We start from the raw sequence: 69819 nt of genomic DNA, 5'->3' as shown, positions 1-69819 counted from the left end.
AAGCCTTTGAGGAAAATTCAGCGGCATTGTCCATTCGAATTGATTGTATTTGATGTTCAGGATTTTGTGCTCTAAGTCTAATAACTTGAGTAATGATCTTTGCAAAAGCATGGTTACATGTGGATAAAATACACACATGAGACCATCTAGTAGATGCATCTATTAGAACCATGAAGTACCTGAAAGGTCCAGAAGTAGGATGTATGGGGCCACATATGTCGCCTTGAATACGTTCAAGGAATTTGAGTGGCTCATTTTGAATTTTAACGTATGAAGGACGTAAAATTAATTTCCCTGTAGCACATGAAGTGCACATAAAATCTGATGATTTGGGAAATTTAGCAGTATTTAACTCATGACCATTTGAATTGCTGATAATTTTTCTCATCATCCCTACACCGGGATGACCAAGGCGGTCATGCCAAGTTTTGAATGTGTCAACATTCTGAAAAATTACCTTGTATGAAACATGTGGTACGGGTTTAATGTATGTGTAGTACAATCCGGACGGAAAAGAAGGAATTTGTTCAACAACTTGTTTGCCATATCCGTTATCTTTAGTAATGAGGAGGAATTCCTCATTATTGTCATCACCGGTTTCAATATGAAAACCATTTTGACGGATATCTCTATAACTTAGTAGCGTACGCTTTGAATCGGGATACAAAAGTGCATCCTCAATTGTAATATGGGTACCCATAGGGAGTACGATAGTGGCACGACCAGTGCCAATTATCGTTGCATCACGTCCAGCGATTGTCCAAACGTTTCCCTATTTCTTTGTAAGAGTTTGGAAATATTTTGTTTCCCTAAGTATAGAATTTGTGGTTCCACTATCCACAAGGCATAATTCCTCGTCCATCGGATTGACTCCCGTAGAATATCTATATATAAATGAAGAATTTAATATGAAATCCTTTGATGATATATAGAATACACACCTTTATTGAATATCAAATGTATACAATACATTTATTTTATATCCAACCTATGAAAGTGATGACCTTATTTATTTACAACACTTTAAGATATAAATTGTGCTAAATATTACAAATACTAGTAAATAGGACATCAAGACTTTGGAATCTTTTGGAGATTGGGAGCCTATTCGAGGTCTCCAAATATGTCGTTGGAAGCGTATTCCACGATCATATTCTCTGTAGCAAGATCCTCGCCTCCTGGTATGGGGTTGCTGCTTGGTTCCTCGGGAACTTGTTGCGAACAACTAGATTCTTCCCTGGTGGTGTCAGGTCGATAGTTGAAGTGGGCTTCATACTTCTGTCCTTGAGTAGCACGTCCACGACCCACGGACTTTAAGTAAAGATCAACAAGATGACTCGGGGTACGACATTTCTTTGTAATATGGCTGTAACAACCGCACTTTTGGCAGACAGGTTTGTCACTCCTGTGTTTGGAAATGTTCTTACCCTTGTTGGAAACACGATTCTGGAATTTCTTGTTGCTTCTGCGGTTTTTCTTACCTTTCTTGGAATTTTCTTGATGATGGTTCTTAGAAGTTCCATTGTAAGATTTGGGTTTATTCTTAGAATAAGCATGTACTTCAGGCAATGGAGCTGACCCAACAGGGCGCTGCTGATTATTCCAAACCATAAGTTCGGAATGTTTTTCGGCCTCAAGTAATGTATGTATAAGATCAGAATAAACCTGAAAATTCCTTTCACGGTATTGTTGTTGAAGAATCCTTTCAGAGGGAAGCATAGTGGATAGAGTTTTTTCTATCTTATCCGCATCTGAAGGTTCCTTCTCACAGAATTGCAACTTTGAGCAAATCCGATGAACAGCATGATTATAATCACTTACAGTTTTAAAGTCGTGTAAGCGAAGTTGGGTCCACTCATAATTTTCCGCAGGCAATAAAAGTGCCTTTTGTTGTTCATAGCGTTGCTTAAGAGACTTCCATAGATTTCGTGGATTTTCTTCCAATAAATATTCAGCCTTAAGATCAGGATGAATATGGCTCCTAATGATATATAGTGCCGTGTATACATGTTGATCATCAAGTGGTGCAACACTCTCTTGGAGTGGTAACACTGCTTGATAAAGTCCTCGGGATGCAAGACTAACTTTTATGTCCACAGCCCATGTTGGATAGTTGTGACCGTCTAGAGCTAGTAATTCAAACTCTTTGACAGCCATTGATCCTACACGCGTCAAACCATCGAAACATTTTAAGTTATTAAAATGTTGTGGTGTGTTGTAAGTTTGGGATGCAAAATAAAAACAAGATATTAATGGTGTAAAATCTCACATGCATAATAATAAAATGGAGGTAGTCACCATAAAGGCGTAGAACTCAAAATGGACATAGTCTGTTGTTAACAGTAGATGCCAAATTGTTTATGCGAATTGTATAAACACATCTAAAGGTAGTCATCAGAGAGTGATGTAGACCTTAGCTAATTTGCAAACGAATTGGGTACGCACTTTGAGGATAATCACTAAGTGTTTACTTAGTGTAGATCCCACAGTAGCAATTATAGTGCTACCTTGTGTATGGCCAATAGGAATGCAAATTAATGGTAGTCATTTTTTTTGAGAAAAATTTAGACCAAATGTTCTAAGTGTTAATGTTGGGTACGCACTTTGAGGATTGGCACTAAGTATTTACTTAGTGTAAACAGCAATTGTGGTGCTACCTTGTGGAGTGGCCAACAAAACGATTATAGAACATGCGTGTTATACAATTGATTAATGAGAAAAATACACATAACTTGTTGCATCCATTATTTAAGCACGTAGTGCTTTGAAATTGGAAAAGCCTAAAATTAAGGGTCTCAATTAAAATGATCGATTGCAAAATAAATAAATTAATAAATAAATATGCAAGATTATGGTCGCTAGGGATATTATCTATTGGATTTGTCATACATACCGGGACAAATACTTTGAATAATATCACAAATGGATACTTTACAATGATAAATTATCATAGGTACAAATACATTTAAAGTCAGCGACTAAATATAAGAGTAATATTTTACAGCACATAATTACTGTAGACTAACAGAGTCTTATGCGAATTATTGCTAAAATTAAATCAACTAAATAATAAAGATAATAGGACAGCCAGCCATGGGGATTGGAAAATGAATCCACGTTCATTAGCTTGGCTCATCAAGCATGCACAGGACGAACAACAGGAAGGGAGGTCCGAGCGTAGGCCATTGGGCCATCTTCACGGCCTATTAGAGGCATCACTCGCAGGCAGCAGGGTTGCAACCCTACTCCACGCCACTAGACACCAGGAAACAGCCGCCGCCACTTGACCACCCCGCCGCCGCTCACCACTGTGCTGCCGCTACGCTCGCCTGATTTAGTTGGAGGAGGACTCCCCCTCGTCGGGAGAGTAGAAGCCGTTGCTGTAGGCTCCCATGTTCAGCACCTCCGCGCTTGGGAGGTTGAGGACCGCCGGGTTCCCGGATCCCCTGTGGATGCCGGGGCGCCGGTCCACCGCTGCCACTCTGCGGCCAAGGAGGTGCCGGAGTGTCGGAGGGGTGGTCGCGGTGCCTTCCTCTAGGAGGGCCTGTGCCATCATTCGAGCAGCAGCCGCCGCGCGTGTACCAGGTGGAGGCGCTAAGGGGCGGATGCCTGGGGCGGCCACCATCTCGGCGTCCTCAGTCTTCACCGGCTGAGGAAAGGGCAGCGTCGCTGCCGGCGGATGAGCCGAGGGACCGGCCCTCTCGAGGAAGAAGTACGGGGAGATACCCGTCCTTGCCGCAGTGTTGAATAGGTCGCGGATGCCAAGGCCGGGTACCACATCATCCTCTTCTTCTTCCTTCACGGCGTAAAGTGCGGGAGCGGCCTGGGTGGCAAGGAGCCACGGATCGAGCGTGTGCGGGATCGGCGTGAACTCCTTGCAGAAGTCACACCAGAAGCGCGGTGGTGGCGGAGGCAGTGCCGGCGACATTGGCTCCATGGGGATGGCAACCACTTCATCAACGGGCGGCGCCGGTGCTTCAACAATTGGGGGCGCCGGGGCTTCGACCGCTTGTGGCGCAACATTGCTTGGGCCAGCTGAAAGCATCTAGGCCCCTAATTCATGTTTTGGTAATTAATGACAACGGTTTGTGGATTAACAATTCTTTTTGAGAAAATGAGTATAGGTTGATCCACGGATGAATGAGAGTTATTTGCGAACGTGTGGATTTTTGGAGACAATGAGAAAAGTTTGGGCTCAAGGCAAAGGTATAAAATAGGGTCTTTTGAATTTTACCGGTCACAAGGTGTTTAGTGGATGATAAGTGACCGGATTTGTTGGATAGATAGCCGTACTATCAAGAGGGGTCATGTACTCGTGCCTGACAGGTCTCTAGTGCCATTTTGCTCAAAATATCCAAGTGCATGCATGAGGGCTAACTACGCTTTGCCGGGTTTTGAAAAAGAACATGTTTGAGTGCTGACTGCTCAAGAGCGGACGGTCCGCCCCTTGGGTGCGGACGGTCCGCTACCGTTTCAGAAGGCTTAGTGGAAATATCTTGTGGCTGGCGGACGGTCCGGCTCTCCTGGGCGGACGGTCCGCCACTCTAACTCTTTTTCATTCCAGAAAGGATGTTCTCTGGTCTGTCTGAATTGTGTGGCCCGCGGACGGTCCGCGGCTGTGGCGCGGACGGTCCGCAGGCTCTCTGATAACTTGAACCACAAACATTGTTGTCTCTGCTTGTTCTTCTAGGATGAACGGCGGACGGTCCGCCCTTTAGTAGCGGACGGTCCGCTGGCTAATTTCAGGTTTGGTCCAGAGACTCTCATGTCTCTGGAGTTGTGGAACTCTTAACTGCGGACGGTCCGCTGGTTGGGAGCGGACGGTCCGGCAGGGCTGTAACGGCTAGTTCTGACACGCATTAAATGCTCTCTGACTCTCTGGTTTATAACGGCGGACGGTCCGGTTTTTGAAACCGGACGGTCCGCGATCTCGCAGAAAAGACTGTAACGGCTAGTTTTTGATGGGATGTCTATATATACCCAATGCCCGGCCTTTGGGTCGCTCTCTTGGCCATTTGGACTGCATTCTTGACCCTCTAGAGCCAAGACATCCCTCTCTCTCACTCACTTGCTAAGGATTTGCATTTTTGAGAGTGAGAGTGCTTCCTAGTGCATTGCATCAAGAGTTTGAGCTTTGTGGCACTAGGGAATCTTCAAGCAAGGATTATTGGCTTGTTACTCTTGGGAGTTGCCGCTCCCTAGACGGCTTGGAGAAGGTGATTTCGTGGAGCTTCTTGAAGGAGATTGTTGAGAAGCCCCGATTTCGGTTGTGAGAGGTTTTGTGCTCACCTCACCGGAGTGGTGAAGAGCAACTCTAGTGAAATCGAGGTGTGGAGTGGTTTCTTGTTTCTAGCCGGCTCAAGATCAAGAGGTTCTTGATAGAGGAGCGGTTGATTCTTGGAATCCACCTCAACGTGGATTAGGGGTGACCGGCAAGTCATCGACACCACGGGATAAATTTGTGTGTCAAGCTTGGTTATTTCTCTAGCTCTCCTTAATTGTTGTTATTTTGTGAAATTTACTTTACTAGAGCTTGAATTGTATTTTGTCACCCTAGGTTGCAAACCTTTCTAGACATAGTAGTAGCATGACATAGGGCTTTCTTTTGTTACTAATTAAATTTCTCTAGTGTTGTTGATTTTAGTTTTAAACCGCCTATTCACCCCCCCTCTAGTCGGTGTTCTTGATCCTACAAGTGGTACCAGAGCTAAGTACTCCATTAATTGCGGATTTAACCATCTTGGAGTAGAACAATGACTAGTGATAATGGAATTCATGTTGGGAAGCCACCGTTCTTTGATGGGAACAATTATGATTATTGGAAGACTAGGATGTCGGCTCATATCAAAGCCATGAGTAGAAAGCTATGGAGAGTGGTAAATGATGGATATATCATTTTCGACTCAAAAAATTTGACACCCCTAGAAGAGGAAAATGTGATACTAAATGATCAAGGGGTCAATGTGCTCTTTAGTGCCCTTGGTGTGACCGAATTTAATAGAGTCAAGAGTCTCACAAATGCACATGACATATGGGAAAAGCTCATGGAAATTCATGAGGGCACATCAAGTGTGAAAGAGGCTAAGTTATATTTGCTTAAGGGAAATTTTAGTGAATTTACCATGAAGAAGGATGAGAGTATAGCCGAGATGTTCAACCGGCCAAATGACATTGTGAATGACCTCAAGGGACTTGGATTTGAGGTACCAGATGCGGATTTCAACCACAAATTTCTTAGATGCCTTCCGGAAAGATATGATACAATTGTGACATTGCTTGTAAGGTCAAATGTGAAGATCGCAACTCCCACACAAATATTGGGAGAAGTTCTCACTCATGACATATTCAAGAAATCTCAAGATGAAGCTCATGGGGGAGAAATTGATATGAAAAAGAGAAGTGTGGCATTCAAAGCTCAAGATAGCAAAAAGGAAGAAGAAAGTGAGTGCCAAGAAGAAGAATCGGATGAAGAGATGGCTCTCTTTGTCAAGAGATTCAATAGAATGATGAGCAAGAAGAACTTTGGCAAGAAAGGTCAATCATCAAGAAAAAATCCTTTTATGGACAAGACTTGTTTCCAATACGGTGAAATGGGTCATATTAGTGTCAATTGTCCAAACAAGAAAGATGACAAGAACAAGAAAGACAAGAAAAATGATGAAAAGAAGAAGAAGAAGTTCATCAAGAAGAAGAAGAATGGTCAAGCTTATTTTGTAGAGTGGGATTCCGATGCAAGCTCCGATGATGATGATGATGATAATGACAAGTCATCCAAGGGAGTTGCCGGGATCGCCATCAAGGAGGCTCCATCTCTCTTCTCCACACCACATTGTCTTATGGCAAAGGGTGGTGCAAAGGTACAACAAGATGATGAACTTTCATATGATGATCTTGTTGAAATGCTCAATGATGCCGATGAATTCATGACTAAAGAAAAGGACAAGTTAAAGGAATTGAGGTTGAAGTTTTCTTCTCTTCAAGATTCCTATGAGGAGCTAAAGACTTCACATGAGAATCTCAAAGAAACTCATGAGAAGTTTGAGGAAGCTCACAATGACCTACTTAATCATGAAAGAAAAGCAACATTGAGCATTGGTGTGAGTTGTGACTTAATTGATGATAAACCTTGTGGTTCTAGTCCTACTAGCTCTTTTTGCACCAAAATTGATGACTCATCTTGCAATGAATCTCTCATTATGGAAAATGATTTGTTAAAGAAAGAGGTTACTTGCTTGACTAATAATTTGAGAAAGTGCTATGATAGTAGAGCCATGTTTAATCATTGTTGGGCAAGTCAAAAGTTCACCTTGAACAAGCAAGGGTTTGGATATATTCCTAAGAAAGAGAAGAAGGCTTTTGTGCAAGCCAAAACTACCTTTGTGAAGAGTAGTGGTAAGTCATATTGTGAAAAATGCAAGAAGGTTGGTCATGTTGAGAAGAATTGCACCAACATGAAAGTCATATCCTTTGATTCAAGTTACATTCTTATGAGAAATTCAAATGGCAATGTTAGTGCAAAATTTGTTGGAATACCTATAGATGGTGCTAAAAAGAATGCCATTTGGGTACCAAAAGTCTTGGTTGCTAACGTTGAAGGACCCAAGAAAGTTTGGGTACCTAAAAGAGTTATTTCTTTATTGTAGGTAAACTACAAGTCCGGAGGAAGACATTGGGTACTTGATAGTGGATGCACTCAACACATGACCGGAGATCCGATGATGTTTTCCTCTCTAGATGAGAATGTGGATGGCTATAGTGATATTATATTTGGTGACAATAGCCGAGGCAAAGTCAAAGGAGTTGGTACAATTTCAATCTCAAGTGATCATTCTCTTTCAAAAGTATTGTTGGTTGATTCTCTCAAGTTCAATCTCTTAGCGGTCACTCAACTTTGTGATTTTGGATATAAATGTAGTTTCACTAAAGATGATGTAGTAGTGACTAGCTTGGATGGAAAAAATCACATCTTTACGGGGTTTAGATATGAGGATGTATATCTTGTGGATTTTGCTACTAAAGAGGCCAACTTGTCTACATGTTTGTTTACTCAATCATCTTTGGGTTGGTTATGCCACAGAAGACTTGGTCATGTTGGCATGAAACAACTCAACCGTCTCATAAAGCATGATTTAGTAGTTGGCTTGAAAAATATGAAGTTTGAGAAAGATAAGTTATGTAGTGCATGTCAAGCCGGGAAGCAAGTTGCAAATGCTCATCCAACTAAGAGTGTCATGTCAACCGAGAGACCATTGGAATTATTGCATATTGATCTATTTGGTCCTACTACTTATAGAAGTATTGGTGGAAATTGCTATTGTCTTGTGGTAGTGGATGATTACTCAAGGTATAATTGGGTTTTCTTTCTTCATAACAAAGCCGATACTTATGACATATTCAAAAAATTCTTGACAAGGGCCGAAAATGAATTTGAACTCAAGGTGAAGAGAGTGAGGAGTGACAACGGAAGTGAATTTAAAAATATAAGAGTTGAAGAATGGTGTGATCAGAAAGGAATCAAGCATGAATTTTCAACCAAGTACACTCCGGAACAAAATGGTCTTGTTGAGCGGAAAAATAGAACCTTGATTGACATGGCAAGATCAATGCTTTCCGAATACAATGTTTCCGATAGTTTTTGGGCCGAAGCAATCAACACGGCTTGTCATGCGTCTAATAGATTGTATTGCTATAGATTCCATAACAAGACCCCATATGAGTTGCTCATTGGAAGGAAACGAAATATATCATATTTTAGAGTATTTGGTTGCAAATGCTATATTCTCAAGAAGGGAACTCGGTTATCAAAGTTCCAAAGCAAATGTGATGAGGGTTTTCTTCTCGGGTATTCATCTTGTAGGAAGGCTTATCGGGTCTACAACAAAACACATGGAATTGTTGAAGAAGCATATGATGTTGTATTTGACGAAACAAATGGGTCTCATAATGAACAAGAAAATCTTGATGATGTGAGAAGTGATGGTTTAAGAAATGCAATGAAAAATATGTCAATTGGTGACGTTAGACCAAGAGAAGAAGATGAAAGTGATGATGGTCATTCTATCTCTATTGGAGTTAATCCTTCAACGTCTATCTCAAATGATCAAGCACAACAAATAGTACAAGATTCTAGTAAGAATCATAGATCAAGTTGGTTCATCAAGTGTACCTTCTTCATCAACTTAAGAACCCATCGCTCTTCAAAGAACTCATCATATTCTTGCAAAGGATCACCCCGTGGATCAAATTATGGGTGATATTAGTAAGGGTGTCCAAACTCGATCTCGCATTGCTTCATTTTGTGAACATTATTATTTTGTATCTTTTCTTGAACCTAACCGTGTAGATGATGCATTGAGAGATCCGGATTGGGTGAATGCTATGCATGAAGAATTGAATAATTTCACCCAGAATCAAGTTTGGGACCTAGTTGAGAGGCCTAGAAATTATAATGTCATTGGCACTAAATGGGTTTTTAGAAACAAGCAAAATGAAGATGGAATGGTTGTGAGAAACAAAGCAAGATTGGTGGCTCAAGGATTCACTCAAGTCGAAGGTTTGGATTTTGGTGAAACTTTTGCCCCCGTTGCTAGACTAGAAGCTTTTAGAATCTTATTAGCTTATGCTTGTTCTCACAACATAAAACTTTTTCAAATGGATGTGAAAAGTGCTTTCTTAAATGGCAAGATTAGTGAACTTATTTTTGTTGAGCAACCTCCCGGTTTTGAAGATCCCAAGAAGCCAAATCATGTATATAAGCTCTCTAAAGCTCTTTATGGTTTGAAGCAAGTTTCACGAGCTTGGTATGAAAGATTGAGAGACTTTCTTATTTCCAAGGGATTCAAAATTGGTAAGGTTGACACTACCTTGTTCACTAAAACCATTGGTAAGGATTTGTTTGTTTGTCAAATTTATGTTGATGACATTATCTTTGGTTCAACTAACCCAAGTTTTTGTGAAAAATTTGGTGAAATGATGTCTAGGGAATTTGAGATGTCCATGATCGGTGAATTGAGTTTCTTTCTTGGACTTCAAATCAAGCAACTCAAGGAAGGCACCTTTGTGTGTCAATCAAAATATGTGAAGGATGTCTTGAAGAAATTTGGTATGGAAGATGCAAAACCAATCAAGACCCCTATGGCCACAAATGGGCATCTCGACCTAGATGAGGGAGGTAATCCGGTTGATCAAAAGCTTTACCGTTCTATGATTGGTAGTTTGCTTTATTTGACCGCATCTAGGCCCGATATCATGTTTAGTGTTTGCATGTGTGCACGATTTCAAGCCGCACCTAGAGAATGTCATTTGACCGCCGTCAAAAGGATTTTGAGATACTTGAAATATACTCCTAATATTGGTTTATGGTATTCCAAGGGTGCTCACTTTGATTTGGTTGGATTCTCGGATTCGGACTATGCGGGGTGCAAGGTTGATAGGAAGAGCACTTCCGGTGGTTGTCAATTTCTTGGAAGGTCTCTTGTCTCTTGGTCTTCAAAGAAACAAAATTCCGTGGCTCTTTCAACCGCGGAAGCGGAATATATTTCAGCCGAAAGTTGTTGTGCACAATTGTTATGGATGAAGCAAACTCTTCTTAACTATGGTGTGAATTTTGATGAAATTCTCTTGTTGTGTGATAATGAAAGTGCCGTGAAGATTGCTACTAACCCGGTTCAACATTCAAGAACCAAGCATATTGATATCCTCCATCATTTCCTTAGAGATCATGTAAACAAGGGTGATATCAAGATTGATGGTATTGGCACGGATGATCAATTAGCCGATATATTTACTAAGCTCTTGGATGAATCTCGGTTTTGCAAGTTGAGAAATGAGTTAAACATCATTGACTTCTCAAATGTGGCTTGAAAACTAGCACATGTGGCATATGGTTTTTCCATGTTTTCTTTGTTTCTTTTTTCTGAATTTTTTAAGGGATTTTTGAGCCGTTTATGACTTTTCATGATTTCACTCGATTTATTTTTGAATTTTTGTTACAACTTGCTCATGAGAGAGTTTGGAAGGTTTTCATGCAAGATTTGAGATTTTTAGATTTTTATATGAGCAATGATCCCATGTTGAAGTTGGAATTGTGAAAATTGGCTGAATTCTGATCAGATTGAAATTTGGTCGTGCGGACGGTCCGCGGGTAAGAGGCGGACGGTCCGCCGTTCATGAGATTTGTTCACCACCAGCACTGCAACTTATTTTGGGCCGCAGAAGTTATGGAGCGGACTGTCCGCGGGTACGTGGCGGACGGTCCGCGGACTGATCACCAGAGGGAATGCAAAGTTATTTTGGGCAGCAGTGTTACGAAGCGGACGGTCCGCGTGTAAGAGGCGGACGGTCCGCCGGTCATCAGGATTGATCAGCAGAGGCTGTGCAGAGTTCATGTCCGCAGTGAAACTTCATCGCGGACGGTCCGCATGGACGTCGCGGACGGTCCGCCACTAGACAGAAAGATGGGGCCGACCAGACTTGGCTTATATTGGGCTATCTCTTTCTCTCCTCTCACCAACCCGAGACATTCTCTCCAAAAGCTCTCTCTCTCTTTCTCTCTCAAGCACGTGGGGAAGACTTCAAGGTTAAGGATTTTTGGCGTGATTCGCGGACAGTCCGAGCACATCCCCGGACTCTTATCGTGATTCTTCATCATGTCCTCTCGGTATTTCGATGAATCCCTAACTCTTGTTGTTGGATTTGTTCATTGGAAAGAGTTAGGGTTAGTTGCTCCGATCTATTTTTGGGCCATGGATTCTTGCAAATAGTTGGGGCACTTTGTTTCTAGTGATGAGGAGATGATGTAATATTAATTCGGTTGGTGGATTTGAATCTAAACTCAAATTGTGGATGGATCAAATGTTGGGGCGACTGTTGTGTTCATGCGCTGAACAGATGAGTCGCGGACGGTCCGCGGTCAGTAGGCGGACGGTCCGCTTCTGCAAGAGGACGGTCCGCTGGTGTCACGCGGACGGTCCGCCGGTGGCAAATTTTTTCAGCAAGAATCAGAATTGACTTATATGATTACGGATTGGATATCTTATTTTTGTAATTGTTCTTATGGTCAATTCTTGATCTCAGGCCACCTCGGAAAATTTTCAAAGCTTTCACATCAAAAATCAAGAAGGCTGGAACATCAAAGAGGCAAAGGGATGGTGATAATTCCGATGACTCGGACTATGCTCCTAATCCTAGTGACATGGCTGCTGCATCCTCAGTGGGTGGTGTTGGTGATGATTCTTCAGAGGAGGAATTTGAGGATTTTAAAGATGATGTTATTGTCGTGATGGGGCTAGATCTTCCTAGCCGACAGTGGACTGCTGAGAGCTATGCTAATGCTAGAGCAGTGAATCAGTTCGACATGCCTTGTGACACCAACATTCTCTTTTTCAGAACCAAGGTACAACTAGATGCTTACTTCGGTCATTTGGTTAAGAAGACTGTGTTCAAACATCAAACCATTGACCTGGGGTATATGAGATCACATCCTGTCATGACTGATCTAGTGGAAAGATTTGAGGAAATGGGGTTAGCAAATTTTCTGCAACATAGGTGTGATTGGAATGAAACAGTCATACGCCAGTTCTATGCCACCCTAGAAATTGATATGGTAGCTGGCATATTTAGATGGTCCACTGGGAAAAGAACATATTTTGCTACATTTGCCCAGTTTGCTGCAGCTAATCAGTTGGACTATGATTTCATCACCAGTGAGCAAAGCATGAATGTAGTCTTGGAAAATCCTCTAGATGAGAATGACTACCCTATGTACTATGAGCCTGCACATCTTGGTATTGCCAGAAGCTTTGGGGAAACTCAGGGTATAAGGCATCATCCTGCAGTGATCAATAAAATTGCAAGAGTCACATTCATGCCTAAAAGTGGAAACAAGGACAAGGTTAGAGGGCTCTATTGGAATGTGATCTCTTATGTCATGAATGGGAATAGAATTGATGTCATTACCCTAATCATGGATCAGCTTGCAGATTTAAAGCTCAATATGGAGATGAACTTATACTTTGCTCCATACATTATGTCCATCATTAAGGCAACGACCTCTTTCAGAAGCATTTGTGAGTGCAAGCATACTCCTTTTAGGCCCTTCAAGAACGATCATGCTTTTCTTATGAGGCCGTTGACTCCTTTCCCTGCAGATGCTGAAGCACAGGGGCATGGAGGTGATGACGATAGCGACGATGATGCTCACATAGGAGCAGCTGCAGCTCAGCATGGCATGCCACCACCACCCCCTCATGTACAGCAGCAGTGGGCTCCTCCAGCTGGCTATTTTGATCCGTATTTTACATCCATGCAGGCAGATCTCTCCTCTCAGATTGCCGGGTTGACTAGTCAGATGCAGAGTCAGATGGATCTCAACTTCCAGAACATGCAGCAGCAGATGTTCCAGCCCATGATGGCTCAGATGCAGGGTGTTCAGGAGAGTTTACACTCAGATATTGCAGCTCTTGACTCCCGTTTTGAGGATTTGCCTTCGTCTGAGCAGTTTGAGCAGCTCGAGCATAGGCAGCAGCATTTAGAGCAGCGCTTTGACACCTTCAGCACAGCATTCACCGGGTTTTCTGACCACTTCTACTCAGTGTTCCCGGCTCCAGTGCCGCCTCCAGAGTTCTACCCGCACCAGCCGTTCTATCCACCGCCTCCTCCTCCACCGCCGATGGATTGATCCTTTTGGAAATTGATGCCAAAGGGGGAGAAGGAGCTTTGGAGTGCTTTGATCTAGGGGGAGCTCATGGATTTCTCATGGAACTCATTCGCTTTTGCTTCCTCTTGCCACTAATATTTTAATTTGTGTTGAACTTTATTGGATGGACTTATGTTTTATATCTTGCATGGATTTGGCTTGTCATTTGTGATGAACTATATTGATGTACGCTACTTCTATTTACTTATGATCATCTTGTGGTTGTGAGGCTATGGTAATCAAGCTTAAATTCATGTCATATATATTGTGTATCTTGTATGCCTCGATTTCCACTTGTAGGGAAAACTCCGTCAAAATGCTCATATATAAATATGTGTGCTCTGGATATTCATTCAAATTTATATGCACATATCAAGGGGGAGTTCTCTCTACTCATCGAACTTGGTGAACTTATTCGTACAATATTCTGAAATTTTCAAGAAAAATGAGTAAGTTTTTCCAAAGTTCAATTTCAAGTTCACCTCATGCCTAGCGTATGAAGTTGACTTGAACACTTTTATCACTCCAAAACTTAGTGTTGTCATCAATTACCAAAAAGGGGGAGATTGAAAGCATCTAGGCCCCTAATTCGTGTTTTGGTAATTAATGACAACGGTTTGTGGATTAACAATTCTTTTTGAGAAAATGAGTATAGGTTGATCCATGGATGAATGAGAGTTATTTGCGAACGTGTGGATTTTTGGAGACAATGAGAAAAGTTTGGGCTCAAGGCAAAGGTATAAAATAGGGTCTTTTGAATTTTACCGGTCACAAGGTGTTTAGTGGATGATAAGTGACCGGATTTGTTGGATAGATAGCCGTACTATCAAGAGGGGTCATGTACTCGTGCCTGACAGGTCTCTAGTGCCATTTTGCTCAAAATATCTAAGTGCATGCATGAGGGCTAACTACGCTTTGCCGGGTTTTGAAAAAGAACATGTTTGAGTGCTGACTGCTCAAGAGCGGACGGTCCGCCCCTTGGGTGCGGACGGTCCGCTACCATTTCAGAAGGCTTAGTGGAAATATCTTGTGGCTGGCGGACGGTCTGGCTCTCCTGGGCGGACGGTCCGCCACTCTAACTCTTTTTCGTTCCAGAAAGGATGTTCTCTGGTCTGTCTGAATTGTGTGGCCCGCGGATGGTCCGCGGCTGTGGCGCGGACGGTCCGCAGGCTCTCTGATAACTTGAACCAGAAATATTGTTGTCTCTGCTTGTTCTTCTAGGATGAACGGCGGACGGTCCGCCCTTTGGTAGCGGACGGTCCGCTGGCTAATTTCAGGTTTGCTCCAGAGACTCTCATGTCTCTGGAGTTGTGGAACTCTTAACTGCGGACGGTCCGCTGGTTGGGAGCGGACGGTCCGGCAGAGCTGTAACGGCTAGTTCTGACACGTATTAAATGCTCTCTGACTCTCTGGTTTATAACGGCGGACGGTCCGGTTTTTGAAACCGGACGATCCGCGATCTCGCAGAAAAGACTGTAACGACTAGTTTTTTATGGGATGTCTATATATACCCAATGCCCGGCCTTTGGGTCGCTCTCTTGGCCATTTGGACTGCATTCTTGACCCTCTAGAGCCAAGACATCCCTCTCTCTCACAGACTTGCTAAGAATTTGCATTTTTGAGAGTGAGAGTGCTTCCTAGTGCATTGCATCAAGAGTTTGAGCTTTGTGGCACTAGGAAATCTTCAAGCAAGGATTATTGGCTTGTTACTCTTGGGAGTTGCCGCTCTCTAGACGGCTTGGAGAAGGTGATTTCGTGGAGCTTCTTGAAGGAGATTGTTGAGAAGCCCCGATTTCGGTTGTGAGAGGTTTTGTGCTCACCTCACCGGAGTGGTGAAGAGCAACTCTAGTGAAATCGAGGTGTAGAGTGGTTCCTTATTTCTAGCCGGCTCAAGATCAAGAGGTTCTTGATAGAGGAGCGGTTGATTCTTGGAATCCACCTTAACGTGGATTAGGGGTGACCGGCAAGTCATCGACACCACGGGATAAAATTTGTGTGTCAAGCTTGGTTATTTCTTTAGCTCTCCTTAATTGTTGTTATTTTGTGAAATTTACTTTACTAGAGCTTGAATTGTATTTTGTCACCCTAGGTTGCAAACCTTTCTGGACATAGTAGTAGCATGACATAGGGCTTTCTTTTGTTACTAATTAAATTTCTCTAGTATTGTTGATTTTAGTTTTAAACCGCCTATTCACCCCCCCTCTAGTCGGTGTTCTTGATCCTACACCAGCACCGTCCACGCCTCGGCGAGGAGATGGGGGCTGGCTCTGCAGACGCGGTGCGAGCGGAGAAGCCTGGCGGCCGCGACGAATTGGGCTCCAGCGGCATCCTCGACGAGCATCCTGTCGGAGATTGCGAACAGCAGAAGCAAAGATGCGGCCACATCCACTTTCATTTACGGCGCTGCGGCGAACACGAGGCCCAAGGCGCTCGAAGACGCTGCGGCGCTGTCCATGGTGACGGATGGGGCGATGGCGCATTCCTCCGACGCGGCGAAGTGCAAAGAACAGTTGACGAACAACATGCGAAGGCAGGTTGATGTTGATTCGCGTCATGGTTCTTACCGTGGGGTTCAGAGGCATGTGCCTCTGCGTTGTTCTTGCGTCTTGTTCAGAAGAGCAAAGTGTTGATAACGTGTTAAGAGTGAATGCAAATGAACAAAGGTTTGGGAACAATCGTTGAATGATTTTATTGATCTTTGAATATATATATATATATATATATATATATATATATATATATATATATATATATATATATATATATATATATATATATACAGGGAGAACCGGGAGGACGCGTCCCCTCACCAAAGAACGCGACCGTACACTGGAGAGTTGCGTCCGTACACGGAGGGACGCATCCCTACACCAACGGACACACCCGTTGGGTTTACAAGGTTAACTGCTAATCAGTTATTGGTCTAATCTAATGGTTAGGATTAGCCCTAACCTATGGATGAGATTATCTCTAGTCTTCTGATTTCTAACATTTTTATCTGAACTCGGAACATATTCATAAATCCGAAATCACGACTGACACGTAAGCCAAGAACTTACGTCGTGTCATTATAAACGGTTAGTAATCTAGAAATTCTGAGAAAATCTGAGGGGTATTCTGCGGCTCAGCGCTGGGGTTGAGGGAGTGAAATAAAGAAAAGAAATAGACCAAGGTTATTAGAACAGAATCTGGGCTAGTAAACAGAGAATGAAATCAACACACATGACTTGTACTAAACTAAGTAATTGAACTTGAATTTGTGAATTGAACAAAAATTAAAATGGAACACGATTCACCGCAATAAACAGGTGAGAATTGATACGGTAATGCTACGATACACATACGCAGGAGCAGAGCCAGAACTGAACAAGAGCCATTCAATCTCTCAATGCACTCAGTACAGGTCAATTGCAATCAATGATGTAGCTATAGTGTGAAATTTTCAATCCAGACCATGAACGGGATCAATGTTTTTCAACGAGCCGAGCCGAGCCACTAATGAGCCGAGATGAGCGAGCTAGCGAGCCACGAGTCTTTCGTCCAGCATTAGGTACCACCACTTTTATCTGTTGGACCCGAGATCACCAAAGGGCCAACAGAAAAACTATCAAGTGGGCTAAAACCTCAAGTTAATCAGTAAACCAGCAATATACTCAACATATCAAACTTTCCAACAAAACTCAGCAGGACAACATATATTTCTAACCGCATTAATAACTTCAATATTGCTTGTGAACGTTCATAAAAGCTTGACAAAAATAGTCTCAACCACTAAAGCATGACAGAAGTTTCTTCTTCATCAAGAGTTGAAGTCCTACTGAATGTATCACCCCCCCTCAACTGAATCAGGAAACATCTAGATAGAAAGAACTACTTCAGCAGCCTCACATAGCAACCTCCTCGACTGCAAGCCTGCAATGTTTAAAAAGGAATCAAACTCAAGCTATTGAATATGAGAAATACAGAGCAAGCATGGCCTCCATAAGGGCACTAAATACTTCAATTTTCCAGAAAGTAGCTCCCCGGAATCGTACTTGTAACCATGGATGGTCATCAGTTCCTAATAGTTAATTAAAAAAAGTACTGAAGCATTCCTTGAATGCAGGAAAAAAAGTACTGGACACATGAGCAGCATATCAATTTATACTCAATCCACTACACAGTTCACTGAGCACAACATATCATAGACAACATTAACTGCAAGGCAAAATGAACCATCCACATTTCAAATCAGATAACATAAACTTTAACATTATACCTTCTTAAGCTGACGGGATCTCGACCTCGCCGTCGTCGATCTCCTGCTGGAGGTCCTTGGGGTCCTTGCCGTCGACGGTGCACCCCACGCTGACGCAGGTGCCGAGGATCTCCTTGACGGTGCCGGCCATCTCTTTGGCCATGGACCTGGGCCTCATGGTCCTGGCGATCTCGATGACGTCATCGAGGCTGATGTTGCCACTGTGCTTGATGTTCTTGACCTTCTTGCGGTCCCTCTCGGGCTCCTTGAGAGCCTTGATGACGAGCGCCGCGGCGGAGGGCACGACTGAGACCTTGGCCTGCCGGTTCTGGACGGTGAGCTTGACGGTGACGCGCAGGCCCTTCCAGTCCTTGGCCGTCTCCTTGGCGATGTCCTCACCGATCTTCTTGGGGGAGAGACCGAGCGGACCAATCTTGGGGGCAAGGGAAGAGGCCGCACCGACCTCGCCGCCGGTCACGCGGACGAACACCTCCACCACCTGTGACGGGTCGAGCTTGGGCGGCATGGCTGCGGGTGTGGGGGGTGGCGGCGGCAGGAGCTAGGGTTCGAGGGGCGAGTGATTCGGTCGCATGGGTATATCAAGGCCTTCCCATAAGGCTCTAGTTGGGCCCTCGTTGACTGGGCCGAGTCGCATCTGAACTCATGGATCGTGAGGCATTTGCAATGGTCCAGTCGTTTAGAGGGAAGTTTGTAATCAGTGGGCGAAAAGCTCCTGGTCAAGAAAAAGTTCCAGAACCGCGCAAAAAAAAGAGAGAAAAAATTCCAGAAAGCTCGCAGTAAAAAAAAAGTACAAAAATAAGAAAGCAGAAAGCTCGTGACGAGTTTTTTCAGTGTAAACTGGAAAAGAGCACCAGGCGATTCTGACCATGTGAAATGTCCATGAATTTAATTGGTAAGCAAAGCACGGACCGAGGGCGAGGATTATTTGTTTCTTTACTCCGAACAATTTAGGTATTGTTCATTCAATCTACTTTTCAACTCTACTGTTTATAGAGATTTTACTATCAACTACTGTTCCACTGTTTCCATACTTCAAAATAGTGAAATTAATGTTACTTTTAATTTTTGCATTTTTCTTTAGTTCCAAAACAGGCTAGAAATTTCAGCATTTGCAAATAGCGCCCAACCATTCAGTTTGCGTGCCATAGCTCACACAGGAATGATTAATGAAGTAGCATCAAATGGAACATAAGGGAAGCCTAGTTAAACCGAGGCAAACCGAAGGCAAGGACCAGAGATGAAAAAAATGCGGCTTGCCATTTGAACCATTCAGTAGTCAAACCGAAGACTGCCATGGAAGTTGCCATTCGATCAAGACAGCCAATGCACAAAATACATAAGGGAAAATGCAGATAATTAAAGCACGGACAAAAATGGAGGTACTCACGACCTTCATAATATACGTTAACCGATGCCATAGTCTCATCATTCATCACCCCATATCCACTGAATAAACCATGTAACTGACACAAAACAAAGAAGAAGAAGAAAAGATAGAACCAACACAAACTGTAAGTTGGTTGGCTGAAACCATGGTTTCACACCTGACCACGACCTCCTCTCACACACGAAAAATTTCGGAAATGAACCGTAGCCTAGTTATCACTTCACAACCAGAGCAACCTTTATTCAATCCCGTCGCAGCAGATGCCATCCTCACACAAAAGTTTTCGATTCCCGCTTATCCGCCTGTGCCGTTCAGCAGTCGCCGCAGGCATTCTCATCCACCTCCTCAAGCGGCAGCCTCTTCCCTTTGGCTGCCTCCTTCCCAGCCTGCAGATAGCAAAGAAAAAGAGTTGCTAACTGCAGCACTATATGAATGCACAAAAAATGAGCCAACGAATTTTATACCTTTGAAGCAATAAGACGTTCCTTGTATGTGGCCTGAAGCTTTCTCAGGCTCATGCTTTCAAAATCATCAACTAGCGGCAGCTTGTGCATCTCCTCCTTTGCTTCTCCCTCCTTGATGGTGAATTCATCCAGGGACTTCACAATGGTGTCAACTTCTTTCATTGCTTTTTCAGTAGCATCAGCCTCCTGCTCCTGCTCTTCAGTGATGGCACAATCATCCAGGGACTTCACAGCAGTCTTGGATGCAGATGCAACAAGGGTCTGGTTTTCTTCGAGCACCGGAGCAGCAATGTCACTCTCAGCATCAGAATCATTGAATACTGCAATATGGTCAAACTCTGGTGGTAAGTCACCACTGAAATCATCATCTTCAGTAGAAGCATCTTCATTGACCTCTTCAGCAATCACAGTTCCCTGCAGCATCTGGACCATATCAGCGGTGTCAGTCTCCTCATCGGTCTCATCAGCCTCTTCGTCGCTCTCATCAGAGGAGTTAATAATTTCCTCAGAGGCCTCAGCATCATCTGAAGCCCATTCCTCATCTTCTTCACTGGTCTCGTCATCTGTCAGTTCAGCCTGCGGCATCTTAGCAGCAGCCCCTTCTTTCAGTTCAGGAAGGTCATCTTCCTCCTCTTCTTCACTGGTTTCATCGTCTGTCAGTTCAGCCTGCAGCATCTTAGCAGCAGCCCCTTCTTTCAGTTCAGTGAGGTCATCTTCCTCCTCTTCTTCACTTGTTTCATCGTCTTCCAGTTCAGCCTGCAGCATCTTCTCATCAGCCTCTCCTTTCAGTTCAGGAAGGTCATCTTCCTTCTCTTCTTCACTGGTCTCATCATCTTCCAGTCCAGCTTGAGGCATCTCATCAGCAGCCCCTTCTTTTACCTCAGTGAGGCCATCGTCCTCACTGGTCTTATATTCTTCTGCAGCAGTGGGAAGTATCTCCTCAGGGGAATTATCAGTCTCACCAGTGAAAGTGCAACCTTCTTTGATGGCCTCCTCATCGACTGACACTTCCTTATCTGCAATGACAGCATCGATCTCATCAGCAATCTTCGTCACAGGCGACCATTCAGCACAGCCCTCATCATCTTCAAGTGTGGCATCTGGTGCCTTCTCAATGACAGGTTCTGAGGCTTCAGACTTGGACAGGACACCTAGGATTGGTGAATCCTCCATGTTTGCCAAGGGAGCAGGCTTCTCAACACTGGTTTGTTCCTTTTCTTCCACAATTCCTGACAGAAGCATCACAATAAACAATGAACAAAAGGGTTCGAAAAATAAATTGCACGCAGTTCAGAATCTCAGCAGCTACAGAAAAAGCAAACAGCTAAGTAATAACTACAGATAAATCTAGGAGCAAAAGGTCGGATTAAGGATTCATAATAAACAACAAACTAGGATGATTCCATAATTCATAATAAATCCAAACAACCAACAAATATATACATTGCATGATGCCATAATTCATAATAATCTCAACAACTAGGATTAAGGAATGCATCTCACCTTCCTGGGGCTTGGTGGCCTCTTCCTCCATCACAACCATCGCTTCCTCCATCTTCTCTGAAGGTACTGCAGACCCAATGGCAGCATCAGAAGAATCAGCTGCACTTAAACAAATTTGAATCAATGACTGCTCGGGAACAATATCCAACCATAAGATTTCAAATTACAGAACAAAGGAAGAACTTAAGACTATGATAATAACGGGCCCAGTGCGAAAAATAAATTCACCTTCCTGGCCCTCCTCTGCTTCCTCCTCTTTGTTGTCTCCTTCCAGGAGCTTGGTAACTTCGTCCTTGTCGGGGTCATCACATTGCACATCAGAGGCGAAAGCTACATGATAACGAAACCAGCATCAAACGCTGCCCCGAGCAATCGAACAGTAGAAATAAGTTGATCAGGGAAAGTGAAAACCTGTCACCTTTCGGTTGCTGCACCTTCTCCTCCTCCTTCGATGCGGCTGCCACCACCTCCTCTTCCTGGTCTAAAGCCATCGTCATTCTTGATTTCGTGTACCTCGTCGCTCTCTTTGCCGCGGACACATCTTCGGCGGGTTGCTCCTCCTCCACGGGTGCCGCAGCCTTCTGAGCCGCCGTCCTCTGGCTCCTCCGCAGGGTGGCTGGGGTCGGCGCCACATCCTCCGCCTTCCGCGCCGGGGCCCTCCTCGTCGTCGCGCGAGCGCTGGACACCGGCACCGGAGTGGGGAGCGGCGCGGGCGTGCCCCGCGCGCGACGGCTGGTGCTGCGCAGCGCCACGCCGGGGGTCCTTACGATCTCCTTCACCAGATCCCGCTTCATCTCGTCCTCGCCCTCCTCGACCTCCATCCGGATGGCCTCGGGCGATTTCACAGACACGCGGCGGCCGCGCGGGAGCGGGCTACCGTGCTGCTGCTCCTCCTCGGCCAGCTGCGCCATCTTCGCCGCCGACTTCATCGCCGACCTCCCCGGCGTCGGGAGGCAGAGCGTCGTGCCGATCTCGTCGATCCCGTCGACCTGATCCATAACCAAAACCCCAAATCAACGACCATCCGCCTTCCAAAAGCCCCATCGACGCACAAGAGGATCCCGCAACCAATTCCATCGAAACAAATGGGGGGACTAGCGGAGAACTGAGGACGCAAACGAGAAAACCGAACCAATTCATCGAAACGGACGCGGGATCCAGGACTCACCGAGGTCAGGCCCTGGAGCGCCTCGGCCATGGCGGCGTTGGTCATGTTGGCGCGGACGCCGTTGCGCTTGCACAGCGCCTGGAGCTCCCGGCGCGAGAGCGCGTGGAAGTCCATGGCCGCCGCCGCCTCCATCTCGTCCCCTACCTTCTCTTACCTTCTCCTCCGGGTGCGTGCGTGGCGGTGGCGCGGTGGATTTGCGTGGATGGCGAATCAGGAGGTGAGATGCGGAGGAGGGGGACGGCGGCGAGGGGATTATATAGGAAGGAATGGATCTGACCGTTGCGAGGGGGCTCGTCTAGGGTTTTCCCCCCTCTCGTTTGAATGTTTGAAGTTTGAACGCTGTTCAGCTCGGCTCAGGGGCCGGCTCGTGGCGGCTTCGCGGAGCGGCGTATCCTGCAAGCTGTTCCAGCTAACCCAGCCGTGACCACTATGGCGTTTAGTGGAGCATGAGGTGCCGCTGCAAGTGGGCCCGGAGGTGGCGCACGCTGTCTACAGTTGCTCTCCCGTTGATTAGCATCGGTGTGAGAGCGTCGCTGCATGTGGGCCTGGGGATGATAACGAGAAGTGAACACGGCTGGGCCCATTGGAATTTGGAAGGCGTTAATTGAGGAGGCCAAGGGACGGGTGTTTTGAAGCTTTCCTCTTGGAATTGCGATCCGTATCGTTTCATATTTTGTTGCATGATTTGGAAAATGATGAGCCCACGTTTCTGTGTGAACGGGTACCATTCCATTAAAAAAAAATCGTGTTGCCCTGTTAAACCCGCCAAGATAGATATGAACAAACAACCAGCCAAATAGCGAAATTTTGTTTCTGTTTTCATTTCGAAAATTTAGATAGTAAAATCCATCAGCGTTCGTCTATTCGCAAAAAAAAAAACCATCAGCGTTCGTCTGATTTGTTCCGAAACCTCTCCCTAGCACTAGTTGGCAGTTGCAAATGCTTGCGTTTTCCCGAGTCTTTTCTTGCAATCTTGACTTGCCAAATTGTTATGGGGAATAAAGTTTGGACATATTGGACACAACTAAGAAATGTATAATACGGACAGAACAACTTATAATATGGGAAATCCAGTAGCAAGTAGTGATACTTCATATCTACACGCCGTTACGTACAAACACATTGCAGACGTGCATTACTGACTACACAATACGACAGCTTTTACTTACAGGAATTTACACTACCGCAGTAGCTGTGGGTTAAGCACAGTTAGACAGATTGCTTATACTTGCAGTAGCTTATGTACACAGTAAACTCTTGTACGCTACAACACTTGCAACACCTAAATCCTGCATCCTTTCGATTCATTTCGACACATGGACTGTACAATCGGGGTTTGGTTCTCTGTCTACAACTCTACCAGTCTAGTGCGCTGCCAGACTCTTGCAAGAACTGAGGAACCAATCTGATCTGAATATCTGATCAATAATCCTGAGAAAGGTGTAACGGAAACTGGTACTTGCATTGCATCTATACCCTCACTTCAACTATATCCCCATCCTTGAGCTCTGTTTGGGGCAGCACTAGTTGGCCATTGACCCAAAGTAGCTTCCCTTCAACGCCCATTCTTCTAGCAGCATCAGCGGCTGTGCTACCAGTGCTCATCCTCATAATCTTCCCGTTCGGCCAGAAGATTATGGCCACCTCATGCAGGATTGGTTTTGTGCAGGTGCTTACACCAAGACTTTTCTCTGCCAAAGATGTGCCACGACGAACTTGCTCCTCCCATTGAAGCATGGTCCTGAGCAAATGCACCTGTCGGAGCACATGGAAACAATAAGGATTCATATTATTCCTTTCCTTTGGAATACCTAGCAATTCCACAAGAAAGAAGCGAGAGACAGAGAGATAAGTAGATGTAGACACTGAATTGTGCAAGAACAGCAGCTCCAACGACTGTATAGAAGCTTTCCTTTCTCAAAATTGAGAGAACGCGTAGACGGATAGAGTATGCTAGCTAACCTTATTGTGGATGGGGTCACTTGATGGAGTAGAACTCGGAGGATCAGATGACGATTTATCAGCATAACTCGATTCAGATGGTAGACTGGAAGTCTCTTTGCCCTCAAATATGGCAGATACGACCATCCAATACTCTTCCTCTTCCTCTTCCGTCAAATCAATTATTTGAATAAATGTAGGCAAAAGTCTCCCAAATTGGTCTTGCTGCAACAAGACATTATCGATGTAAAGATATAATCATAACCATGACTTGAAATGGCATATTAGGACTTCAGGAAAAAAAATAGTAACTTGTGTCACTGCTACAATTTTCAGTTTCTTCAATGGTTCCAAATGTACATGCAAGAGCAGTCCTCTATTCTCAGATAATATAGAACAGAAGACAGAAGCAAAACAAAGTGATAAAGAGATAATAATGTTTCAGCTGTACAGACCTTATGAAATATGCCATCCTGGCATAATGTGTACCTCTCCAGATTTGTTGACCAATCACCATGTCCAGGTGCACACCACCACTTCTCAGAAACCTGAAATTAGTGTTGGTATTACTGTATTAGACAGAAAATAATTGATTTATCACAATAACACAGGAAGAGTGAAATTAATATCGCATCGACCTTCTTATGGAGCCTAGCATAGGCTTCCCAATGCTTCAACTGATAAGATGACCTTAGCTCAGCTACAGCTTCAGAAGCTTCAAGGCTAAAACTTACAGCAACAATCAATTCTTTCCCTCCTTTATCTATACTGCAAGTTGATTCAAACAGATATCAGCTGAAAGTTGATCTTCCAGAATAAAATACAGTTTATGTTTCTGAATGATGCTATACCTGACTATGACAGCTGCTAGCAAATGACTACCTTCAATTCTTAGCACTGGATGCCCCACTTTCAAAGAACTGTACTTTGATGGAAGATCATCTGGTATAGAACTTTCATCTTCTGAGGAACTAGATGAATATGATGTACTTTGGCTTATTCTCTTACTCATGCCACCTCTGTACTCAACTTTGCTCTCCTTATAAAGCCAATGAGCAGCAAGTCCATGTTCTGCGTACTCATGCATTCGCTGTGAAGAGTGGCCTCCATCAGGATAAGCATGAAGCATGAACTATACGAAGCTATTCAAATAAGAGAGAAAATTATTTACCTGGGTTCTAATTTGGACCTCCAGCCGTGAGCTATCAGATGCCTGAACGACTGTATGGAGTGACTACAGAGGGAAAAAACACCAGCAACTAATAAGCAAAAAAGAAGGGGGAATCAGACATGTACTACTATTTTCAGTAGCCTACAATTGTAAGCAAATCAGTTAAACTCTTGCCCAATCCATGATGGCACTGGCATACTACTATCCTGGGACCTGGGCCACCAATACAGTGCCACTGAAAAACTCAGAATGCTAACATTTGGAAAATTTCATCCTGGCTAGCATGTGCATTTTAGACTGGGCTACCGGCTCCAGGTTGCTAAGGGCACTGCCTCAAATTAACGAAGCAAGTTATGTGTAGATTGATGTTAGATGATTCTTACCTGGTAACCACTACCCTTAGGATTGATAATGTAGTCATCGAATTCCCCATCAATTGGAGTCCATAGCCTGCAGGTAGAGCAGACAATTTATGAAGCTTGAAAGCAAACAACTTAAAAGTTTTAAACTGAAACATCATCTTGTGAATTGTGGACTCAAATCAAATATAAAAACAGACATCAAATTAACCACAACGAACTTTCATGAGACAAACATGATAAGACCCAGTTATTAGGTAATACAGAAATAAGTTCACACATGTACAATGGTTTAAAGTTTTTTTTCCTTTTATCAAGTCATGCATTAGTATGTCTTGCCTCATTGACATGAGTAATTCCAGCAAAAAATGCTAGTTACCTGTGTACTATATCAAGAATGCTGTAACAACTCCGGACAGCAGGTCCATGCAATGCACCATTTTTGTCCCCAACAATCACCCTCAATGCTCGAGCATCATACACGTGTCTAATTCCTACATCTTTCCTTTTCATCTGTGGAGTTGGAATGCGTTAGACTGTTAGTAACTCAGGAAATCATCACACAGAATACAGTTGATACAAGAAAACTAATTTGATTAGACTAAAAATAATAATTTCCTCCAAAAGAAAAATAATTTGATTAAACTCAAAACTCCAGCACAACTTATTAAGTGTAAGGTCATGGCAGATGAGACATGCACTTATAAACAACACACTTGATTTTTCAGTATATAGTAGTAATACCTTGCAGTAGATACTGTATAAACTCTTGAGTCTACTCGACAAAGTCACTTCCATCCCAGGTATATACCTAAACAAGAAATTACATTATTCAAGAATTAAAAACCACTACAATATTAGTATTCTGCAAAGGTAACAAAATGAGGGACAGTTTTGTGCACTCCGGACATTAATAAGAATCGAGCTTACGATGTTGATATGAGTAATTCTCGCTCAAGTTCTTCCTCACAAGACGCTAAAGATGCTAATGCAACAGCAGCATCGTCAACAATCTTAGGTTTTGGTATAGGTTCTCCAGAACTACTATTGAGATTACTAAGGAAGTACGAGCGCCTCTTCCGATCCAAAAAGATGTCAAATGGCAATACGGCCTGCAATAGGTCCTGCACATAGAAAGCATAATTCATATATTAAGATATTGGATGTCACATACGGATGCTCTACCCGGCAACGAACATCAGAAATGATTCATTGCTTTTGTTCATATCTATATGTCCATATGAGAGGTAATGGCTGTTATATGAAAATACTAAAAATATGCCATTAGGAAATGCAAATGAGAATACTGATGAAAAATGTCAATCTGAATCAACTGACAATAAAAGATCAGTGTACAGGCATCACTGAAAACCTAAACATTTGCAATTTACAATACACTCACCTTCATATTTGTTTTTTCTTGGTTGCACGAACTAAACAAATCTTGGATAGATGCCATATGCCCATCTTTCATTGAGGCAAGCAACTCGCTTCTAATTGATGATCTTCTCATACTTTTAGATTTGCCCGTACTACTCCACATTAAAGTAAGTTCAGATCGTATTTTCTTGAAGATTTGAGGCTGCATGGATAACAGAGGTATTTAATAACAAAAATATACACATACATACAGTATGAAAGCGCATTACAGAGAAACTTTATTTAAAAAACAAAATAAAGGGTAAATAGAAGACCATCATAGGTTTGTTTGTGTGCCTTGCATGAATTTACCCATTTGAATGAATACACACTTTCAACAAGAAAATTGTTTCTTTGAAATTTCCAAAGCATCTAGATGCCTGTTAGACTCCTTGAAGTTCTATGGTACGAAGTAAACATTTCACAGTCAATCAATATGTCGAATAGAATTAAAACCTGAAGAACAGCAAAACATAAATCTTCCAGCTCAGCTTTCAAAGCCCAGACTCCCAAACGAGAAGCAAGTGAACACCAGACAGCCAATGTCTCTTGAGCAACAGCTTCAGCTTTCGGTACAGGAAGAGCATAACTGCAATAAAGCTTTCTGTAAGGTCCGAAACTTATGGAATCCAACAGCTCTTTGAAAGCATAGTGAAGCCAAGATTAGGAGTATCTCAATAAAACTGGACCATATCTGCATGCAGATAAAGTAAAGCACCTAAAAGGGTAAGCATCGAAATGAGTTGGACTGTCTTATGATACACCGAAATGATTCTTATGTTGCAAGGAGGCTGCAGGTGTGGTTCTATATGCTGCAGCAAGTTGGTCTCCAGGTTCCTGCGCCATGTTTTAGAGGATGATGTGTTCAGTGATTGGTGGATTGAGGTCAATTTCTTGGTGGCCTGGACATAAAATAAGGGGTTGAATTCTCTGATTGTTCTTAGTGCTTGGATGCTATGGAAGCGTCAGAATGATTGTGTCTTCAATGGAGTGTTTCCTAGCATCCAACGGGTGTTACTTCTTGCTAAAGAGGAGCTGAGCCACAGCTTTGGGGTATGCTGGTGCCAGGGGGTTAGCGCATCTGGACATTTGATTTAGGGCTGAGTGTGTCTTGGGTCGTTATCTTCCTTTCATGTGTGGCGCTAATGTAAACTAGTTCTGGTGTGGAGTATGTCGGGGTTGTAGTCTTGTACTTTCTTTTCCTTAATGCAATGACACACAGCTCTCTTGCGCGTTCGAGGGGCAAAAAAAGATCCACACTGCATTGCTATGGCTCATTCTCCATGAGCAGTCCTAATTCCTTCATATTTAGGCTTGCTATTTTCTGATGGAAATATTAGAAGCTGACAGAACATAACATGGAAAGGGAACACGGCGAATAAAGAGAATATCGATAAGAACTGAAGCTCTCAAACTTTTATAAGATAAAAAGGGCATATTTACATGTAAAAGATAAATAATAAGCAGGACACACTAAATAATGATGAAAGTCTTGATGTGACATACATAGTTCGCATATTGTGCAAGCGGTCTGCCAGCTTGATGAGCACCACACGAGGATCATCAACCATCCCCAGTAACATAACACGCAGATTATTTGCCTGACTGACAAAAAGAGGATAATCAAACCAGGGTTTCCAGAAAGCAGTGTTATATACTTTTCTGGCATCTGACAGTTTTTTCTAAAGAATGCTGATTAATTGTTCTGGCATCTGAAGATATTAAAATTCTACATAACAAGTGGACTGAAATAGTTCAATATAATCACATCACTATGCACTAAAGGCTAGCAGAAGGGAACATACTTCTTCGGATGTAAGAGTGCTCCCACCAGTGTTTTTTTGTCGATGCCTGCGCAGTAGCTGCGACGCACAGAAAACAATAATGAATAATAGCAAGAACTTTCCTGACGGAAATAAAGGACTCTCTCCAATCTCAAACAAGTAAAGTTGGATATATTCTTAAATAGGTCTTGTTTTTTGGTTTGTAGGAGGTATTTCCCTGAAGAGCACATGTTTAAAACTATTGGACGGTGTAGTTTGGATCAAATGAGCGTGGTGGGTTGGCTGATTGGGTGCCAGCTATTTAAATAAAGCTAATAAAGACTTTGGACAGATCAAAATTGCAAGAGCTAAATTTAACAACATGGAATAAAGGAATTGACATGTATAAGGTGTATAATGGATAGTTTGACATGCTTCAATATAATGGAGAAAAATGGAAATTGGCATGCTTCAATAATGTATTACATTCCAAAACCATATGTCTTGAGTACTTGAGCCAGCTAGGATTCCTCAACAATGTTAGCAGGGTATTATTTCTATGCTCAATAACGCATTTCACTAACATAGATGTTACCTGATTTATGTAGCTTAATTTTGATACACCAGATACCAAGCTAGCAACATCATCACCAAACTGCTCTTCTATGCTCTTCAAACTCTCTGATGTATCACAAACAACATCGTGAAGAATGCCAGCCACAACTGTATTGACCGCCTACAAGGGAAGAAAGAAGAAAAACACTCATCAAAAAAGAAAAGTATCATCAATTAAGCTTGTGAAGAAAAAATGAAGTATATACTCACGGAAAACAAAAAGAGAGGGAAGCCATACTCTTTCTCCAGTTGATGGAACCAAGGCGGCTAAAATTTTCCCAGTATGTATGCAGTGTGTAACATATGGATCTCCTGTTCTCCTAAATTGGCCAAGGTGCGCTGTACTAGCAAATACTATTGCTTTCTGCACCTTTGGGTCCTCAAATATTTGGTATCCTGTCACCTCTACTCCTTCAAATATAAGAGTATCTGCGAAGGCACAGAATGCAATATGAGATAGTGCACAGAATGATACAAACATCTAATGGGTGAAGATCATGTAGTCACAAATTGTTATTGGGTAATTGTGTCAATAGTTCCAACGGTGAAGTAAGAATGTTTCTACAATAAAACTACAAGGTACAAACCAAATTGGATTACTGATTTACAATGTTAAACTACAAAGCTCAAAAATCAATCCAGTGAGCTAGCATGTTGGCGTCTAACATTCTGATATTGAATGAAATACCTTTCGATAAAACAAGACAAAAATTGAAATAAGTTAAGATGCAATGACAACAGCATATTAGTCACCACGGATCCATGCTGACGAAATGGAAGCATAGAGGTATGCTCACTTCATTAGTTCGTTCCAAATAGAACCGTGCGTGCATGTCACTGAATGGCTTATGCCTGAAGATAACTGCTTATCGCATCCAAAAAACCAGTCATGTTTCAGTAATTAAACTGCTTGATGAAATGCTCCTATACTTCCAATTAGGTAGTCAATTCACAAGACTACAAGAGATCGATATAATTGCACAGAGAGCGTTGTTACCTGGCAACTGCTCGATGCGAGGCCACAGGAAGTCGACCTTGGTGGACAGGCACGCCCCCGAGGCGATCGCCACGGCCGTGACCGCGACCTGCGCGAGCGTCGACGCCACGGCGCCGTGCACCGCGCCGCTTCCCCCCGCGCCCGCGGCGGCCGCCGCCGCGATCACCTCCCGCGCCCCCACCAGCGCGGCCGAGGCCACCGCGAGGCGCGGGGCCACGTGGTCGAGCAGCACGCACCCCACCTTCATCCGCGCCCGCGTCGCCGCGGCCCCGCGCGCCCCGGCGGCCGCCGCCGGGAGCAGCGCGAGGCGGCGGCCGAGCATCCCGGAGTCGGAGGCTGACGTTGACGCCGGCGATGGCGTCATGCGAGCGAGCGAGCCGGGCGGGCGGCCTCGTTCCTATCTCATCCTCGCGACGAGGGTCACTCACACCGCGCGCGAGTGGCGACGAGCCGACGAGGAGTGGAGGGGATGAGCTGGGGAGAGCTGAGGCCGGGAGGGGCGGTCCGTTTGTGTGGCTGCTGCTGGGAACTGGGTCACGGGGCGCACGCCGAGTTGCGTTCGCTTGCTGCTTCGCTCCGCGTCTCCTCCTATTCTCTTGTTGCTGTGTTCGTCACGGTTCTCGCCTCTCTCCCCCTGCTTGCTGCTGTCTCCTCGGCTTGGTTCTCCAAGATATTTTTATTATTTTTTTATTTTATGTCAGGCATGATTGAAGATTCTCTTTTAAAAAAGAAATGGCACAACTACAGCCTACGTTGGCTGTTCTCGACCTGGATTATTCATACAAATATTAGGCACCTCATCAAATAAAATTTCCATACGTACCACACATTCAGATGTGTTCCAGAAGAATAGGTAGAAGACAATTAGGTGTAGCAGCCAACCAAAACATCCAGCCATAATTTTAGCAGGCACAGGGCTCATGTTTCGTGTATAACCTCCATCCCGATAAACCAACAGATCAGATATAAATTATAATGAGACCAGTTTGTCGAGATAAATTGCATTTGCCAACTCAAGTTTACAGAAACGTTTACATTAGTATCACAAGCATTTTGACTTATCAGTTCTCATATATGAACAAATGCATCCGCCTAGTTAGCTTTGTATGAACTTTCAACAAAATTTACAAGACCTACATCGCAGGTTAGATCATAGACAAGAAATGGTCATCCCCTTATCCCAGGGATGGGTACGATCCAGGACAAAAGCGCATCTTCCAGCCGAAGGATCTTACAGGCAGGCTTGCTGCTTAGAACAACGAAGTCCCTCCTGACGGTAGGCGACCTGAAGCTTGCAGTTCCTTCAGCGTGCTTGCCAACCAGTCCAAGCCCTCATATAGACCATCACCTTTGAGGGCACAGGAGCCCTGGATATGCCAGATGCGATTTTTCAAATCATAAAGGCCAAGGCCCTCGCACACCTCCATTGGTGTCATTGCCCCTTTCTGAAGAAACAAGGAAATTTACATCAGAAGTTTCAGTTAGCTAAGTCTAAAAAGTCCAAAGAGAGAGAAGCAGCAAAGATACGTCTACAGAGGGTGTTTATGCAGTAAGGTACAAGAAGTGGTCCAGAAACAGACTATCCCTAGCAACAAGCAAGCAAATGAGCCACAACTTGCAGCATGTAATAATATGTTTCATGGCACATGATACTCTCTTCTTTCATGCAGTACTCACCTCATAATAAGGATACCAAAGAAATACAATCTCATATACACATAAATTAAACTTAATATTGTGAGTAAAAGCTATCCAACAAACATACTTAAGGCATGACTGAAGCATTCTTTAAGAGAATAGGTTTTGATTTGTTCAGGAAAAAGAAATGACAAAATATTCAATGAAATGAAATTTTTTTTCATAGTGACTATTCTTCGTTCAAATGAAGTAAAGGTGCCTCTTGGAATACAAATGCACACTCAAAAAGCTTGGGCATCAATTTTCAGCACAAGAAACAAATATTCTGAAAAGACCACATTCCGTAAAAAAAAGGATTAGAAGTGGTGTCATCAATTTTTCGCACAAGACCAAATATTATGATATTAACATATTAAATCAAAGGAGACACATAAAGGATTTGAAGAGGAAAATACATTGCTAGCTGTCAAATACAGTATAAGAAAGCAGCGTTGTAACTTAGATAAAGGAGAAAGCATGTCCACTGCATTCAATTAAGATTGCTTTTAAGAATGTTTGTGTTAAAGTGTCAAGTGTTGTTGCCTCACCATATCTTGTTTATTGGCAAATACCAATATGACACTGTTAAGCATCAAAGGATCATTAATGATTGCCTGCAACAAAGGTATTTAATATTAGCTTGGTTAATGAAAGTTCAGTTCGCATATGAGGAGGTATGATTACAGCAATTCAAAAGACCTGAAATTCAGCTTTGGCTTTTCCAATTCTCTCTCGATCCAATGAATCAACCACATAGATCTGCAAGTCAGAAGATGCATAAAGATTAAGCATTCTATTATAAAGTATAACTGACCATAATTGTGCAAAAAAAAAAACAGAATTCGAAACTGATCCCTTGTGGAGGAAGAGGGAAATGAATAAAGTTTCAGTTATAAAATACTTTAATAAAGGGTATCCCCAGTACCACACTAATCCATTGAACAAATACTTTCAGAAACAGCCCTGGAGATCACAGGCAACGTGATTCACATTACCGAATGCTTTCAAGAGCCACTAATTCACTATGTCAACCATAAGTGACATAACTCAGTGAGCAGAATGATTACACAGTAAAGGGCACAGGAAATTATCATTTTGTAAAATTTATTTTTAACTACAAAGTAAGTAAATGAACATACCAAGCCATCCGTGTTGTTGAAGTAGTGCCTCCACAGGGGCCTCAATTTCTCTTGGCCACCGACATCCCAAACAGTAAACATCACATTCTTGTACTCAACTTTCTCGACATTGAAACCTAGGGGTAGTAGCATAAGAAACATAGCATCATCACTTACTTTGCACTTTGCAGGCAAAGCAAAACATGTTTCTCGAATTGACCTCATAAAACCCTTAAAACATACTAGCTGATAGGGTAAAGCTGTTTAGCAGGATAACTGATTGGCTATTAGGAGTTTGCTATCTATAGAGCAATAAGTATTTAATCACAAGAGATGTACTGATAATCTAAGGGTTACTGATAATCTAAGGGTGCTCAGCTAATCATTAGGACAAATCTGTAACAGCAAAGTCGCAACCCTCATCTAGCAAAAGCATAAATTTCTTCCTCAGTTCCTCTTTGCCTCAGTAACACATCAGTAACTTCTTGGTAACATTAAGTCAACTAAAACAAAAAATCATCATAGTAATCAGTTTCTGGAACCTACCAATCGTGGGAACAGTCGACAAAACCTCCCCGATATGCAGCTTGTACAGGATGGTAGTTTTGCCCGCGGCATCCAGCCCAAGCATCACGACCTGAAATTAAGCATCACGAAAACAAAATCAACAAGATGATACAAGAAAGCAGTTCGTGAAAATCAGTCAGACAGCGGGGACAAAAATCTCAGAAAAAATACAACCATACCCTCATCTCGCTGGTGCCGAAGAAGGCATCGAACAGCTTGCGGAACGCCTGCCCCATCCGCGCAAAGAAATCCACTTCCCTCACCGCGCAGCGAAATCCACTCCCCTCACCGTGCGAGCACCGGATTTTGTGGCTTCGTCTTTCTCCAAGTCGCCGGAGCTGATGAAAGCTGGCGAGGTTCTTGGTGCTTGCGGAGCAGTCAGCCAGAACTAGTCGTGCAAGCCTTTGTGACGAAGGTTAGAAGTTTCGCGAGAATATGCCCATGGGAACGCATCTGGGCCGTCTGCTCCTTTACACGAGCGGTGGGATGGAGAGGTGGGTGCGCGTAGCAAGCACGCGGTCTGCGACACCGTCCCGTCAAACGATGCGTACGGCGGCGCACACCGTTTTTATTCCCTGTTTTCATGCTGGGCCAGAAAAGACCAGTGGAAGCAAAATGGAGGCCCAATCCAACCGCTTCAATTTATTTGAAAAATGCATTAGCCACATCAAATTTGGAATTCAAGACCCCCAAAAAAATTGGAATTCAGAAAAATCCTTTGACAAATTGGAGTACAACTGTACAATAGAGAAGGTATACATTGACATTTATGTCATGTACTTTCAACTGGAAGAAGCAACCAAAAGTTTAAGAGAAACTGTTGTGCATTTCCTTTTTTTCAAAATCGAAAAAAAAATAGGGAAAAGTCCTCCGTTTTCTTCATACAATACCTCTGTTCTGTACATTTCCTATGGATAGATGTACTAGCCGTTGAGCCAGAACTTGCTAATTACGTTCACAGATCACAACTTGGCAATTGGGCAACATTGCAATGGACAGAGAGACGAGAAGCAAACAGAGCAGCTGCTAATCATGTCATGAGAACGGAGTCTTGAGTCTTCAGCTTGTAGTTCTTGGCGAAGGCAGTGTACACGAAGAAGTTGAGCGTGCACATGGCGGCCATGGCCCAGAAGAAGTAATCGAGGTGGCCCTGGTTGAGGTTGTCGGAGATCCACCCTGGACTACCCCCCGTGGCCGTGAACGCCGCCACGATGGCGTAGATGGACGAGCTCAGGTAGCTGCCCAGCGCGATGGTGAGCAGCGCGAGCGACGTGCACGTGCTCTTCATGGTCTCCGGCGCCTCGGCGTAGAAGAACTCCAGCTGCGCGATGTAGCAGAACACCTCCGCGCCGGCCAGGAAGAAGTACTGCGGGATCTGCCACGCGATGGTGATCTCCTCGCCGCGCGCCGCGCTGCCGAGCCGCTTCATCTCCACGAGCGCCGAGATCGCCATCGCTAGAGCCATGAGGAGCCGTCCGGCGCCCATGCGCTGCAGCTGCGTCGGCTCGCCGTTGCCGCCGAACGAGAATCCACTTTCCCTCAGCGCTGGCACGATCACCTTGCTGTAAAGCAGCACCCATGTCAGGACGCAGACCACCTCAAACGAGCCCATCGACGCCGCCGGCACCTTCACCGACAGGATGGACACGTTCATGGCGTTGCCCTGCTGGATGAAGGTGGTGTTCATCTGCGTGTACGCCGAGGACATGACGATGCTGGTGACCCAGATGGGCAGTAGCCGCAGCAGGATCTTGAGCTCCTCCCCCTGCATCATGGTGCGGAGATTCCACGACGAGCCCGCCTCCTCCGGTATATCCTTCAAGTCCGACTCGCAGATGATGTCCACCTTGTCGCCGCCCTCGTAGAGCGTGCCAGCGTCGGCGGGCTCCTTGCCGGTGGCCGTGGGGCGCTTGTACATGGGCGTGGCGAGCACGAAGGCGGCGAAGGCGATCGCGATGCAGGCGGTGGAGATGCCAAAGCCGAGGCCCCAGCTGACTTTCTCCTGGATCCACACGATGAAGAGACCAGAGACGATCGGGCCGAAGTCGACGCAGAGGTAGAACCAGCTGAAGAACGACCCCTTGCTCTCACGATCCACCGCGTTTTCGTCGTCGAACTGCTCCGCGCCGAACGGCAGCAGCGACGACCGCACCCCGCCGCTCCCGATCGCGACGAGGTACAGCCCCACGAACGCTACGGTCTGCGCGCTGAACACCGAAGAGGTAGCGAGCACCGTGGCCGTCGGCATGAATGCGGAGAAGGTCACCAGGATCATCCCCTGCAGATGGCACACGCAGATAGAATCAGTTACCATGAGGACGTGACTGATCAATGTTCGTTTCGGGAATGCAAGAGCATGCGTGAGTTAGCAATTTAGTTAGGTTGAGGTTGGGATGAAATACGTGCTCAGGTACATTCTTAAAAAAAATGCAGGGCGCATACAAGAAGGTAGATGGTGAGGGAGACGAGGATGGTGTTGTAGTTGCCCCAGAAGGCATCGGCGATGATGGCGCCGAAGATCGGCGTCAGGTAGCTGGTGCCGAACCACATGGTGACGTTGGAGGCGCTGGCCAGGTTGCTGCCGTGGAGGACGGTCTCCAGGTACATCACCAGGTTCGTCGAGATGCCATTGAACGCTGTGCTCTCCAGGCACTCGAACCCTGCACGCAGCAGCGGCCCTCCAGCAATTAGTACAGGCTCGAACACATAAATAATGTTCCAAAGTTCTTAGATTTGGTTCTTTATAAATTATGAGAGTAAAACTACCATCTTGTGTCTGCATTTTCCCCTAGAAAAAGGTGTGCATAAATATTCTGTTCCTCGGAAAGAACAATTGCAGCATGGAGCTTTCCTCACCGAGAACTACCATTGGCGCCTTGCTGCCGGTGCATTCTTTATCATTCAGGAGCGGCACTTGCAAGCTATCGTCCTGGGTCTCTGGCCCGTGACCCTGCAGTGGAGAAAACTGTGCAAATTGTCTGTCACTGACAAGAGAATCTGCGTAGTTTAAATGTGCACTGTACAAATTGGTTGAGATCTTTTGTGCTTTTCTGAGCATGAGCACGTACAGTACAAAGAGGCAGATTGTTCATAACAGATAAAACTAAATCGATTGATTGAACACAACCAAGACAATGTTTCTTTACCTTTTCCGTGCCTCCTGGTACAGGGCTCCTCGCTCCAATCGTCCATCGCAGCCGATCCGCCGTGCGCGGCGTCTGCCCGCGTGGAGTGCTCCTCGGTCCGAAGGATCGCTGCCGATCCGGCGTCGGCGTGCGGGGCGTCAGTGTCAGGTGGCGTGGAGTGCCCATGGAGGGTGAGCGCCTGAGACCTGATGGAAGAGCGAGCAGCTAGAAGCAGCAGAGTGTACAGCGTCAGTTGTCGTCGTCATGCTCATGCTTGAATGTATGTTGGGCTAGTCCCAAAACAGTTGGACACATGCATGGACCCAAAGGCTTTGACAAGCATATAAAGTTATAAACCGTTTGGGATGGGTCAATGGGTGGAGAGGACGATAAAACATACTCAAACATGAATCTTTGTTCTTTGACTGCATATTTTGGGAGGGAAATTCAAGCAACAAATAAATTGTCCTTAACAAAAGTTTCCTTTATGAATTTGCGCTCGTATCATGGAAATATAAAGGATATTATATTAAAGTGATGACAATAAGAAGTGCCGCGGTGGGTATGCAATGTGCCATTTCAATCTCCATTGTAAAAAAATAAAATTTATTTGCATGTGTGTAGTGTATACAGCAACTCTCAACCATTTAATAAGTTCATTTCCATTTTAGACTTGGTCTTTGTTGCTGGCGGCTAGAGCTAGAGCTACCTACTCCTCCCATGTCCTCATCCCAACTCCCAACCGCCGCCCTGTGTCCTTGAGAAATGGAAATAGTCTCTCTTCCACGCATGCAGAACGAAGCCTACTCCATTTGAGAGATAGAGAACGAAATGAAAAGGAGCTAGGTTACCTTGGGCCGGAGCCACGCGCGCTCGCCCCTCTCCATGGCGTCCCCTGCATCCATGCCGATCGAGGTAGCTCCTGCCTCCTGGGAACGGGTATGAGCTCCCGCGCAGAGAGCCGTGCTTCTCCTAGCGCGCTCCGGCGCCTTCCTCTCCTCCGCCCGGGCTCCGGCCGCCGCCTCCTCTTCGCTGCTCCGGCGACGTGCTGGTGCCGAGCTGCTGCGACGAAGCAGGCTGCTGATTATATAGGAAGCGCGCGGGCACTAACGGACGGTTGGTGAATGGCGAGCTCGATCGGGACTGGGCCACTGGGGGCGAATTGATAAGGGGCAGATCAAGGCAAGTTGCTGTCGGCTCACGTAAAATAATTGGGGCGCGCGAGGCGAGACCGCTTCAAAACAGCGTGGTTTTTCACCGGGGCAAGGCAGCTGCGGCGCAGATGTGCACAGCACGAGCCCTGAAAGCCTTGACCTTCCCTGCACTTGCTGGTGATGCCGACCTGGGTAGAACGGTCGTTTCTCGATCGCTACACGCCGAGTCGGCGGGGCCTGCCTGTAAGTGGCACGGCTGCAACCTGCAGGCTCCGCGGTTGCGGTTGCAGCGCCGCCGCAAGGGGCCAACGGGGGCAAGTGAGGCTCTTCTGGTGAACTGTCGAGCTCGACCGCCACGTGGATCCTCCGGTGCTCGTACGCTCAGGCTCCGGTCAGCCGCCGCGGCGGCGGCGAAGTGTGGGTGCCATGTCGGATGCGTTTACCTGATTACCTCCTGGATGAATTATATGTATACTTTTCTTGAAGCCCTTTCAAAAAAAAAAATCTGTATATACTGCAGGGCAGGCGTGTGGTGTTTTATTTCGGCGCCAGGAAATGGATTAACAGCCGCCCGCTGCCCAGTTCGTCAGACTTCGGTAGGTGCCACCATGATAGGATATGGATATGGATATGGCTAATGGCTTAGTTGAGGCGACCAAATCCGGGGTTAGTCTAGTCGGCCAATATGATTGAGAATTCGAGATGACAGGAGGCCATTGATCTAGTCCGGACCTTTCCTTTTAGCTGTTTGCATCAGTAGCAGTCGCCAATAAGAGCGTGGATACAGTCCAGCAGCCTCCTGCCTCCAAGGCAGAAAGACGGAGGAGGATCGATCTGTCACCATTTTGGTTTCGGAGTTTGCCTCTGTTCGCTCACACTGGTCAAGAGATTACCCAGTAATTAATTCTTCAGTCTTCAGTAGTTCAGTGCTAGACCAAGGAAGGGGTCCTGGAAAAAGCATGCGAGACAGCACGTCCTGCTTGCTGAAGTTCCTTTTTTTCCCCTCCTTCTCAACTCCAGTTGGCGTGCCAACATGTCCGGATAATTTATTTGGGGTTGAAGGCAAGTGGCAGGTTGCTTACGCACGTAGCAATGTTCTTCTGGGCTCTGGTAACAAAGGTTCCATACCATGAAGATAAACGATCTGGTTAATGGATCAAGAGAACAAATATATTACTCCGAAAAAAGGAACAAATATATCTATCCTCATATGTATTTGTTGTATCATGGTAAATCAGGGCTCAACAGAACTACAGGACATAGTAGAAATACAGTAATAATGGATAAAATAGGCAACAACAGCTTTGATTTGTTTCATCTACACTAATGGATCAAAGTGATTCACAACAAATACTCCTTTTTGGTGGGTGTTATAAGTGTTTGATCTTTCAAAGGAGACAAGACAACCAGCAAAATAGTCAAATGGGTCATCAATTCGGTCGGAGAAGAGGACATTGAGCAGTTGCACTGACCGCTTCCAAAAGATCTAATTCGTGCGGGATCTCAAGGAGCCTTGAAGAGTTGCCCTCCTGTTTGCGGATGCACATCAGTGCAATGGGATATCCACTTATGGCAGCACATGGACATCGATATCCTGTAGGGGCTGTTTGGAGTGCCGCCTAACCTGCCACGGCGCGCCACACTTTTTTCCGCCGTAGGTGTGGCGGCCGTTTTGAGCGCCACAAGTTAGGCAGGGTGTGGCGGGTTAGGCGGCGCTCCAAGCAGTCCCGTAATCTTTCAGCCGTGTTCAACAGTATGAAAACATTCCCAAAAGAGTATAAAACGGTTACTGCGAAAGGAATTTGCGCATTTATTTCCAAAGAAAAAGAGAAAAAAGAGGCCACACTCTCTTTAGTTTTTAGATTTGTACCACCGAGTAAATTACACTTTTGACCATTGCCGCTGCATTATTCATGATTTAGCTTCTCTCTCTCTCTCTCTCTCTCTCTCTCTCTCTCTCTCTCTGAATATCGCGCTCGGCCATCGTGTGGGCTGAAAGTGGAGCAGAGTTGGGCCGCAACCCATGGAGCGGTGGGCTGGGCCATCTCATTTACTCTCCTACATGCAGCATTTCAGCATTTTGTGATTAGTGGTGTTGTTTCTAACTACGGAATTCCTAAACATCACTCGAGTAAAATCTATTTCTTCACATCACTCGATTTTTTATCTGTTGAATGTCTTTTCCAAGCTGGGCCATGAGACAACCGTAGAGATTATTGCAGCCCACTGCGTCGCTTGGCGGGGAGCAAGAACGCGTGCATGCGGGCCGATAGCCACGGCCACTACTAGCTTTTCGCCAGCAGCTGCGATCTGGCCGAGCAGCCTTGCGGCATCGACATTCCCTTCGGTCAGTCAACACATGTTGGCCCACAACTACGGCATGTGATGTGGCAGTGTTTCTTTACTGAACCTGTTAAACTAGCTAGACACTTTTGTGCGGATGAGATTTATTTTTATGCTTTATAGTTAAATTGGAAAAGTTAGATTGTTTTATATTTTCTAGATCCGTGGACCGTGGGTGGTTATTCAAATCGATTTATATTTTTCTTTGTAGGATCCAAAAATTCAAATTGTTTTTTGTGAAATCGCAATATTTTGGACTAAGTCTAAGGTACCTTTAATTTATTTTGGTTATGTTTATTTGTTGTAACTTTTATGCAGGGTGTATTTTTTTTACTCTGATGAAATTAGTGGAAGAGTTTGTATTGTTTTGTAAGACAAAAGTATGTATGAGGTGAAATACAACGGCAAGATATTATTGTCCTTGTTATATTTGCATTGTTAATCATTTTCCTCAAGTCACTTTTTTTTGTAGTAGCAAAATGGTTGTTTCTTTTTTGCTAGAGTTTTAGAAAGGTGCTCCCAGTAGCGGGCTAGTATCCTACACAATACCAAGTCCAAACTCTCAACTAATGGCGCACATAAAAGATGCATAGCACTGTACTTTATGCAAATCACTAATAAATGATGTGTTGGCAAGAGAGAAAAATTTACGCCTACTGAGTTATGTTTATGAAAATTTAAAACTTATGAAGTTTTTATGGTTAGCTATAGATCGGAGCAGGAGCTACAAACGATAATGTTGAATTTTGGCTGCAAAGAGTGAAAAAAAGCTAATCAATAATCAATGAAGGGGCAAAACTCAAATCAATGCTGTGAGAGAGCAACCAAGGAAATTATTATTAATTTTTCCCCCACTGGTTAGCTCCTGTGACCAGCGTGCGTGGGCAGCATACCGATCTGCACATCTGACGTCTGGACCGAGGCACTGAGCCCAATCAGAGAGAGCTGCCGTCTACTGGGCCATGGCCCATGAGGTAAGAGTTGCCGTTATTCGGTTGATCCAGCTTCACGTTTTCAGTCGTTTTTTCTCCGACAGTTTCATGTGTATAAAACGGTTGATTTTCTGTTTTTTATCACTCAATATTTGTTAACTAGCAATGCTACGTGGCTTCATCTTATTGGTCTAAAAATTGACTTCATCTTATTGGTCTGAAAATTGACTGATGCCATTAAATTTTTACTCGATTGTTTTTTAAAATAGGGTTCTAAACCCCAACCATACGAGATGGCTTAAATCTGTGCACATGGATTCAAACGGTGGTTGCTAGCTTCACTCTACAATAAAATAAGCTAGCCCACGACTAGAGTCCGTTTGCAACTATCATCACTCTTTTTCCTCACAAAAAAATATCATAACTCTCAAAGCATGCAACATCTGAACTCCTATGGCCAACAGGAACAAGATACAAAGTTACAAATTAGATTTTATTGAGTACACACATCGTAGAATCAATCCGTGTAGTCTATCGTCTCTAACTTATTATATCCACAATCTTAATATAATACATTCGCCGAGAGAGTCTAGAAATTCCGACGTTAATAAAAAAGAGAAAGATTTATACCGTTGGATTCTATAAAGATTTAACGGTCTAAACTATTCTAAAAAATCCCTATCAAGCATGACTAATAAATATATAATTTAGAATTCTTTTAAAAAGAAATTACCTACAATCAGAGGTGGAGCTACACTGTAGACGTGGTGGGGGCGGCCGCCCCATCTACCGGCGCACTCATCACGGTACCCCCTCTTCCTCCAATGGCAGCTGCTCCCACCATTTTCTTTTTCCGAGCTGAGCGTTGGCCACCATGGCAATTAGCAAGATCAGGTGAGCGCAAGAAGAAGATGATATCCTATTGGGCCTTATGTTGTTACCCAACCTTTCCAACAGCAGCCGATAGGTAAAAGATTCAACTGCCTAATTCTCCTAGCACCTGTTCTAGCGCGCGGCTCACCAGCAGCGGTCTCATGCGCGCAGAGCTGGAGCATCCGCAGGCAAATCGACCGACAACACGTCCGTGTTAGAGAGACTATGGCCGTTTAGGCCACGGAAGTTTGAGGCAATAATAGATCTACGATGCTCTTATATGTTCTGGGCCGCAAGCACGCTGCGTGGAGGAGGTGAACATGAACAGGTGTGGCGTGCGCGTGACACGGCGGCAGCTTGATTCATGGAAAGGAGGAACACGAGCAACACGATGTTGGCATTGTCGTGGCTGCCGGCAAGCCGCTAGAGACAGAGCAGGGGCAGCTTGGTGAGCAATAGGACTCGGCCAATGGTGAGGGGCCAGCAGAAGGTCGCAAGATCGGTGCTTGGCAACAAGAGCACCAAACCAAATGGTGCGAATTGGTGCGATTGCAATATGTGAATGCGGTGTGAATTGGTGCATATTCCGTGTGTTTGATTCAGTCTCTCATTACATTTCGCTATATCTATATTTTTTTCTGACTCCACCATTATCTACAAGATACGGTATGAGATGAAAATAGAAACATATTTAATTTGACCTTTACTCCTACATATAGTTTGAAAAGGAAATAGAGATAGATCATTTTTAACTGTAGAAGATAGTATGTGTGGAGCAATCAAATACATGTAGGGCAGATACGTGTAGAGCTCCCAACCTCCTCACCGGGGATCCCTTCTCTTGCATTGTAGCTCAACCCACTAGACTATATAAGGAGGAGCTGGCTCTTCTTTTTCTCGGTCTCAACTCTTTTCCACTCACATATGAACACAGCTTACAAGCGTCCCGTCCATACTGGACGTAGGCTCTTTGAGTGTTAGCCATTGAGCTGAGAAGCGTGGCGCTAAATTACTAGCCAGTGATCGAAACACTGACACAAAATTTAGAAATATTTTATTATAATTTTAGTAAAAAATATGATTAAATAGGTGCCACTTAGTTTTATGATGATTCAATGGTCTAGAGAAAATTTAAAGAATCAGAGTCAAATCCAATTAACAAATAAATAAAAATAGAATCTGAAAAAAAAATATTAGTTGAACAAAGAGTCCATATTAAACATAATTAATAAATATCTGAATTTGAAATAAAAATTTAGTAGTTAATTTATATGCGAACCGAGAAGCAAAATCGCTAATAAAGGGTATCGGATAAATATAATTAATAAATGATTAAAATTTAGGACTAAAATAATAAAAAATTGTTTCTAAAATTTTCATCTAGATTGGAAGCTAATTACTTGCGTAAAGAGCCAATTATAACATAATTCGTTAGTAGATAAATCCTAAATTAGGACTTATAATTACCACGATAATAAAAATAATTTCTACAATTAATTTTTATGATAATCTAATAGTCTATCTAAGAACCCATGATAATTACAATTTATGATAAATGATGAATAGCTAAATTCAGAATTAAAGTAATAGTAAGATTAGTAGTACCCTACATTAATTGGAACAAAAATAGCAAAATAAATAGTGCATGCCAAAACCAATTAATCAAAAACTAAATTTGAGAAAAGAAATAAAAAGCGTATTTAATTTTCATTAATATTTAGAAGCATATTAATTAAATAAAGGGACCATGTAGAATATATTAATAGATGAATTTAAAATAAAGATATTATACTCTTACCTTTATATTCAGTAGATAAATTTTGAAATAAAATAATGAATCACCATGCTCATCTAGAAGGACTAGAAACTCTTAAACAGTGGAAGAGGTGACAAATGATAATTATGGCCAAAACTATTAGCATGAACAACAGAAAATATTATTTGTAATTTATTTCAAGTAAAAAGAAATCGGAATGTGTAACGCCCTGAAAATCCACCAGATTAAAACACACGCTAGAATACTTCGTTTAGAAATCACTCGCCGTCAAAATCCTAGCCCTAACCGGATCGCTGTCCCGTTCCGCACCGTTCGGTAGCTTGTCGACGCGCGCAACCGCTTTCCTCAATTAGCGCCGGCGCAAGTCCTTTCTCGCGCGGCGCGCGAATCCTGCGCGCGCGTGGCCGACCGGCCGCGGTCGCCGCCGCGACCGGCGCCGACGCGCCCCTCCCTTTTCTCCCTCTTCTTTTATCTCTTTTCTCTCTCCCTTCTATTTCTTTTCTCTTTCCTTTTTCTTTCTTTCTTTCCTTTCTTCCTTCCTTTCTCCTTTCCCCCTCTCCTCCCTCCTCCTCTCCCCTGCTTCCGAGCGCCGCTCTGCCACGCCGGCCCCTCCTGCTTGGCCCCCGAGCCGCGGCCCCTCCCCTCCTGCGCACGCGCCGCGCGTGGCCGCGCGCCGCGCCGCGCCAGCCGCCGCTTGCGCTCCGCCTCGGGCCCGCGCCACGCCACGCCCCGGGCGCACGAGCGCGCTCTGTTCCCGCGCGTGCCGCGCCGCCCGTCGCTGCGCCGCCCCGCTGCGCGCGCGCCGTCGTCCTGTGCCGCACAGCGCCGCCCTTGTGCCCGGCTGCCCGTGCCCACGCGCGCGCACGCGCGTGCACCGCGTGCCGCGCCGCCCGCCGTGCCGCCCGTCGCTTCGCGCGCACGGCCGAGCCGTGGCGACGCGCCGCCCGCCGCTGCCGCACCCCGCCTCGCCGCCCACGCCGCCCCCTGTGCGCACAGCACCCGGCCCCTCCCCACGTGCTTGACGCCGCCTTGACGCCCGCGCCCCGTTGCACGCCGCGTCGCGACCCGGGCGCCATTAATGGCCGCCCGGAGCCGCTCCGCCGGCCACCACTCGCCCGCCCACTCGGCCGCCTATAAATAGGCCCTCGCGCAGCCCCTCGTTCCCCCACAGCTTCCACCGCCGCCTCCTGCCTCTCCCCGCGCCCCCATCGCCGCCCGCCCGTGTCGCACCACCCGCCGCCACCGCCTCCCGTCGACCGGCCTCCACGCGCCACCCCGGCCCGAGGTGAGGGCGGGAATCGAACCCCCTCTTCCCCCTCTCCCTTTTCCCCCACGCGCTCGAGCCGCCCCGGGCCTCGGCCGCCGGGATTGGGCCGGCGCCGAGCCCCCTTTCCCCCCCCCCTCCTCTGTTTCCTGCGACAGGAGGAAGAAGAAGGGGTGATTTCGCCCTTAACCCCCCCCTTCTTTCCTATTTGGTTAAGAGCCCTTCCACCCTCGTGCTCTTTTGCAGAAAAGTCCCTTTTTGCATTTTCTTTCAAACCAAGTCCCTCCACTATATAAACTTATTTCCAAATTGGCCCCCACACTTATTTTTGCTGCACCCTAATACTTCTAGAATTTGCAAATAAGCCCTGTCCTTTCCAGGAAGTCTACAAATGAGCCCCTGGACCCCTGAAACCATCTTTAACTCGTCATTTTATGTGCGAAATGACCTCCGATCGACCTGAAACTTTACCACGCCCTTTCTAGTATAGTTCTAGCCATGCCATTAAGAAACCACTCAAAGATATTACCCCTACCTCCGTAACTAAACTATTTCCGATTCAAGCTCAACGATAAAGGCTTTTGGTTCGTTCGCTTGATCGTGTGCCTGTTTGTTTGCGTCTTAGGAGATGGAGTGAACGAGGAAGGTCCCGACCGTGATCAAGTGAACGAGGATCAGTCTTGCGACCCCGAACCCGAAGGACAGCGTTTCGATCAGGACTTCCCGCAAGGGTTTGATGATGACAAGTTCAATTCCGCCCTTTGATGCATGTTTCTGTCCTAGTTTTTATAAACACAACCCAGTGGCCTATTTTATAAAATTGCATGGTTTTGCGTGCTGAAGACATGGTAGGATAGCCACCCTTGTTTGTGATAACCATACCTTGACCACCTGATTTTATAAAGAAAAATGCGTGTGTGTGGGAAGGGTTAAAATGTGGTTTTGAAAGACGAGTTAGACGGGATGGATGGCATTTCTGTGTGAATTGCCGTCGGTGTGCTCGTACCTGTGTGGTAGGGCAAGGAAGGGAGATGTCCGTCCTGTCACCCCTAAGGACCGAGTTGTTGTGACATCTCACCTAGCTTCCTGTCGTGCAAACCACTTGACCGTTGTATGTGCAACGGCTTAGTTTAAACCCCACTAGTTAGTCTGATAGCCATCAGGAGAGCTGAGAGCAACGGGTGATCAAGGAGAAGGGATAAGCTCTGCGTGACTTATGCCCTGGTTAAACCTCGGAGATAGGTTGAATGACCCCTTGATGGATTCCGTGGTGGCTAGTCAGGTCTAGCTAAGGTGGGTAACGGCTTTGATGGGATCTGCACCGGCACTAAGATGTTCGTGCTGTGGTACCCCACCTGTGGGTAAAGTTGCACACCTCTGCAGAGTTAAAACCTATTCGAATAGCCATGCCCACGGTATTGGGCAAGTTATGGTGTGGTCACATAACTAGTGTTTCTCTTTGGGAATGGTTGGGCTGGCGTGAGTTGTTTGGAAAGTGTCCGGCAGATGTGCCGTGTGCTACGGTGGACGGGGAGTCCGGTAGCAGTTTAAAACTTGGATCCTGCGTGGATCAACATCGTATGCTCTTTGGTACTTGAAAGCTTGTTTTGAAAATGTTTTAAACGAACCCTTGCATGCAACCGAGCTTTCCGCAAATAAACCCTAACATCATCCTTGGATTATCCTGTGCATTTAATTCTGTTATACCCCCTCCGTGGGTGAGATTGGACTTGCTGAGTACGTTTGTACTCACCCCATTCTTACTTTTACAGTGGAAGACCCAGACTACGTCCCTGAAGACATCGAGTAGGGTTTCGTCCTGCACCCAGTCTTGCCTGTGGTTAAGGCCACCGTTGGAGTTCCGCATGGCGCAAGACTCTGATGATCCTCTTTTCGTAGCTAGTGTAGTAGTGTGGGTTCTAGTTGTAATCCTCGCGATAGTGGCGCTTCACTGCCCATTACCGCGTAGAGTTGTACGGTGATGTACCATCTGATGTAATAAAAGTGTTATCAGCCTCCTGGAACTGATAAAGCAACACTTTTAAGTCTTCCCTGATGGGGGACGCTTCAGAATGTTAGCTAGAAAAAGTTAGTTAGCCGCGCTATTTGCCCGGAGCACCTAGTTATGAAAGTGCGCATGTGGTAAGCTTTGCAAATACTCCGTACTGAATAACCTTCCTGTCAGCATGAACATGTGATCAACAGTACAATAGTAACATTAGACTTAAAATGAAAAAAAAACTTTGCCGGTACATTGACATTCAAGAAAAACTGTATTACAATTTCAAATGAAAAACTGTTGCTGCCACAGCAATCTGTGCAGCTTCCTTTTTCAATGAAAAAGGAAAAACTAAAATGGAAAAGATAATGCAACTTCCTACTACTGTAGTAACTGTACTGTACCACTGTACGTTTCCTATCTACTGTGTCCTAGCCGTTGAGCCAGTACTTGCTTGTTACCCATCACCAATTACCAGTCGGCAATTGTGCAAAAATGCAATGGAATCTCCAAGACGGAAGCGAGCAGCTTGTAATCACGTCATGAGAGCACCGTCTTGAGCTTGTAGTTCTTGGCGAAGCCGCTGTACACGACGAAGTTGAGCGTGCACATGGCGGCCATGGTCCAGAAGAAGTAATCGAGGTGTCCCTGATTAAGGTCGTCGCAGATCCACCCGGGACTGTCCGCCGTGGCCGTGAACGCCGCCACGATGGCGTAGATGAAAGAGCTCAGGTAGCTCCCCAGCGCGATGGTGAGCAGCGCCAGAGACGTGCACGTGCTCTTCATGGTGTCCGGTGCCTCGGCGTAGAAGAACTCCAGCTGCGCGATGTAGCAGAACACCTCTGCGCCGGCGAGGAAGAAGTACTGCGGGAGCTGCCACGCGATGGTGATCTGCTCGCCGCGCGCCGCGCTGTCGAGCCGCTTCATCTCAACGAGCGCCGAGACCGCCATGGCCAGAGCCATGAGGAGCCGTCCGGCGCCCATGCGCTGCAGCTGCGACGGCTCGCCGTCGCCACTAGAAGATAAGCTCCTCACAGCCGGCGCGATCACCTTGCTGTAGAGCAGCACCCACGTCAGGACGCAGGTCACCTCGAACGAGCCCATAGACGCCGCCGGCACCGACACCGACAGGATGGACATGTTCATGACGCTGCCCTGCTGGATGAAGGTGGTGTTCATCTGCGCGTACGCCGAGGACATGATTATGCTGGTGGCCCAGATGGGCAGGAGCCGCAGCAGGATCTTGAGCTCCTCCACCTGCGTCACGGTGCAGAGCTTCCAGGACGACCCGGCCTCCTCGGTTATCTCCTCAAAGTCTGACTCGGTGATGATGGCCGCCTTGTCGAGGAATGAGAACTCGCCGGTGTGCTCGATCTTGGGCTGATTGTCCACCTTGTCGCTGACCTCGTAGAGCATGCCTGCATCGGCGGGCACCTTGAGGGCGATCTTCCGGCAGGCGGCAACGATGACCTGGCTTAGACGCTTGAGCGGCGTGCCTGTGGGCATGCGGCGCTTGTACATGGGCGTGGCGAGCACGAAGGCACCGAAGGCGAGCGCGATGCAAACGGTGGAGATGCCGAAGCCGAGGCCCCAGCTGACGTTGTTCTGGATCCACACGATGAACAGGCCGGAGACGATCGGCCCGAAGTCGACGCAGAGGTAGAACCAGCTGAAGAAGGACCCCTTGCTCTCCCGGTCTGTCGGGTTGTCGTCATCGAACTGCTCCGCGCCGAACGGCAGCAGCGACGACCGCACCCCGCCGCTCCCGATCGCGACGAGGTACAGCCCGACGAACGCCACGGTCTGGGCACCGAACATCGAGGAGCCGCCGAGCACCGCCGCCGTTGGCAGGAACGCCGAGAAGGTCACGAACATCATACCCTGCAGATGGCACGCGGCAGACATAATAGGTTAGCATCATTGACGTAACCGATCGATGCGCGTGCCATGGATCAAGATGAATGATCTACGACGTACAAGAAGGTAGACGGCGAGGGAGACGAGGATGGTGTTGTAGTTGCCCAGGAAGGTGTCGGCGATGATGGCGCCGAAGATCGGGGTGAGGTAGCTGGTGCCGAACCATGTGGTGACTTTGGAGGCGCTGGCCAAGTTGCTGCCATGGAGGACGGTCTCCAGGTACACGACCAGGTTCGACGAGATGCCGCTGAACGCTGTGCTCTCCAGGCACTCGAACCCTGCGCGCAGCAAAGGAGGAATGGCATCCAGTGATCAGCACATGTCAATCATAATATTGTCATTCTTATATTCTGTTTTTGTAAATGATCATAGTAAAACTAAAATTTGATCTGAAAAAAGTTAGATTTTTGAACATTATGAGGCCTGCTCACCTAGAACAACTGCTGGTGCCTTGCTTCCTGCGCGTTTTTTATCCTTCAAGAGCGGCACTTGCAGGCTGTCGTCCTGAATCTTTGGCCCATGGCTCTGCAATAGAGAGAAATTCCGCAGATTGTCAGCAACAAGGAGAATCTGCATATTCTACTGTCAGAATGTTGAAAGGTCATGGATATGATGCACTAGTATGATGTGGATGTCGTTTGCATCGGTTAGCGCTTGTATGCTTGTCTGATGAGGAAAGCAAGACTAGTATTAAAGCGACAAACCGAAGTTTGTACGCATGTGTTCTTTTGAAATTTTGCACGCATGTGTTTTAGTAGACACGTTTGAATTCTTTCTTGGAACTTTCTCTACGAAACCTCGTGCGTAAAAAAGTATTAAGTTTATCCGAACTAAAAGAAACATAAAAACTCGAGTTTTTGACGTGTCTAGCAACTATCGACCAATTTAAGATGTTTATATGTCCCTTTTTCTCTTCACTATCTTAGACTTGGTCTACGTTGATGGCGTGCTTCTAGCCACCAACTCCCGTATCCTGATCCCAAATTCCAAATGTCCCTGTTCCTTAGAAAAATTGCATTCGGCGTCGGCATCACCGTGACATCATGGTGTATCCAATATCGAGCACCCAAAAAAAAAAGAAACTTAATTCTACATCAGCTGTGAGATTCTGTTCACCGATGGAATGACTGAAATGCCGCATGGCTGATCAAGTGACCATTATGTGAAAGATCTTGGCGGTTAACCGCGGATGCGGCTTGCGAGCAAAGGGCAGAGATCTCTGGAGCATTACCTCGGGCAGGAGCGGCGCGCGCTGCTCGCCCCTCTCCATGGCGTCCCCCGCCTCCATGCCGATCGCCTACGGTCGACGGAGACCTACCCGCGAGCGGAGTGGAGCGCGAGGCGATTCTTGTGGAGGAAACGCGAGCGACGAGCTGCAGAGAATGCCTTTGCGCTCTCTTGACTCTGCTGCTCTCCGCTCGGGCCCCGGCCACTGCCTCCTCCTCTGCTCTGCTCTGGACTCCGGTGTGCCGGTGCCGAGCTGCCTCTCTGCTTAAATAGGAAACGCGCGCGGCAGCAGCGCACGGAGGCATCGCTCCGTCCCGGCACGTGATAGGTTGGTTGGTGAGCTCGGGGGGATTTGTTGGGCGTCGCCGTCCGCCGCGCGTAAACTAATCGCGCGCCCGGGAACGCTTCAAAACAGCGGGAAACAAGGCAACGCGGATGCGCGGCGTACGACGGGGCTCTCGCCTGTCGCCTCCCCTGCACGGCTGAACCTGAACTGCAGGAGGCGACGCCGACCCGGGTAGAATGGTCGCTGCTGCTCGAGGAGCCTGAAGTTTCTACGCTGTAGTAGGTGTGCTTCGGTTGTGGGTGGCTGCGGGCCGCGGCATGGGCGAATTGGGCATGTACGGCTCCTGATAAGAATTGTCGTGCCCGGCGCGTTCTGGTGTGTGTGGCTCCAGTCTTCGGTCAGATGCCACGTTGGCCGGAGCGGGGGCCACGTCGGATCTGTTTCGCTCCAGAAACGTGGTGTTTTACTTTGGCGGCAGGAGAGGGAGGTGTCTACACTGCAGAACTTGTGGCCGCCTGCCGCCCAGCCCTGAAGTATATTTCTTTCGTTTTGATTTTTTTAATATAATATATATGTAAATATATATTAAAATATATGAATCTGTAAAATATATAGAAAAATTAAAATGAACTAGAAAAATTAAAATAAACTATATTTTAAAACGGAGGGAGTAGTTCGGCCGGTGCGGTTAAGATGGCAGGATATGGCAAATGATCAGGTTAGTCAAGGCATCAAGGCTACCAAATTCGGGGCTCAGTCTGGTCGTCCAAGATGATTGACGTGACAGGGCCGCGGCCGTGATCGCAGATTCGAGACCGTTCATCATCAATTCATCTTGGTAGGTGAGTTTCAGAATTGCATACGCTTTGTCCTTGCCCATGTCTTCGCTTGCAACTTGTATAATAGAGGTACCAGAAAGGCGAGGAAAATCTTTTGTCGCCGCTTCGGAATTTACCTACTACTGTTTTTCAGCTAACACTTTCTTGTGTAGACGTCCGTCAGACAATGAGCTGCACCACGCTCGAGATGAACCACCAGGTCAATCCATAACCATCCTGCCTATCTTGGTCATATCGACTCCATCTCTCTCGTTTTTAACTGGGATAAGTTGCAACGAAGCGTCGGCTGTACTCACCGTTAAACCCTTAATTACACTATAGAAAAATATTTGAGTGATGTAGGAGGCGGTCAAAAAATAACCCGCTCCTACAAATAGAGCGGCGTTACTTTAACAATTCACCCACCTAGAGGCGGGTAATAGTGTCACCTGTCTCTGGTAATAGCCACTATTTCTAGAGGCCGCATGACCTGCCCCTACGAATAGTCCCACGTAAAGATAAATTCATAAATTTTTCATGATTTCGGATGAAGTCAAACTTTATATCATAGTTGTAGAGATTGACGCGACCTAGATAACTTTTTTTATTTAACGTCATTTAATAGTCCAAAAAATTATTATAACTTGTCTAATAGCTATGATTATACCGTGTCTCGTACAACTCAAGTCATACTTTGAGATTTCCACGATCTTAACCTTTATATACACTAAAATATATTTAGCATATTCTTTTATTCTGCAGTCTACAGTAACCATAGCGTAGAAGTTTTATTTTTTTAAATTTATTTTGCTATATATAAAAATTTAAATCAATTTTCGAAGTAAAGTAGAAAAATATTTTTAGGGGCGGGTGATACCATCACCCGTCCCTAGAAACGATTTCTAGAGGCGGGTGATGACATCACCCGCCCCTACAAATCAATTTCAAAGTTAATATACAAAAATAGCATACCCCATAGAGTCATAAGTGACTGTGTAGTATAGTGGGGAGGAAGGTACGCGCGAGTCTTTAGGTATGCGGTTCGAATCTCAGGTGATGCAAGTGTGCATGTCTCAAAATTGTACCTCGATAGTATAGGCACGATAATATAAGGGCTTGTGGTGGCTGGTTGGCTGCAATATGTTTTATTTTTTATTTTACTGATTTTGTTTTTTTTTAATTTTTAATTTTTTGAAAATTGATTTGCAAAGGCGGGGCGGGGGCGTGACGCGCTCTAAAAATTATTTTCAGAGGTGGACGCACTACCCGCCTCTAGAAGTAATATTTCTAGCTCTATCGTATCCGTCCCTAAAAACTCTTTTTCAGTAGTGTTAGTTTCTTTATTGTTAAACCCCATGAGATCCTCTCAGCGAGCGACAAACATGATTTTATAGTGCATCGGTTTTTCTCAACGCTGTTTTAACTAACAAGGCGTATATTTTGAGGCTTTTTTAATTAAGAAAGCCCTTTCGTGCCATGCTAATTGTGTTGACGAGTGAGGAAGTAGGTATGGATAAAAATAAAAAAAGGTGCAGCTCAGCCAACATGATCTAGTGACTTGTTGTTTTTTTTAGGGTAGTAGTGACTTCTTGCTGTGTGGACAGATTGAATAAAAACTCAGCTTGAAGTGAAGATTTGGACAAGTTGCAAAAGTTTTGGTCACGTCAAGTTTACGTTTCAGTGCATGCGTTCAGAAACTTGCATTAGGCGGCAACAGGAACACGTGCCACATGATATCTCTGCGTTGAAGGGTGAAAATTGTCTGCTGTCAAAGCGAGACTATTGATCCTAAATCTTCTAATAGAATGAGGAACGGTAATTTCAGCACATGCAAAATTCGCAGAACCTTCTCATTTTGATGATATATGACGCTGTGGTTGTTAAGAAATTTCGGCATAATAGTTGAGTGTTTATGCAATAATCATGCGTTCAATTTTTAATGTATTTGTTGAAATTTAAATATAAAATATTTCTTCTTTGAAATTTAAACACAGCGCTTGGCTAAAACATTTCATGCAGTAGCTATCAGACCCGGATCTACGGGACCATGCATGTAGCGTATATCTTCTAGGATAAGGGGTGAGACGTGGCACACTCACTACATCTATTATAACTACTCGTAGCGTAGTAGGACTACTACAGTAGTAGTAAAAATAGTCGGAGACAAAAATAGTCGGAGATGATAAGAAACTATCCGAAAAGTACTCCCACGCACTACATCTATTGTAACTACTCATTACGTAGTAGGACTACTACAGTAGTAGTAAAAATAGTCGGAGACGATAAGAAACTATCCGAAAAGTATTCGGGTAGGACTCCTGGGCTCGTATCCGACTAGGACTTTCATATAACCCTGTCCCCCCCAAACTATATAAGGGCGGATAGGGACCCCCTCCAAAGAGGAGATCACCCGATCACCACCTAAGGCAATACAAACCACATAGAACGTACGGTATTACGCTCTCGGCGGTCCCAACCTGTTTAAACTTTATGATCCTTGCACCTTCAAATTCCTGATCTCAGCGACACTCTACCTACAAACTCACTACCTCGGGGATATCCCTCGGTGGGCGTGGCAGTAAAACACCGACAGCTGGTGCACCAGGTAGGGGTGTTCACCGCGTCTCCACTGGAGAACTTGATGGCATCTCTCAGCTGCACCAGCACCATGCTCGATGAGGGCACAACTTTCATCTTCAGCTCCTGGATCTGCGTCGCCAACGGTTTGGGTGGCTTCAACAGCCACCTAGTCGACTCCAGACCTCTACACCAACTCGACACAGCGACCTCGACGAGTTACTACTCCCCAATCTAGTCTGGCAGGTCGAAAAGATATCCGTTTTCAACGCGATTTCCACTCATGCTGCACCTGAACTAGTCGGATCGGACTCAAACCGATCTGAAGGAACCACACAATCCAAGTCCCTCTCCGACTTAGAGGAGGACTTAGATCTTTTGCTCAAGCTCAAGAACGTGGGAGCCACCACCTGTTGGGGGGCCTCCATTTTCGAAAACTACTCGGACTCTAATGAAGAGTACTCGCCGATTAGTACTATACCTTCAAGCTAGAGCCGAGCAGGACTTGGAGACGAGGGAGTCACTGCTTGTCGGGAGGGGGGAGGGGGTGCTCTCGACAACCACTCGCAACCCGATGACTATCCCGAATCATTTTCGAGCAATCATCTCGGTTTAACCATAACATCTACGCCACAAGGCTGTTTCGTATGCTGGAAGGGCTTATAGCCCTCTGAACTACTTGACTACGACTGCCGCCTTGTAGCCTTCACGTAGAAACTGCCCTTCCAGAAGGGCAAACCTCTCTCTCCCATCTTGGAAGAGGGAGATGGTAGCACAGAGCTACTCGAGTACAGCCACACGGCTGACAACTCGCCGGATCGTCAAGTCTACATGGCTTCCTTTCGCAATGCGGATGACGACGAGCCAGGTCCCGAGTACGACAATGAACTACTTGCGGATGTGTCTGCCGACAAGTGTACGGTGGACGCCCCCTAGGATGAGAACAAGGAGCACAGAAGGATCCGGCGGTTGAAGAACGCCAAGCACGCCCAGCGCAGGCGGAATGCAAAAAACCGCGCCTGCAACCCAATGTAACAAAGGAACATCAACAACGCATTCGCAGCAGCCGCAGGTCGGGGGTATCGTACACTGATTGGCGCCATTGCAGAAGCAGTGCTCCTAGCTCAACATTTACCACCCAACCCACACATACAAAGGCTGCAATATCTAACTCAGTGCATGCTCGTGCAACTCGATGGGCAATATCTAGTGTCTTCCACTCGGAACATGCTTTCGAGGTCTAAGCGCCATGGTGACACTGCGCAGATCAGCCGCACCCCTGGAGGAGGCCTCGGGAACTGGAGGAACGACAATCACCAGCGCAACGAGGGCCACCAGTCCGCGCGTGGCAACATCGAACAATAAGTACAACAATCCACTCGCTAACCTCGCAACCGGTGTGACGCAAGACCTCAAGGCCAAGCTCCACCCGAGGCCAGCCTTCACGATGCTCTAACGATCAATCTTAGGCAGAAGATCAATGATGGCCGCGATGTACGGTGCATCATTGAGGCAAGGAGAAGGGACCATCCCGACAGGTACCACGATGACGACGACAATGACCGCTTCCCTGCCTTCACCTTCAACATCACTGAAAAATCATAACCAAAGGATTTTAAACCCGTCGGGATCCCTAAGTATGACGGCAAGCAAGACCTACGCCAATGAATTCGATGCTACTCCATTGCCATCGAGGTCTAAAGGGGATCCAACTCCATCAAGGCACTCTACTTCCCGGTAGCCTTGAAATCCACACCCCTCACTTGGCTTGAAAGCCTGAAACCAAACTCCATCGACTCCTAGGAGGATCTCAAGCGGGCCTTCATCGACAACTTCTAGGGATCCATGATTAGAATAGGCACTCACCACGATGTATCCCAGGCCAAGCAGGAGATTAATGAGACCCTGAGGTCCTACACCCTTTGCTTCTTCGAGATACGCGCCACCATCACCAACATCATCGATGAGGACGCCATCCGCTGCTGCCAGAACAGCCTTTTCTCGAAGCACATGTACCACAACTTCGGATGCAACCGCCCGACTACTGCCGTGGAGCTACGTGACATGATGGCACGGTGGGCTGACCAGGAGGATAAGGAGAACGACCGCTTCCCCAAGCCCAACAACGACAAATAGGGCAATGGCAACAACCACTTTGACAAGGGCCAGCGGAACCACTTGGGGAACCCCCGAAAGCGCAAGCCAGACCTAGAAGTTCGGGAGCAATGAAGCACAGTTTGAAAAAGTCCTGCACAAACAATGACCGATGCACCTGAAGTCACGACATACTCTCTTCGAGTGTGTCAGCCTCCGCGAGTTCACTCAACGCTCCACCCCTTACCCAAGCCAGAAAGCGAAAGGACTGGGTGGATGACGACGCTGGCGACAAGTCAGGGGCTCAAGATTTTCAGGACCCGAAGAATGTCGTCAACGTCATCTTCGGTGGAGACGGCAGCCTCCCTCCAAGCACGTGCAGAAGTTAACCCTGCGCGAAATCCTCTCTGTAGAGACTGCCACGCAAAAGCCTCTGAGATACAGTGAGGTCCCAATCTCTTTCTCTAGAGATGATCAATGGACCAGCTTCTCCGAGTCGGAAAAATTTCCGCTGGTCCTAGATCCTGTCGTGGCGGGCTCACAGCTGATCCGAGTACTCATCAACGGCGGAAGTGGCCTCAACCTGCTTTTTGTGAGTACTCCGAAGAACATGAGGTTGGATATCTCCAAAAAGCTCACCCCAGCAAAGCTCCATTCTACGGCATCATCCCAGAAAACGCGGCTACACTTCGGTAGTCCTACCAGTCACCTTTAGGACGAAGGATAACTATTGCACAGAATACATCAAGTTCGTGGTGGAAAACTTTGAGTCGTCATACAAAGCCATCCTTGGCAGACCAACACTGGCCATGTTCATGGCTGTGCCCCACTATGTCTACCTGCTACTCAAGATACCGGGCAAGACAGGCGTACTCACATTCCGCGGCGACTTGAAGAAGTTGTATGACTGCGACGAGGAAGTGATTGAGTATGCCACGACATCACGCGTACTAGAGCGCTCTGCGAAAGTACTCGCAGCCGCGCAAAAGCTCACTAAATCAGAGATGGAGATCTCCAGCTCGAGGCCTAGCCAGTCGAGGGTTAAACCCAACCCCAGCGACGTCGGCATTAAGGCCATCCAGCTGCAAAAAGGTGACTTGTCCAAAACTGTTTTGATCGGAGGCGGCTTGAGCGACAAATAGGAAAGCGTGCATGTCAGCTTCCTCAGGGCTAACCGAGACATATTCATATGAAAACCAGCAGATATGCCAGGGGCGCCCAAGGAGTTATCGAGCATTGCCTAAAAGTCGACCCAAAACTACTTCGAAGAAGCAACAACTACGACGCTTCGCTCCCGACAAGAGGGAGTCCATCAAGAAGGAGCTAGCATAACTACTCGCGGCTGGTTTTATTAAAGAAGTATATCACTCCGAGTGGTTAGCCAACCCTATACTAGTCTTGAAAAAGAGTAATAATGAATGGTGGATGTGTGTGGATTGCACTGATCTCAACAAAGGCTGCCCAAAGTATCCCTTTGCGCTCCCACACATTGACCAAGTCATTGACTCTACGGCTAGCTGCATCCTACTCTCCTTCCTTGACTGTTACTCGGATTATCACCAAATCGCTTTCAAGGAAGAAGATCAGATCAAAACAGTGTTCATCACCCTATTTGGAGCATATGCATACACAACCATGTACATTGGGTTGAAGAATGCAGGAGCCAACTATCAGCGGGCCATCCAACTGTGCCTTGCTGATCAGATACATCGCAACTTTAAAACCTATGTGGCCGACATGGTCATTAAGACCAGATCCCACGACGTGTTCATCCTTGATCTCGAGGAAACCTTCAACAGCTTACGCAAGTTTTGATGGAAGCTTAACCCAACCAAGTGCCTTTTTAGCATGCCACAAGAAAAACTACTCGGTTTCATCGTTAGTCACCAAGGAATTGAAACAAATCCGGAGAAGATCACCGCCATCACAGCCATGGATGCTCCACGGACGATCAAGGATGTCTAGAAGCTCACTGGCCGTATGACGGCCCTGAACAGATTTAACTCCCGACTTGGATAACGGGGATTACCCTTATTTAAATTGCTCAAGCGCCACGACAAGTTCCAGTGGACTGAGAAGGCAAAGCAGGCGCTCCAAGATCTAAAGCATCATTTGTAGTCACCCCCCATCCTGACGGCTCCCCTACCAGACGAGAACCTGCTACTCTACATCGCTGCGACTACCTACGTCGTCAGCACGGAAATCGTGGTGGAGCACCAAGAAAAAGGCCATGCTTTTGATGTGCAGCGGCCAGTCTACTTCACCAGCAAAGTTCTTTCTGAATCCAAGGTTCATTACCCGACAATTCAGAAACTACTTATCGGTGTTTTACCGGCTGCCCACCGAGGGATATACCCGAGGTGGTAAGTTTAGGTGAGGAGACGCCGAGATCAGGAACTCGAAGGTGCAAGGAACACAAGATTTAGATAGGTTCAGGCCGCGAGGTGCGTAATACCCTACATCCTGTGTGGTGGTTTGTATTCCCTTGGGTGTTGAATGATCTATTTTGAATGGGTCCCTGCCCCCCTTATGTATACGAGAGGTCAGGGTTACATGGATCTAGTCAATACTAGCCAAGGAATCGTACCCGGGTATAACTCGAATAGTTTCCTTCTGTACCAACTAGCTTTATCTCCTACTCAAACGAGTAGAAAACAACATGAATAAGAGATAAGATGGGCTTTATCTCTTAACCCTGTTTAAACTATGTTATGTACACAGTCCCGTAGACCCGGGTCTGACAATCCCCCAAGCTCTTCGTAGCTGAGTACTGTAGGCTTCTCGAGTACTTTCAAAGTAGTCTTTGGCCTCTTTTGAAGCTTCGTCTTGAAGTTCTTCTTCGAGTACTTTCTTGGCTGCATCCAAGCTATGAGGTGCTCATGCCCCGAATTACTTCTTTGGTATGGTGTGCGATTGAAAAATCGCACTCCATATGGAGTAGCCCCCGAGCTTCAGGTTGAATCGGAGAATCAAACTGAGGGTCGCATTAATCTTGAATCTTCCTTACTTACTTTTCAAATAAATTCAAAAAAATAAGTAGTCGATGCCAGATATCCCGCAGCCCCCGAGCCTTGAATCCAAATCTCTTAGGTTTGGAAATAAGGATCCAAAAGTCGTGGTATGCAGTGAAAAATATTCCCATGATAAATAACTGGTGAGATGGTACAAATGATGGAAGTTAGATCTGGAATTCGACAAATCCCTTTTTTCGGGACAATTAACCCTGAAAAAATGATTAATCGAATATTTTATCTAAACAATCCACCAAATGACCCCTTATCTTCCGAATATTCTCTGAAACGACTCTTCAACTTCAAAACAGTAAAACTGTATCCAGCCACTGGTTATTTAACCCCGCGTTAACACCAAGTGAAAAACTGTACTTCTAATCTGCAATCCGCCAAGAACGTCCCAAATCCCCCAAATAGAGCCGCACTCCGCCTTCACCCTCTTGGAGAGCCCCAATCAAACAAATCTCCCCACCCCTTTCCCCGCAGCGCCCGAGCAACTCGTGGCGAGAGGATCTAGAAATGGCGCCCAAGAGATCTGAGAAGGATGGGAAGAAGAAGGAGGCGCAACCGCTGTCTGGGGAGTGGACTCACAGTAAGTGCTCCCTCAACGACCTCAATAAACTTGTTTCCAAGGGATTGCTCTAAGATAAGAGTCTTGTCAACTGGCGCCCCTCTTTTCGCGAACTTTTCCCCATGAAAAATGTCGACGAAATCGTCACATTTTACCATTTTGCAGAATGGGGTCTGGCCCTCCCCTCGTGCTCTTTTTTCCGTGGCCTTCTTTATTTCTACGGGCTTGAGCTCCATCATCTCAACCCGAATTCCATTTATCATATCGCAATCTTCATCCATTTCTGTGAAGCCTTCCTCGGAATCGAACCCCATTGGGATCTTTTCCGCTTCCTTTTCCGGGTAAAACCACAACCCACAACCAAAAATCTGTCCGTTGTAGGGGGCGCCAGCATCCAATTTAGACAGCAAGCCGGCGATAGGTACCTCCCCTATAAATTCCCCTCCAACATTCCTGAATGGAAGAACCACTGGTTCTACATCGAAAACCATGCTCCCCAACTTCCTGAAAAATCCGGCAAACCCCCAGTCGTGAGGCCAGAGTGGAGCACTGAGCTCCCTAGAGTAGACCTGGACCAAGTCGATGAGTTGCTAGCTATCATAGCAGCTCACAAAGAAATAGGGGTGACCGGAGCATCCGTAATGTTCTCTTTCTTCAAGCGCCGGATCCAGCCACTCCAACAACCCCACACCTTTGGCTTCGAGTACATAGGCGCTGAAGATTCCTCTCGGATGTGTGCAGAAGAACTGTCTGATGACGCCGCACTCACCCAGGTCAGGCGAGTGCTGCTGGACTTGGATGCGGTCCCCTACGTCCCGCAGCTATTTTCGGCACAAAACCCTCCAAAACCGGCAAGTATTCGACTACTTTGTGTTGAAAACAAGTTCTGTTCTGCCACTGCTAACTGAAAATCTTCTGTAGGGACATACAGAGTTGTACCGGAGCTACCCTCCGTAACCCGACATCCCTCAACCGGACCACCTTCTCCCCAGCGCCGCAGCCGAAGTGAAGAGAGCTCGAGCTGCTGAGGCACTGCCGGGCAGCGAGACCACGGAAAGCGGGAGCCCCCTGGTGAAAAGGGAAGCCGAGGGGGAGGCGAGAAGGGACAACTCCCCCGGACCATCGTGGAGTTGATCAAAACTCTACCTTCGTTTCCGCAGGGTCGTCGGGTTGTGCGCAAACGGAAAGCACAAGTAGTCGAGTCCTCCAGGTATGAATTTCCTACCTTATTCTCATATATCGGTATTGTTGCATGCTAACATTATCCTTTTGCAGTCCACCTGCTTCTCCTCCCGAGCCCGAGCACCGAGAGGTGGGAACGGATCCATCAGCTTCTGCGACAGGATCGGTTACCATTGCCATGGCGAGCACCGCGCCACCAGCTGGTGTGACACCGCCGCCAGCAACGGGTACCGTGGTTGAGACGCCACGGGCTATGAGGGTGAAGAAAGCTGTTATGAAGAAGTCTTCGCTGTAAGTTTACATCTTTTTGCATGATGAACATTCTATTTTTTTCGACTTGTGTAATGATATAACTGATTCTGCTTCATTAGGTCTGTGACTGCCAGGGGGTTTAAACCAAAGCCTGTGTCGGCTACTCCAGCCCCTGAGCCGCCAGCCCCAGAAGGGCCCAGGCCCAAGGGGCCAGCCCCCAAGACGGACACAACACTGCCCGACCTGCCACCCCCCGAGCCCCAGCAAGCCGAAGCCAGAGCTGGTGGTGAGGAACAAGTCGAGACCCCTGAAGCCGCTCCTGCAGATGGCACAGGTAAGTGTCTGACCACCCACGGCTAGCTGCTTAGACCACAGACATTATATACTGAATGCATCTTGACTCACAGGTGCCCAGCATCCACCTTCTGAAAAAACCGCAGGGACCTCAAGAAGCCCTAGAGACCTGCTGATGGCCGGACGTGGATACCAGAACATCATCACCACAAATCTGGTGGATGATCCAATGCTGATGGATGACAACATAAAAACTCTTCAGCCAATATACATTATCGAGTTGCTTGTCTTAATCTCCTCCCTTATGCAGAATGTGATCAAGCACTCAAAAAAGAAGACCGAGAAACTGAAAGCAGTCGTGAGTGGCCACCAGGAGCTCGCTACCCAGGAAAAACGCCTATCCGAAGAGCGGACGAAGAACTGCTATCTTCAGAAAGAACTTGACAAGCTGAAGCAAGAGCGGACTCGAGAGACGTGGCTCCTCAAGAATGATCTGCGCAATCTCGCGGAACAACTCAAGGAACAAAAGAAGGCGCACCAAGGCAAGCCCTTACTTCCCTCGAATACTTCCACTTAACAATTTATCTTGGATTTTGAAAATATCTTCACCGCAGAGCTTAGGAAAAGCTTAACATATAAAGAAGAGCTGCTTACTGACATAAAGAATATGCTGTATCACCGCACAGATGACGTCGAGAGGTTGCAGAAGGTCATCACCGATACCGAACAACAGTTCGCCGGCTGTCTTCAACAAATCAAGACGCTGGGAGAAGAGAAGGAGCAGCGGCAAAAGAAGCTGGAGGACCTCAGGGGGGCGCCCAGAAGCTTGTGGATGTTGTGAACCCACAGGAAGACAGCGAAACAGGCGAGCGGCCCTTGCTCGAGCGACTTCTCGGAGCGCCGCAGAAGGTCGTCAGCTTCCTCACGGAAGCCCCGGCCGTGTGTGTCAGCCACGCTCTTGCCTTTGTGAAATCCTTTTGGCCGGATGCTCAACTAGAAATGTTTGCGCAGGGAGTGGCTGCCGAGTGCACTGAAGAACAATTCAACGAGTACCTCCAAGAAGCCTAACCTGTAGCAGAACAGATAGTAAAAAGTGTACTGCAGGATTAAGATGTAAAAATAAGTACTCATTTCCTTGTATATATATTTTTATTTGATGTCTCTACTTGTATGTGCCTTAGCTGAATTGTCATCCAGATTTAAAGGCTAAGTAGTAGACACTACTCCGGGTGCGGTGACCCTGGAGGTAGTCGAGGTAGCTCCGAGTAGGAACCCATCCAATAAGTTAGACATAACCCGATCGAGCGGGTCTAACCAGTTAGGAAAGAACGTGAGCATCATCGCGAGAATGCCGTGCTTATGGCAAGAAATCAAAATTACCCCGGGTGCAACGACTCTGGGCATAGTCGAAATAGCTCCTCGTGTGAGCCCGTCCAACAAGTTAGGTGTAACCTGAACGAGCAGGTCTAACCTGTTAGGAAAGAATGCGAGCATCGTCGCGTGACTGCCGTGCTTATGGCAAGAAATCAAAATTAACCCAAGTGCAACGACTCTGAGCATAGTCGAAATAGCTCCTCATGCAAGCCCATCCAACAAGTTAGATATAAACCAATAGAACGGATTGAACTTGTTGGGAAAAATGCGATCATCGTCGCAAGCGACCATCAAAGGTCAAGGCGAAAGTCGATTCATATAAAGAATGAACGTGGCCGAAGCCTCCGTCAAAACTTATAACACGAAGTCGATAAAACATGAACGTGGCCGTAGCCTCCGTCACAACTCATGACAAGAAGTTGATTTATAAAATATGAACGTGGTCGGAGCCTCCATCTGTTAACAGAAAAATCTACATTCCGAATTTTGTGACACGTAGCCTCCAAATTGATTCGGAAGAAAAAGCCCGCCTAGGCGCCCAGAGAACGGCTATCCCCGCACGTTTCCTCATGGGTAGAACTTGTGCAGGTTCTGAATATTCCAATAATTCAGGACATCTTGACCCTCGGGGTATTGTAGTCGATACGACCCCGGTCTTGTAACCTGGTTGACGACGAACGGACCTTCCCACCTTGAGTTGAGCTTGTGTAAGCCGGACTCGTCTTGGATGCGTCGTAGGACCAGATCACCTATATTGAACGACCGTTACCTCACGTTGCGATCGTGATATCGCCGGATCCCCTGGAGATATCGAGCTGACTAAACAAGAGCGGTGCAGCGAGCCTCTTCAACAGAATCGAGCTCTAATTGCCTTACCTCGTCCACCTCGCCTTCATTGTACATTTCAACCCTTGGGGACTTCCACATGATGTCAGCCGGCAAGATAGCTTCAGAGCCGTAGACGAGGAAGAATGGTGTTTGTCCTGTGGCTTTGGACGGCCGAGTCCGGAGCCTCCAGACGACATGAGGCAATTCGTGTATCCTCTTTCCTCGTTTCTTGCTGTTTTTGTCATAGAGTCATTTCTTGAGGCCGTCAATTATCATGCCGTTCGCCCTCTCGACTTGACCATTGGCCCTTGGGTGTGCAACAGAAACATATTTGATCTCGATGCACGCATTTTCACAGAACTTCCAGAACTGGTTGGCTGTGAAGTTTGATCCCAAGTCCGTGATGATGGCATTCGGGAAGCCAAAGCGATGCAAAATATCGGAGATGAAATCAACAACTCAATCTGGTGTGAGCTTGGCTATCGGCTTGTACTCGATCCACTTGGTAAACTTATCGATAGCCACCAATATATGGGTGAAACCGCGTGGTACCGTTGTGAAGGGCCCAATCATATCAAGACTCCAGCAAGCAAACGGCCAGGATGGCGGTATGGTGATGAGACTGTGAGCTGGGACGTGAGATTGCTTGCCAAAGAATTGGCAGTTTTGGCATCTCCGCACAAGGTCCTCAGCATTGGACACTACGGTGGGCCACCAGAAACCAGCTCTTTGTTGACTTGCTGAACGACTAGAAGTGAATCACCATATACAGGAAGTCGCTTGATGCCTAGTGATATCACCAAAAGTAGCCCGTGAAGGAGTGCTTCATACTCAGCTTCATTATTGGATACCTCCTAAAGGATCTGGAGGACATACTTCAGTTGTTCGCCTCTTGGAGAAATAAATAGGACTCCAGCACCGCCGCCATCGAGCTTAAGAGACCCATCAAAATATATGTTCCAGTGCTCTGGCTTGTCGACTGGAGTTGGAATTTGATTCTCTCTCCACTCAGCCATAAAATCAACTAGAGCTTGAGACTTGATTGCAGTGCGTGGCTTGAAATTGATAGACAAAGCCCCCAGTTCCACTGCCCACTTTGATATACACCCCATGGCATCTTGATTATGGAGAATATCCGCCAACGAAAAATCCGTAATCACAGTGATCTTGTATTCGTCAAAGTAATAGCGCAACTTTCTTAATGTAATCAGAATTGCATATAAAAGTTTCTGAACTACCGGGTATCGTACCTTAGATTCGGAGAGTACCTCGTGTCAGACCCGGGGCCACCGGGTTGGGTACATTACGTAGTTTAAGAGATTAAGCCCGTCTTATCTCTTATTCATTTTGTTTATCTCTTGTTTATCCCGTTTAAATAGGAGATAGAGCTAACCAACACGGAAAGGATCTACTCGAGATGTGTCCTGGTATGATCCCTCGTCGGGGGTTGGTTAGCATCTTTGTAACTCTGACCTCTCGGATATATAAGGGAGGTCAGGGACCCCCCTCAAAACAGAAGATTATTAGGTCATTCTACACCAAAGGCAATACAAACTACCATACAGGACGTAGGGTGTTACGCATCTTGCGGCCCGAACCTGTCTAAGCTTTGTGTTCCTTGTACCTTCGAGTTCCAGATCTCGGCGTCTCCCCACCCAAAACTTACCACCTTGGGTATATCCTCGGTGGGCAGCCGGTTAAACACCGACAGCTGGCGCGCCAGGTAGGGGCACGCGTCGAAGATCCACCAGCGAGCTCGATGGCATCTTTCAACTTCGTCAGGACAGCTCCCTCTAAGGGCACGACATTCGTTTTTGGCACATGGGTTTGCATCGCAGATGGCACGGGCAACTTTCGGCGGTTCCTCGTCGACATGACGCCAAAAACCTTCGCTGCGGATCCCCGCAGCGGCCTCGACAAGTTCATCGATGAACTCGACAACTTGCCGCTCCATACTTCTGCAGCACAGGTCGAGGAGAAATCTGCTCCAAGCTCGACTCCTTCTGGTGCTGCCACAGCTTCCCCTGGTTTGGACTTGTTCCAATCCAGGGATCTGCATGGTCGACCTCAACTCGATCCATGCAAATTGGCCACTGATCTTCAGGAGGCCGACAAATCTGGATCCCTCTCCATGTTGGAAAAAGATCTGGACTTGCTGCTCCAGGATGGAAATCCTGAAGCCACCGCGTGTCGGGGGGCTTCGGGTTGTTCTGGTCCCGGTGATTTGGTGATCACCTCTTTGCCGAAGGGGCGCATTGTGCATTGGAGGGGGATGATGCTCTCCAACCTACTCGAGGCAGAGAGCTAGCTTGTGGCTCACCTCGAGCCATTGCCCTTCCAAGAGGGCAGGCCATTGGCCACCGCGGCGGAGGGGTCGACTGAGCTAGTCAACGAAAGTTCTCATGAGCTTTCTTCCCGCCAGGTGCTAATGGCCGAAGAAGGCGATGACGGTGGGGACTTTCCCATCGACAACTTTGAAGCGATCTCTGAAGATGAGATCACGGCCAACGCCGGTAACGAGAACGACGTTGATCGTGAGGCACGGAGGGTAAGGAACAGGGCCCGCACAATCCGGCGGAGGAGGGCTAACGAGCGAAGGCGATCTATGCATCGCGAGCTCGACCCTGAGTTCGCTGCCGCAAGCGAGCGGGGTTTCAGGACTCCGGTGGCCAACATCGCCAGGGTGACGGCCATCCTCGAGCGCAGCCACGACCCGGAGGTACGCCAAGCACTCCTCTACGCGCAGAGGGCTTGGATCCAGCTGGATCAACACAATCCAGCGTCCGTCATCCGGGAAGAATGCGTGGACGAGAGTCGAAGTCAGGCTCGCAGTCGAACGGCTGGTGGTCGTCCTCAACATCAGATCAGCAACGACAACGCACGTGGGAGCCAGGCCCCTGGCGGGATGCAACAGCCACCGCACGGGGGTCACCCGCGACATGTCCATCTTCGACCTCCTTCGGGGGACCTACGCCAGCACATCAATGAGGGTCGCGATGCGCGGACCGTGATCTCCTCCAGGCGCAAGACCCGCGAAGAAGTCGAAACTGAAGGTACTGACTGTAGTGATCAGTTTCCTGCTTTTTCTGCTCATTTCAGCAGCTACAAGTACCCAGAGGGCTTCAAGCCGATTGGCATCACCAAATACGACGGCAAGCAAGCTCCTCAGCAGTGGCTCCGTTGCTACTCCACGGCCATTGAGGTCGCAGGGGGTTCAAACGTCACCAAAGTCGTCTACTTCCCGATGGCTTTGGACCCTGCGTCCCTCACCTGGCTGGAGAGCCTTGGCAGCAACTCCATCGACTCTTGGGAACGACTTAAGAAGGTTTTCATCGACAACTTCCAGGGAGCGATCGCCCGTGCAGGTACTCGACACGATCTTGTCCAATGCAAGCAAGAACGTAACGAGCTCCTGCGGTCCTACACGCGTCATTTTTTTGATGTTCGCGCCACTATCGCGAACATCTTGGAGGAGGACATCATCGATTGCTTTTGCAACGGCATCACCGACCCGGGCATATACAGGGACTTCGGGCGGAACAGGCTGAAAACTGTTGCGGGCCTTCGTGATATGATGCACGATTGGTCTGAGCAGGAGGAGAAGATGCAGGAGCGGTTCCCGCGGCGTCAAGACAGCACTCTGCGGCGCCCAAACGACAACCACAGCGACAAGGGCCAGCGGGACTTTTCGGGGCCACCCCGGAAGCGAAAGCCAGATGATGTCATCGCGGCTATCGATCGTCCTTCGCGGGGCAAGAAATCGATGACGCAGGAGGAGTTCGAAAAGCTCCTGCAGAAGAAGTGCCCATGGCATCCGGGCGCCAACCACGCCGCCATCGACTGCTACCACCTTCGGAGGACTTTCAGCAACTCCGGTGGCAGAAAGAAGAACAAGAAGCCTGCTGACAAAGAACCCGAGGATGATGATCAGAAGGATCATGGGCGCAACCTGAAGTTTCAGGACGCGTCAAAGGTGGTCAACATCATCTTTGGGGGAGACGAGGATTTTTGTTCCAGGCGGGATCAGAAGCTGCTCCTCCGGGAGATTTTGTCCATCGAGCCGGCGGTACCACGACCACTCCGTTGGTCGGAGGTCCCCATCTCGTTCTCTTGTGATGACCAGTGGACAAGCTTTTCCGAGCCCAGCAAGTTCCCCTTTGTCCTGGATCCTGTGGTGGCGGAGGTCAAGTTTACCAAGGTCCTCATCGATGGCGGGAGCGGGCTCAATCTCATCTTCGTTAGCACCTTGAAGAAAATGGGCCTGGATTTCAAGGATATGCTGGTTCCCAGCAAATCCCCCTTTTACAGCATCATCCCAGGTAATGCGGTGCACCCGCATGGTACGGTGGTCCTCCCAGTCACCTTCGGCACGCGGGAGAATTATCGTACTGAATTCATCAAGTTCGAAGTGGCTACTTTTGACTCTTCTTATCATGCAATACTGGGTCGTCCGGCACTTGCTAAGTTCATGGCAGTGCCACATTATGTCTACCTGCTTCTTAAGATGCCAGGACTCGGTGGAGTGCTCACCCTCCGCGGCGACTTGAAGAAGTCCTACGACTGCAATCAGGAGGCGATCCAATACGCTTCGACTACTCGCGTGCCAGATGCTTCAGGAGAAGTACTCGCGGCCGCGCAGCAGCTCTCCCAGACCGGGCTGGAGATTCCTTCCAAGCAGGCCAACAAGTCGAGCATCCAGTCGACTGATTATGTGGCCCTCAAGACGATCCAGCTTCAGGAGGGAGATTCATCTAAGACCGCTGTCATTGGTGCGGGCTTGGGTGACAAATAGGAACTCGCGCTCGTCAGCTTTCTTCGGGCTAACCGAGACATATTCGCATGGAAACCAGCGGATATGCCAGAGGTACCCAAGGAGTTGATCGAGCATGCTTTGAATGTACACCCGAAGGCTACGCCTAAGAAGCAACGCCTGTGGAGGTTTGCCCACGACAAGCGTGAGGCTATTAAACGGGAGATCGCTAAACTTCTCGCGGCTGGATTTATTAAAGAAGTAATCCATCCAGAGTGGGTAGCAAATCTCGTTCTTGTAAAGAAAAAGAATAATGAATGGAGAATGTGTGTTGACTACACTGATCTCAACAAGCATTGCCCAAAAGATCATTTTGGGCTGCCGCGCATCGACCAAGTTGTCGATTCGACGGCTGGTTGTGTCCTTCTTTGTTTTCTTGATTGTTACTCAGGATATCATCAGATCGCGCTCAAGGAGGAGGACCAAATCAAGACTGCATTCATCACCCCGTATGGGACTTATGCCTACAAAACAATGTCATTCGAGTTGAAGAACGCAGGAGCAACATACCAGCGGGCGATCCAGATGTGTTTCGTGGATCAGCTGCACCGGAATGTTGAGGCCTATGTGGATGACGTGGTCGTCAAGACCAGGGATTCCGATAACTTGATCGCAGATTTGGAGGAAACATTCAGCAGTCTGCGCAAATTTCGGTGGAAACTCATTCCCACCAAGTGCGTCTTTGGAGTCCCTTCAGGGAAATTGCTCGGGCTCATCATCAGCAATCAGGGCATTGAAGCCAACCCTGTCAAGTTCACGGCCATCACTGATATGGAGGCCCCGGCCACAATCAAGGATGTGCAGAAGTTAACAGGTTGTATGGCGGCTCTGAACAGGTTCATCTCCCGACTCGGGGAGAGAGGACTGCCCTTCTTCAAGCTCTTGAAACGTCAGGATACGTTCCAATGGACGGAGGAGGCTGAGCGGGCCTTGCAGGATTTGAAGCATCATCTGCAGTCACCTCCAATCCTTACAGCACCGTTGCCTGGGGAGGATCTGCTACTTTAC

The 69819-nt window shown here is 46.6% G+C and overlaps 6 protein-coding genes across 7 annotated transcripts; all 6 read right to left on the bottom strand.

Annotated features, from left to right (window-relative positions):
• Positions 1-17325: 17325 nt before the first annotated feature.
• On the bottom strand, positions 17326-18510 carry LOC112881527 (60S ribosomal protein L12-1-like). The gene is made up of 2 exons (XM_025946299.1): positions 17955-18510; positions 17326-17608 (listed from the first exon to the last, which is right to left on the bottom strand). Exon 1 carries the CDS (start codon positions 18457-18459, stop codon positions 17959-17961), a length of 501 nt encoding a protein of 166 aa, XP_025802084.1. The 5' UTR covers positions 18460-18510; the 3' UTR covers positions 17326-17608; positions 17955-17958.
• Positions 18511-19310: 800 nt separating this feature from the next.
• Positions 19311-22813, bottom strand: LOC112879072 (FK506-binding protein 5-like). The gene is made up of 6 exons (XM_025943406.1): positions 22477-22813; positions 21727-22297; positions 21537-21638; positions 21309-21407; positions 19806-21034; positions 19311-19727 (listed from the first exon to the last, which is right to left on the bottom strand). The coding sequence occupies exons 1-6, from the start codon at positions 22606-22608 to the stop codon at positions 19653-19655; spliced, it is 2208 nt and encodes a 735-aa protein (XP_025799191.1). The 5' UTR covers positions 22609-22813; the 3' UTR covers positions 19311-19652.
• Positions 22814-23512: 699 nt separating this feature from the next.
• Positions 23513-31377, bottom strand: LOC112894371. The gene is made up of 17 exons (XM_025962061.1): positions 30742-31377; positions 29983-30173; positions 29725-29865; positions 29172-29228; positions 28873-28967; positions 27823-27955; positions 27350-27529; positions 26878-27071; positions 26692-26758; positions 26327-26460; positions 25972-26038; positions 25589-25651; positions 25269-25507; positions 25056-25185; positions 24873-24965; positions 24439-24642; positions 23513-24231 (listed from the first exon to the last, which is right to left on the bottom strand). Exons 1-17 carry the CDS (start codon positions 31103-31105, stop codon positions 23947-23949), a joined length of 2637 nt encoding a protein of 878 aa, XP_025817846.1. The 5' UTR covers positions 31106-31377; the 3' UTR covers positions 23513-23946.
• A 349-nt stretch (positions 31378-31726) lies between these two features.
• LOC112894392 (ADP-ribosylation factor-like) lies at positions 31727-34577 on the bottom strand. The gene is made up of 6 exons (XM_025962092.1): positions 34283-34577; positions 34083-34173; positions 33558-33673; positions 33118-33177; positions 32967-33032; positions 31727-32186 (listed from the first exon to the last, which is right to left on the bottom strand). The coding sequence occupies exons 1-6, from the start codon at positions 34337-34339 to the stop codon at positions 31992-31994; spliced, it is 585 nt and encodes a 194-aa protein (XP_025817877.1). The 5' UTR covers positions 34340-34577; the 3' UTR covers positions 31727-31991.
• Positions 34578-34801: 224 nt separating this feature from the next.
• On the bottom strand, positions 34802-38304 carry LOC112894379 (protein NRT1/ PTR FAMILY 8.3-like). Of its 2 annotated transcripts, none has more exons than XM_025962073.1 (5): positions 38080-38304; positions 37250-37453; positions 36960-37068; positions 36546-36763; positions 34802-36381 (listed from the first exon to the last, which is right to left on the bottom strand). In XM_025962073.1, the coding sequence occupies exons 1-5, from the start codon at positions 38131-38133 to the stop codon at positions 35134-35136; spliced, it is 1833 nt and encodes a 610-aa protein (XP_025817858.1). In that variant the 5' UTR covers positions 38134-38304; the 3' UTR covers positions 34802-35133. The 2 variants fall into 2 exon arrangements, with proteins under 2 accessions (XP_025817858.1, XP_025817868.1); XM_025962083.1 differs by having other exon boundaries at positions 36960-37053.
• Positions 38305-47795: 9491 nt separating this feature from the next.
• LOC112900380 (protein NRT1/ PTR FAMILY 8.3-like) lies at positions 47796-51036 on the bottom strand. Its single transcript, XM_025969213.1, has 4 exons — positions 50719-51036; positions 49919-50012; positions 49548-49765; positions 47796-49451 (listed from the first exon to the last, which is right to left on the bottom strand). Exons 1-4 carry the CDS (start codon positions 50773-50775, stop codon positions 48111-48113), a joined length of 1710 nt encoding a protein of 569 aa, XP_025824998.1. The 5' UTR covers positions 50776-51036; the 3' UTR covers positions 47796-48110.
• Positions 51037-69819: the final 18783 nt, after the last annotated feature.

This window comes from Panicum hallii, chromosome 1 (genome assembly GCF_002211085.1).
Source record: "Panicum hallii strain FIL2 chromosome 1, PHallii_v3.1, whole genome shotgun sequence".
NCBI classification, from domain to species: Eukaryota; Viridiplantae; Streptophyta; class Magnoliopsida; order Poales; family Poaceae; genus Panicum; species Panicum hallii.
Note: the sequence above shows the minus strand (reverse complement) of the source record. Positions and strands in the feature narration are given on the sequence as shown.

Coding starts and splice junctions, on each gene's coding strand:
- LOC112881527 (XM_025946299.1), bottom strand. CDS start 18,459: ATGCCGCCCAAGCTCGACCCGTCACAGGTGGTGGAGGTGTTCGTCCGC.
- LOC112879072 (XM_025943406.1), bottom strand. CDS start 22,608: ATGGAGGCGGCGGCGGCCATGGACTTCCACGCGCTCTCGCGCCGGGAG. Junction 21,035..21,308: donor GGCCACCAAGCCCCAGGAAG/GTGAGATGCATT, acceptor TGCTTCTGTCAG/GAATTGTGGAAGAAAAGGAA. Junction 19,728..19,805: donor AACGTCTTATTGCTTCAAAG/GTATAAAATTCG, acceptor TGCTATCTGCAG/GCTGGGAAGGAGGCAGCCAA.
- LOC112894371 (XM_025962061.1), bottom strand. CDS start 31,105: ATGACGCCATCGCCGGCGTCAACGTCAGCCTCCGACTCCGGGATGCTC. Junction 30,174..30,741: donor TCGCATCGAGCAGTTGCCAG/GTAACAACGCTC, acceptor GTGCCTTCGCAG/ATACTCTTATATTTGAAGGA. Junction 26,039..26,326: donor ATTCTTGATATAGTACACAG/GTAACTAGCATT, acceptor CTCTACCTGCAG/GCTATGGACTCCAATTGATG.
- LOC112894392 (XM_025962092.1), bottom strand. CDS start 34,339: ATGGGGCAGGCGTTCCGCAAGCTGTTCGATGCCTTCTTCGGCACCAGC. Junction 33,674..34,082: donor GTCGACTGTTCCCACGATTG/GTAGGTTCCAGA, acceptor TACTACCCCTAG/GTTTCAATGTCGAGAAAGTT. Junction 33,178..33,557: donor TCAACAACACGGATGGCTTG/GTATGTTCATTT, acceptor TCTGACTTGCAG/ATCTATGTGGTTGATTCATT.
- LOC112894379 (XM_025962073.1), bottom strand. CDS start 38,133: ATGGATGCAGGGGACGCCATGGAGAGGGGCGAGCGCGCGTGGCTCCGG. Junction 37,454..38,079: donor GCGCGTGGCTCCGGCCCAAG/GTAACCTAGCTC, acceptor TGCTGCTTCTAG/CTGCTCGCTCTTCCATCAGG. Junction 37,069..37,249: donor TACCAGGAGGCACGGAAAAG/GTAAAGAAACAT, acceptor CAATTTGCACAG/TTTTCTCCACTGCAGGGTCA.
- LOC112900380 (XM_025969213.1), bottom strand. CDS start 50,775: ATGGAGGCGGGGGACGCCATGGAGAGGGGCGAGCAGCGCGCGCCGCTC. Junction 50,013..50,718: donor GCGCGCCGCTCCTGCCCGAG/GTAATGCTCCAG, acceptor TCTCTATTGCAG/AGCCATGGGCCAAAGATTCA. Junction 49,766..49,918: donor GGCACCAGCAGTTGTTCTAG/GTGAGCAGGCCT, acceptor TGCTGCGCGCAG/GGTTCGAGTGCCTGGAGAGC.